Genomic DNA, 62720 nt, shown 5'->3' with positions numbered 1-62720 from the left:
TGTGCATTGAAGAATAACAATAAAAGTTTCATGCACTTTTTTTTGCCTTGCAATGCATTCAAGAACTAACTCATTCAACAGTGCATAAAAGATATTTGCAATGCAATCTGCGGTTGTATCGTTTGCTTATACGCTCAAGCGTTGTGCATTGAAGAATAACAATAAAAGTATCATGCACTTTGTTGCCTTTCAATGCATTCAAGAACTAACTCATTCAACAGTGCATTAATGATATTTGCAATGCAATCTGCTGTTGCATAGTTTGCTTATGAGCTCAAGCGATGTGCATTGAAGAATAACAATAAAAGTAAAATGCACTTCGTTGCATTCAAGAACTAACTCAGGCCAAAGTGCACTGAAGACATTTGCAGTGCAATCTGCTGTTGCATCGTTTGCTTATAAGCTCAAGAAATAACTCATTCAACAGTGAAGATATTTGCAATGCAATCTGCTGTTGCATTGCTTTACACATACGATTAAGCGCTGTGCATTGAAGAATGACAATAAAAGTATCATGCACTTTGTTTCTTTGCACTGCATTCAAGAACTAACTCATTCAACAGTGCATTAAAGATATTTGCAATGCAATCTGCTGTTGCATCGCTTTACACATACGATTAAGCGCTGTGCATTGAAGAATAACAATAAAAGTATCATGCACTTTGTTTCTTGAATGCATTTCAAGGCAACAAAGTGCATGATACATACTCATTGACTCATTCTGATGCTTCATAAGCCATATATGGCCATATCTGACCTATTGAACTTAATTGGTTTTAAATTATATAAACTTAGAGACTCCTTTTGATGTTAAATCAGCCATTTAGAATTCCATATTTGACCTACTGAACATATTTCTGGCCAAAGAGTCCTCAATCTTGAAGTTTCTATACACACTGAAAGACTCCTACTGATGCTTCATAAGTCCAATAGATTTACATATCAGCCCATTGAACTTATTTCTGGTCAAAGGGTCCTAATTGGTTTTAAACTATATAAACTTAGAGACTCCTGATGTTAAATCAGCCATTCAGAATTCCATATTTGACCTACTGAACATATTTTTGGCCAAAGAGTCCTCATCTTGATTTTTCTATACATACTCATTGACTCATTCTGATGCTCCATGAGCCATATATGGCCATATCTGACCTATTGAACTTATTTCCGGTTAAAGGGTCCTAAAAAAAAATAAAAAAAAATAGACTACTTTTGATAAAAAATCTGCCATACAGAGTCTTTGAATTCTGTATACAGAGGTCACTTTTTGACTTAATGGTCATATTCCTGGCCAAAGAGTTCCTGAACATTAACTTGCTATTCGTAAAGATTGACTTGTGATGTTATATTAGCCATACAGAAGTCCATATTTGACCCAAGGAAAATATTTTTGGCCAAAAAATCCTCAATCTTGAACTTTCCATACATACTCATAGACAACTTCTGATGCTTAATTAGCCATATTGAAGTCCATTTAGAAGTCCATATCTTGACGGATTGAACTTATTTCTGGTCAAAGGGTCCTAATTGGTTTTAAACTATATAAACTTAGAGACTACTGATGTTAAATCAGCCATTCAGAATTCAATATTTGACCTACTGAACATATTTTTGGCCAAAGAGTCCTCAATCTTGAAGTTTCTATAAATACTCATTGACTCATTCTGATGCTTCATAAACCATATATGGCCATATCTGACCTATTGAACTTATTTCCGGTTAAAGGGTCCTAAAAAAAAATAAAAAAATATATATAGACTACTTTTGATGAAAAATCTGCCATACAGAGTCTTTGAACTCTGTATACAGAGGTCACTTTTTGACTTAATGGTCATATTCCTGGCCAAAGAGTTACATGAACATTAACTTGCTATTCATAAAGATTGACTTGTTGTGATGTTAAATTAGCCATACAGAAGTCCATATTTGACCCAAGGAAAATATTTTTGGCCAAAAAATCCTCAATCTTGAACTTTCCATACATACTCATAGACAACTTCTGATGCTTCATTAGCCATATTAAAGTCCATTTAGAAGTCCATATCTTGACGGATTGAACTTATTTCTGGTCAAAGGGTCCTAATTGGTTTTAAACTATATAAACTTAGAGACTCCTGATGTTAAATCAGCCATTCAGAATTCCATATTTGACCTACTGAACATATTTTTGGCCAAAGAGTCCTCATCTTGATTTTTCTATAATGAGTATGTATGGAAAGTTCAAGATTGAGGATTTTTGGGCCAGAAATATTTTCCTTTGGTCAAATATGGACTTCTGTATGGCTAATATAACATCACAACAAGTCAATCTTTATGAATAGCAAGTTAATGTTCAGGTACTCTTTGGCCAGGAATATGACCATTAAGTCAAAAAGTGACCTCTGTATACAGAATTCAAAGACTCTGTATGGCAGATTTTTCATCAAAAGTAGTCTATATATATATATATATATTTTTTTTAGGACCCTTTAACCGGAAATAAGTTCAATAGGTCAGATATGGCCATATATGGATTATGAAGCATCAGAATGAGTCAATGAGTATGTATAGAAACTTCAAGATTGAGGACTCTTTGGCCAAAAATATGTTCAGTAGGTCAAATATGGAATTCTGAATGGCTGATTTAACATCAGGAGTCTCTAAGTTTATATAGTTTAAAACCAATTAGGACCCTTTGACCAGAAATAAGTTCAATGGCCTGATATGTATATCTATTGGACTTATGAAGCATCAGTAGGAGTCTTTCAGTGTATATAGAAACTTCAAGATTGAGGACTCTTTGGCCAGAAATATGTTCAGTAGGTAAAATATGGAATTCTGAATGGCTGATTTAACATCAGGAGTCTCTAAGTTTATATAGTTTAAAACCAATTAGGACCCTTTGACCAGAAATAAGTTTAATCCGTCAAGATATGGACTTCTAAATGGACTTCAATATGGCTAATGAAGCATCAGAACTTGTCAATGAGTATGTATGGAAAGTTCAAGATTGAGGAATTTTTGGCCAGAATGAGTCAATGAGTCTTATATCAATCATTACATTGTGCAACAAAGAGCAAACCCCCGAAAGCAAACCTCAGAAACTTCCTGTGATGAGGATGGATAGACACATGGAAGTACGCGTCCTTCAAGTCTATTGTGACAAACCAGTCCTCGGACTGAATCTGTGACACAATCTGTTTTAGCGTAAGCATTTTGAACTTGAGTTTCTGAACTCTGCTGTTTAAATGACGCAGGTCTAGAATCGGACGCAACCCTCCATCCTTCTTCGGAACGATGAAGTAACGGCTGTAAAACTCTGACTCTCTGCTGGTAGGAGAAACCTTCTCTATAGCTCCCTTTTGAAGAAGCGTCAGTACTTCCTGCTCCATGACCAGAGCCTGCTCTGGGTCCACTACTGTGGAGAGGACCCCTAGAAATCTGGGTGGACGAAAACCGAACTGAATTCTGTAACCCTTTTCTACTATACGCAGGACCCACTGAGAAATATTTGGCAGAAGTTCCCAGGCTGCCAGAAATTCCGCTAAGGGAACCAGTCTCTCGAGACTGGCCTCTGGATTTGGTTGAACAGTCACTTCGGCGCCCTGAAACGGCAAACCGGCAGGGAACAACCGAACTGACCGCTCCACGACCCTCCTCGGAGGATCGTATGGGGACGCTGACACCACGGTGCCCTGTAACGGCGAACCGGCAGGGAACAACCGTTGTGGCAGCGCTGCGACTTTCCTCAGAAAGTCGCCCCCCAGAGGGCGCCGAGGAGGAACGATTTCTCGAAACCGTCCCTCCCCGGAGGGGACCACCCTCAGAAGTTTGACACCATAGGCGTCAGGACTTCTTCTTCTTAGACCAAGCCTTCTTAGATATGACAGTCCTCAGATCTTGCCTATCACCAGATGGCCTGGCCTGCGACCGCCACCCAGACCCCCCAGGTTGTGGAGGAGCCCGAGCGGCGACGCTACGTTTCTGTTGCACTCTGTGCTGTGAGGAGCTCGTAGACGGCCGAGGCTGCTCTGATTTAATGATTTTACGAAAAGCAGTCTCGGGGGCATCAGATCGGCGAGGAAGAAACTTCTGGAACGCTGCAGATTGCTTTTTTGTTTCTTGAAACCTATCAACGACACAATTTATAGCATCGCCGAACAGACTTGTAGGAGAAAGCGGGGCGTCCAGAAGAACAGATCTATCTTTATCTTTGATTTCAGAAAGATTTAACCATAAATGGCGCTCCGTGGCTACCAGGGCTGCCATAGACCGGCCCACTGATTTGGCCGTCTCCTTGGTGGCACTGAGAGATAAATCTGTCGCGCGACGCAATTCTCGAATTGCGTCAGCACTAACTTCCTCACTTTGATCGATATCCCTCAGCAGGTCGGCTTGATAAGCTTGCAAAATAGACATTGTATAAAAGCACGCTGCTGCCTGACCTGCTGCCGAAAACGCTTTACCCACAAACGATGATGTAGCTTTTAATGGTTTAGTGGGTAATGTCGGGGCTTTCAGTGATGACGCTGACTCGGGAGAGAGATAGCTCGCAATCTCTTCAGCCTGAGGCATTGTCACATAACCAAAATCTTTAATACCTTTAACATTACTATAAATAGATGTTTGGGGATTAAAAACTCTGAAAGATACTGGTTTATTCCACGATTTCGACACCTCAGTGTGGAGATCGGGAAAAAACGAGAGTTCCCGACGGGGAGGCTGTGATCTAGATGGAAAATAGCGATCATCTATTAAACTCTTTTTAGAATCACATTCAAAATCATCGGCTGGCCAGTCAATATTTAATTTAGCTACAGCGCGAGATAAAACCTCCATAAGCTCCTCATCACCAGAGGTATGAGCTGGCGAAAACTCATAATCCCCTGTATTAACACTGACAGCGTCCAATTCCTCGGAACTGGATAGCTGCGGCATTGGTGCCTCAACCCGGGGAGAAGAAACCGCAGGGCGGGCTTCCCCCTGGGCAGAGACACTGGATCCAGCAGGTAAAGGCTGAGATAGGGCGGTGCCCGTCTCAAACCCCGCTGCTAGATCCATCTGCAAACCCCAAGATACGTTTCGTACCTCGGGGAGCGCAGACCGAACCGTCCTCCTCAAAGAACGCCCGGCGAGAGCGGCGCGTCCTCACGGACAGCAGCTCGCAATGCTCACAGTCAGCTCCCTCGAGAACTGACTGGGCATGCTCCACTCCCAAACAAGCAACACAAAGCTGATGTGTGTCCCCACCCGTGATGTAACGAGGGCAGGGAACAACACAATGCTTGAAATCTTGCTTGCTCGCCATAATATATATTCCCCGACGTCCACACAGTTTAATCCAAAGCCGACACTTGTCAGAATTTGACTTCAGTTTTGGGAAGGGAAAAAAACGGACACCCCCCTCCAACCTCTCTGGGAAACGCGTATATGTGTTACAAATGCCCCAGGCACAACGTTTAACCATATTTTTGATACAACTACGACGGTAATAGCCTGCCGAGACCAAAAATACGAGACTCCTGTGTTAAAGTCAATGGAGCGCTGTGAAAAAGTGTTGGACCTCTGTGGGTCCTCTCGTCCTTGGCTGCGCTGTGATTGGTCAATCTACATTCTAGGGCGTGGCTTAGCCAAAGGCGAATTCCATAGACTGTAAAAAAATATGGACGTAGTGTCCGTGACGTCCCCCGTAGGTTTCTGAAGAGCATTTTTGAAGCCTAAAGTGGGCGAAGCCGGCCATCGCCAACTTGGCCTCGCGTCACCGCTCGTCACTCCCGGATAACAGAATATGGGCAAAGAGGCGGAGCTGAGGAGCCTGGCTATCTGAAACCACGCCCACCTAACGCGACGTTATGGAGTAAGCGCAGGCTTGGGAGCTAATGCTATATGCTACTCACAGTACCAAGTCTGTGACTCCACAGGGCCTCGCGCTAAAGTGACAGTTGATGATTAAAATCAGAATGCCAATTAAAAGGTCCTGTTTTGCCCTTCGAAATATTATAATAGTTAAAAGACAGCTACAAGTGAGACTGTGTATCGTGATTCTGTACAGCTAAGTTATTCTGCTAGTTGAAAATGTATTATGCAGTAACTTTACAATATTACTCTGAGAGTGTGTGTGACCGTGATTATGTGCATACATGTCAGTCTCTCTTTTTTACAGTCTATGGTCCGTCAGCTCGGCATCGCTCGTCAAGTTCGTAGAGAGCTTTATTATTCAGTCCATTTTAAATTCTGATTTTGGCCGCATCTCAATTCTCAAATGGGTCAAAACATAGATATATTACCTATGAAGTTCAAGTAAATGCGCTAGAAATCCGCGCTCATTCAAGGATGTGCATTTTTGCATGGACGGAGAAAGCACCGACACCTGCAGCATTTCATCTGACAGTAACGTTACATAAGCATGTTATAATCTGTTCCAGAGCAACGGTACCGCAGAACGAGTGTAGCCTTAATATCGATAGACGGTTAAATCTGAAAACTCCAAAAAGCAACAAAATTGTCAGATATCCATTAGTGCATGTTCACAGAGGAAAACAACTGGAATACAGCTGGTTGTTCTCTCGAACGATACTCGACGACAACGGCGGAATCCAAAGGCGTGGGCGAGGTAATGGGTGTATTAAATTATATTAAATAATCCCGAAAAAAAGCACAAACACGGCAGTCGGCAGAGATGGCAAGTTCAGCAGCTGGAATTTGCTGAGGTGAAGTGACGGCTAACCGGCTAGCATTGACATCATTGTGAATCCACCTGTCACTCAAAAGTGGACACACCCTTATTTTTGCAGAACTTTAAATATTAATCAACTAAACGGGTGAGTTATAAAAAAAATTCACCCCCCTCACAGTTGTTATGAAGGGCAAAATTAGCTGTATAGACCAAAGCCACAGAGTGAACCAGGCTGCAGATATGTTTTTTTCTGCTGTAAAGTTGGGCATTTTAACATGGGGGAGATACAGATTTGACTCACTTCTGCAGCCAGCCTCAAGCGGCCAGTCGATGAATTGCCGTTTAATTCACTTCCGTGTTGGTTTCAAGAGAAAGTCAGGGAGTTTGCCGCTTGGCGAATTCACAAAAAGGGTTTTTCATATTTAAAAGGTTGTAGTATGTTCCTAGTGACAAGACTGGCTTACTACAGGTGATATTTTGCATTATTCACCTGTAGTAAGCCAGTCTGGTCACTAAGAACGTACTACAACCTTTGGAACATGAAGGTTAGAAGCTTAGAAGTTAATTAGAGTATTTTTTTATGGAAAAAAATATTGTTACTGTATACATGAAGTATTTCATGTATACATGAGGTATTGGCACAATTTCACCTGTAGTAAGTGAGTCACTAGAAACATACTACAACCTTTTAAATATGAAAAAATAAATAAAATAAAAAACCTTTTGGTGAATTACAGTAACTTTTTATAAAAATAATAGTTCACTGTACAAGCGAGATATTGACAGAAGCTCAAATACAGCAAGTCAGTCTTCCCCCAAAAAGATATTTGCATTTAATTGGACAGCCTGACTTACTGTATATATGAGCTTCTGTCAATTTCTCGCTTGTACTGTAGTACAGTAAACAATATTTTTATTTAAAAACAATGTAATGTTTTTTTTTTCATGTCAGGTTGTAGTACATTACTGACTTACTATAAGTGAGATTTTGCATTACTCACCAGTCATAAGTCAGTCTGGTCACTAGAAACATACTACAACCTTTGAAACGTAAAAAAAAAAAAAAAAAACACCTTTTGGTTAATTACAGTAATTTATTTTATTTCTAAAAATAACAGGTTACTTGCATAGGCATCGTACCTAACAAAACTATTTTCAGTGAATAATGTTAGAATTACCCACCTACCCCAACTGTGGACTTTGCTACTACAAAAATTACCTATAAACTAAGCCAAAAATCTTTGTTTTGTAAAAAGTTTTGCTTCAGTTTTGATACCAGTTTAGGCCCACAAATGTCCGTGTGCAGCGCGCCCTCTGCCGTCAGCAAATCTCTCTCCAGTGTGATTAGTAACACAGCAACGCTGTTCCGTTTCCAAGCGCAACCCAAAAGCAAAACAGTAGCTGCTACTCTTCTCGCCACCGTTCATTGCAAATCTTTCAGTCGTGAACATCATTCCCACTTTATTTTCAGTGCCTTCTGAAGCTCGAGCCTTATGCTAACACACTATATTTAATTCTAGAGTCGTTTATTTTCACTCCTTGTCACGATAAAACTCCGCATCACCCTGCTGTAATGGTAAGTAGCTTAGCCAGCTAACATGAGCTAATCTGATGGGAAACTAGATAATAAATCATGTGTGTCTACATTTTACCAGTTTATTAGCATACGCGTTATTTATGAGTAATAAATTGATGCGATCTAAAAAATAAGCAGTTTAAGAGTGGGAAAAGAGTGAATACTAGCTAGCCCGATTTAGAAGATGACACCAGTAACTTAGGTTTTAATGTTTTCAGGCCATTGAAACCAGTAAATGCAATGTGAGTTCAGTGTTACACAATACTGATATATTTTCTGTATTATGAGCAATATACAACCATAAGCTATTCAGAAATCAGCGTAATTTGTGCGAAGGGGTTAACGTTAGGCCAGAGCAAACAGTAATCACTCCCCTCCCCTATATGTAATTATTTTTATATAATTAACCAGTAAAAGTGGTTTATTTAAATGCTGTTTTAATAAGAGACACATATAGACAATATAGACAACATACAATAAAACCATGTTCTGTGCTTAAAATGACTGATTTGGAAAATTCAACTATCACTTAAACTGCTAATTTGCATATTTGAGATAAGTGTATTCATTTAATTGTGTACATTTTTAAATCTTTGAACCCGATATGTAAGTCAGCTTCAAGGTTATTTGAATTTTACAATAATAATATTCTTATTGCTCTTAGTACAGTGAGTTGGTGTAAAAGTGTCATTCAGCCAGGAGAGGGCGCTGTTTCTCTGTACTAAGTTTTCTGCCACAAACTTTGTCTGTAAATACAATATTCTGTGGCTTTCCTTATAGGCTGATTTTGGGTTTAATGAGCACCATCAGAATGAGGTGATAAACTACATGCGCTTTGCCCGCTCTAAACGGGCCTTGAGACTGAAGACAATCGACTCCTGCTTCCAAGACTTGAAGGACAGTAGGTGAGAGAATGCAATCCTATGTCGTTTGTGTATTCGCAATAACTCTTTTAGTTTCCATCTTTAAATGTTTTTCTCTGACTTTCCGATCATCTCTACTTCCATATTAAAGGCTCATAGAGGAGACTTATACGGTGGACGAGGTGTCTGACATGCTTGACGGGCTGCAGGTGCTGGTGCGTGGAGAAGTGGAGATGGAACTCATAAACACAGCTCACACTAATGTGCTTTTGCTGCGACAACTCTTTTCCCAGGCGGAGAAATTCTATTTGAGACTGCAAACAGACATTTCTGAGTTGGAGAACAGGTGAGGAAAAGGATTTGTGGCTACTTCCATTTCATTGCAACTATTTTGAGGAGAAAGAAAACAAACGATCTGATAATAGAAATGTATAGAAGTATAGTAAAAGTCTTTTTCTTCTCACATAATAAAATAATTTTATAAATTTAACAAGGTTTCTGCGGTCCTTCTTAAAATTTCTTAAATTCTTTAAAAATAGTTAAAGGGCATATTGGAGATATTTTTTTTAATACAAAATGAATATATAACCTTGTATGAAAATACCATATGAAAAGTTAATGCAGGATTTAAAATGTTTTACAAGATGTGCGGACTACAAATTTAGTAGAAAAAGTGACTGATTCCTTGACTTTTTTTTTTTTAATCTGGGATATTACGTCACAAGAGGAAGTCGTTTGCCGTGCTCTGCTTTATCTCAGTGCAGAGTAGGTTGGTTTTCAGGAACGGTCGTGATTCAGTGTGTTTTCAGTTACACATTAGGTGTTTTTCGACATCGGCTGCGGCTGGATGTAACCGAGTGGCGAGAGTTGCCATGTGCAGGTACATCACGCTACATCACGTAACGTTAGTGTGGACGGATATTAACGAGTGTGACATACGCCTGATCAAAGCATATTTGTTTCTGTTATTGGTAAGTATCAATACTCCTAGATCAGTGGTTCCCAACCTTTTTTTGTCTGAGACCCCCTTTTTCCCATTAAAATATTTTAGGGCCCTGTACACTTCACATTTAATAATATTATCACTCTTGTAAGCTTGCAGCAAGGATGACAAAATATGTAGTTTTCAAACAAACGGTATGTTTACTATAACCAGATATGTTTATGCACAAATAATAGCCTATAATATTGAAAGTACAATAACAAAAACATCAGTAGGCCCTTTGTAATTTAAAAACGTAAGCCTAGGAGTAGCCTATAAATTGGCCCTATTTGAAATGCAATAACAAAAATATTCACACTGGTGTGTAGGTAAAAAAAAAAGAAAGAATATAGGCTATGACTAAATCACTGCTGTCTGGGGCCTCAATACCTGCATGTTATTTGTGAGGCTTTATCAATGTAAGGATTTATTTTTGACTTTTGGCGCTATAGCGACTTAGCGAGCGATAATAAACTTGCGTTTATTAACAGAATAATGCGTCTTTCGGAAGAACATTGTAGCCGGAACTACTTCTCTCTGTGTACGTCTATGACTAGTCACGCAGGTACTGGGCTACTCCGGAGCGGCATTGATCCGAACCAGTGTAAAATAGTCCCAATGTAAACTCGCTCATTATATATTTTCTTTACATTTTGAACAGAAAAAAGTTAAGGAGAGCTCGCCCACAGAGCTCGCTGAGGCCCCCTTGTGGGCCGCGACCCCCCTGTTGGGAATGTCCTAGATAAGAGCCACAAGAGCAATGACTGGCCTTCACAGCGGTCTCGTAAAACAGGTGCAGACAGTTGCCCCTGCGGCTGTCTGGAAGCACTGCATTATCCATCGACAGGCTTTAGCAACAAAAAGGATGCCCCAAGAATTGCGTGCCGTTCTTGATGAGGCTGTCAAAATTGTCAACCTAATTAAATTGCGTGCCTTAAACGCCCGTCTGTTCTCAATGCTCTGCAATGAGATGGGCGCTCAATTCCAGCAGCTGCTCCTAGGTCAGGTGGCTCTCTCGGGGCAAAGTCCTCACCAGGCTGTGCGATTTGCGCGAAGAAGTCCTCTTCCTCACTGAGATTAACTCCCCACTGGCAAAACATCTGGCAGACATGAACTGGCTAGCTAGGTCTCTCCGACATCTTCGATAGGATCTCCCTCAACACTTCTCTCCAGGGCAAAGAGTGCCACGTCTTTTCTGCACACGACCAAGTGTCTGGGTTCAGGAAAAAGCTAGACTTGTGGTGTGCTCCGCGAAATAATATAGAATTCATAGACAATCGGAAAAGTTTTTGGGGCAAACCTGACCTGTTGAAAAGAGATGGTATGCCTCCTGGGATGGTGCTGCTCTTCTCTCTAGTAATTTGGCTCATAGTCTTAGAGCTAAAACATGACAATCTGGGGCTCAGGTCAGGAAGCAGACAGACTGGCTTAACCGACCGTCTGCTAGCGGCCTCACGTCACCAAGGTCAGATAAATCCCATCACATAGAGACTCTTTCACCTAGATATCATCATATAGAGATTGTGTCTGTTCTCCGAATTTGGAAATCCAAAAAACGTTCAAACCCATCTAAGGTTAACAATTGAATTGGTGTTCAACAAATAAAAAACATATAATACGGATGAGCAAATGATAAAGCTTGGGTTGCTGAATATTCGATCTCTTACTTCAAAAGCGCTAATAGTTAATGATTGGATTTCAGATTATAACCTAGATGTGCTGTGTTTGACAGAAACCTGGCTAAAACCAAACGATTACATTGCTTTAAATGAGTCAACCCCACAAGATTTTGGTTATAAACATGAACCTCGTCTGAAACGCAAAGGAGGAGGTGTTGCTGTAATTTATAGTAATATTTTCAAAACCACTAAGAAATCTAGCTTTAAACATAATTATTTTGAAGTGCTGGTGCTTAATTTAAAAATATATAGTGTAAACGATAAATCACGTTTAAAAATTCTGCTGGCTACTGTATACAGGCCACCGGGGTACCATATAGACTTTATCAAAGAATTCGCGGACTTTCTATCAGAATTAGTATTGGCTGCAGATAAAGTACTAAATGTTGGTGATTTTAATATACACATAGATAATGAAAAAGATGCTTTGGGATTGGCATTTAAAGACATTGTAAACTCAATTGGAGTTTGACAACATGTGTCAGGACCTACTCATTGCCGTAATCATACTCTAGATCTAATACTATCACATGGAATAGATGTTGATGCCATTGAAATACTGCAGCAGAGCGATGATCTCAGATTATTATCGTGTCTCATGTAAATTACATTTAGCCAAGGCTGCAAAGCCGACTCCGTGTTATAAATATGTTAGACCTATCACTTCTGCCACTAAAGATTGCTTTATCAATAATCTTCCTAATCAGTTTCATCATCTCAGCATCCCGGATAGCTTAGAAGAACTTGATATTGCAACAGAAACTTTTAACTCTCTCTTTTCCAGCACTTTAAACACAGTTGCTCCGTTGCTTACAGAGTGGCTTTAAAAGCTGCTAGATCTGCTTATTTTTCAACCCTATTAGAAGAAAATAAACATAATCCTAGGTATTTATTTGAAACAGTGGCTAAACTAACAAAAAAAAAAGCTTCAAGCCCAGAAGCTTCCAAGAAACACAGCAGTAATGACTTTATGAACTTTTTCACTTATAAGATCGATAATATCAGGGACAAAATTATAACTATGCAACCGTCTAATACAGTATCGCATCAGGAAGTGCATTGTAGTCTCCCTGAGGGAAATTTTGATTCATTCATTGCTATAGGAGAGGAAGAATTTTGCAAACTCGTCAAATCATCTAAATCGACAACTTGTATGTTAGACCCTATACCGACTAAGCTACTGAAAGAGATGCTTCCAGATGTCATAGAGCCTCTTCTTAATATCATTAATTCATCTTTGTCTCTAGGATGCGTACCAAAAACCTTTAAGATAGCTATGATTAAACCGCTTGTTAAAAAAAACGCAACTTGATCCTACAAAACTAGTCAATTACAGGCCGATCTCGAATCTGCCTTTCCTGTCAAAGATATTAGAAAAAGCAGTATCCTCACAACTGTGTTCTTTTCTAGAAAGAAATGATATCTGCAAGGATTTTCAGTCCGGATTTAGACCGTACCATAGTGCCGAGACAGCTCTCGTTAGAGTCACAAATGATTTGCTCTTATCATCCGATCGTGGTTGTATCTCTTTATTAGTGTTACTTGATCTTAGTGCTGCATTTGACACCATTGACCACAACATCCTTTTAAATAGACTTGAACATTATTTTGGCATTAGTGGAATTGCACTAGCATGGTTTAAATCATACTTATCTGACCGTTATCAGTTTGTAGCAGTAAATGAAGAGATGTCTTATCAATCACAAGTTCAGTATGGCGTTGCGTTTTGCTCGTGTTTTTTTTTAGCAATGCAAAATAAACTCAAAATGCTCTGTTAATTTTGATCTTTCATTTTCGTGTTATACATCAATCGATCCAGTTCAGTTTAAATTTTTTTTCTGTATACTCACAATAAAAATAAAATAAAGTTTTTTGCTTTTTGCCAAATAAAGAAAAATGAACATGATGCGAGTTCTGCACTCTCTCTGTCAATGAACTCCAATTTGAAACGCATTCGAAAATGATCTGTAACTCCACGAAAATTCAGTCAAACAGGCAAACATACCCACGGGCATAAAGCTTGAGATCGCATCTTTCAAATTAAGTAATTTATATATAAAAAAAATATTCTCAGCTTCTGTAATCTGTATGAAAAGAGAGCGATTCCAGTCGAGCTCATTACGAGCTCATTGACTTTAATTCGTTCACGCCTACTCGCGGAGCGCGTTATTCACAAGATAATGTGTTAAGCCATCAATGCAAAACAGGTAAACGCCCCCAAGCAAATGCTTTAAGTTTCATCATTCAGTCACCTGCGCGTTGGGAAGATGGCACGATACAATAATATTCTTCAACTTTTTTAAAAGGAATGGAGCTTCATCACTACCTACGCCTGCAACTCGGAGTGCGCTTAGCAACACATTCAGAAATCAGAAAAGAGTAAGTAGGCTACATATTTACCCACTATTATTACAGATATTTTACAAATATTTTCACAAATTAATATGGACAAAATGTTGTTTTTACTGGTTATCTAAGGCCAAATTAGAACCTGGAATTGATATTTTTCCCGCAGTGCTGAATGAGAAGAGCCATTAATATGATTAATAAACTATTGTTTTCTAAGTCGGCTAAAAACATCTCCATCTCCGCTGTTAAGCAGATGCGCTTTTAGAGAGAAATGCTCCTTTCATACGCATTACATAATCAGAATGTATTAGCTTTCTTTAAAGTGGACATTTCAAGCTTTAGCCTACATAGGCTGTATTTTGTTTCAGTTCTCGCGCTCCAGTTCACGGAGATCATGAAAGCGCGCCTGATTGTTTTATTTTATTTTACAAAAGCACAACGCTTTCTTGTTATTGTGAGTTTACACAAATAAAAGTAGTTGCGAATAATGTATTATTGTTTTCTGTATGACCAGAAATGATAAGAGTAGGCTATTTTAAGTGGTTTCCACTGTTGATAGGAAAATGCAAGTGTTCGCGTCCGCGGCTCCGTGCCATGTAGTGCGCGCTCCACACAAACCCTTGGATATGCGTCAAAATCTTGTGTTTATTTGTGATAATCTTAGCCCTGTATTATTATTGTCTAACCCGTATTATGAATGACATTTGACGAATTGCTTTGTTCCTTTTTTGGATAAAAGCGTCTCTAAATATGTAGCCTAATAAATGTTTTAATAATGATGATAATTATTATTATTATTTGCATACACGGATCCCAAACACACCGCGTCTTCTAAGTCAGGTGACTGTAAATGCGCAAAAACTGTTTCCATTGCAGTTTTGCGAAATATTCCTTTTTGCACAGTTGGTCGCAAGATCTGTGTGCTTTGCAAAGGACAGCTTGGTAAAAGGCAGGACACACCTTGGAAATGCCAGGCATGTAATGTTCACTTGTGTCTTCAGTTGAACATTTAGTTCCTCCACATAGAGGAATTACAAGAAGAAAGATTGAAAAACAAAACCTTTGAATCTCTTTGTTTAGGCTTGCCTTATGATGGGCCATTGGGGGTGTGTCTGTCACACCCTGGGTCTGAATCTCATTAATATTGATGGGCCATTACCACTTAATGCATAAACCTCTTCTGACAAAAAAACGGTCTTACAAAGTTTAAATCAATGTATTTTTTTATGTAAACGATTAGGCAGGATGGTTTACACATCATTTTGAAGCCAGAACTCGAAGCGACAACATCCATTAGTTTTGTGGTCTATTTCAGCAACTTTCATTTTTATTTTTTTCAATAACCACGAATAAACATTATTCTCTTAAAAATACAAACATGTACATACATGTTGCTCACATATTATGGTAGCCCCGTTTGTGCTATATAGAGTGAATTTACACCTTTGCCATTAACATGTTTATAAATAACTGAAAAAATCACAAATATCAGGGCATTTCAAAACATCCCAAGGGCCCCAAAAACACCTTGGTCCCCAGAGGGTTAATAATACCTAGAATATCAAAATCGACTGCTGGCGGTAGATCCTTTTCCTATTTAGCACCAAACTTTGGAACAGTCCTCCTAACATTGTCTGAGACACAGCAGACACACTATGTCAGTTCAAAGCTAGATTAAAGACACATCTCTTTGACCTAACATTCACATAATGCATTATAGACTTCTATAACTCAATGTTAGGCTGCATTGATTAGGTCAGCCGGAACTGGGAACACTTCCCTCAAATTCTAATGTACTCGTTACATCATAAGAAGAATGGCAACTGCGCTAATTTTAGTGTCTTTGTTTATCCCGAGGTTTTCCCGCAGCCTGCCGGATCCAGGCCGTATCCAGATCTGATGAAGGACCTTCGCCTGGACCCGATGACAACGCAGTGCTGAAGTGCCAACTAGCCTCTCCCTATGGAGGATCCCATTATCAGTCTACAGATAAAGCATTGTTGAAAATTCGCGTATCTACCCCGTAGTGATAAAATAAAATTCTGTATCAAATTTATAGGCAGGACAAGTGTTTTGTATAGGCTTGGTTTGTAGAGGATTACAAACATTTTAACAATGTAGATTGTTTCAAAGCAGCTTTACAGAGATAAACGGATAATTTAAGGTAACAGAGATTGTTTTGGCTTTATAGCGGTTCTTGAATAATGTTATTTTCCAGCTAAAGTTAGTTTTGATTGATTCACTTTCGTCAAAATGATCATTTGTTATTAAATTAGGGGCCATTAAGACGACACCGCTCTCTCTAAACAGACTTTAAACGCGAACCTGTGATAAATGCTGATGGCGCTCACGTGCACATAAAGAATTAATTCTATAGTTATGCGCATTTGAATATATGTGCGCAGGTTTGTAATTCCCTACAAACCATGCCTAAACAAAATACTTGTCTTGCCTATACATTTTTATACAGAATTTTATTTTATCACTTCGGGGTAGATACGCAAACCGAATTTTCCCACAGCGCTTTATCTGTAGAGTGGTAAAGGGATACTCCATAGGGAGAGGCTAGTTGGCACTTCAGCACTGCGTTGTCATCGGGTCCAGGCGAAGGTCCTTCATCAGATCTGGATACGGCCTGGATCCGGCACGCTGCGGGAAAACCTCGGGGATAAACAAAGAGACTAAAATTAGCGTAGATGCCATTCTTCTTGTGAATGCTAGGTCAAAGAGATGTGTCTTTTGAACTGACAGAGTGTGTCTGCTTCCCGGACAATGGTAGGAAGACTGTTCCAAAGTTTTGGTGCTAAATAGGAAAAGGATCTTTGATATCTAGGTATTATTAACTGGCCGGAATTTTGAGATCGCAATAGACGTGAAGGACTATGATGCGTTAAGAGCTCGCTCAAGTACTGCGGAGCTAAACCATTTAGTGCTTTGTAAGTAATCAGGAATATTTTAACATTTATACGATATTTAATAGGCAGCCAATGCAGTGTTGGCAGAACCGGGCTAATATGATCATACTTCCTGGTTCTGGTAAAAACTCGAACTGCTGCGTTTTGAACTAGCTGTAGTTTGTTTATTAACCCTCTGGGGTCTGAGGTGTTTTCTGGGTCCTGGAGGTGTTCTGACATGCTCTGACATTTGCGCTTATTTCTGTTACTTGTGACATTTTCACAACAATTACACAACAACGAAAATAAATATAGGCCTAATATAAGTCATAATCGAATGGGCTTCAGAAAGTGCACATGCAGCAAAAAAGAAAAGAAAAAGGAAAGGATGTCTTCGTTGCTGAGACGCTTCGCGCGCAGCCTTCAGCTTGCACTTAACTTTATTTGGGTCATCTTTAACCTTCTCGAAATAGGCTACTCCCACACTTTTGATGATTTTTTAGAAGCCATTGTGAGCCAATAAATCCGTAAATGCTAACAAATGCGGTCCGAACGTTACAGGCATGTAGTGTGCTGCTGCTCATTGGTTACATAACACTCAGCGCCGCCGCTCCCACCACGCACATCACGCGCTGTGCCCAAGAGCTGAGGGGGCACCAAAAAAATAGCATAATGAAAAATCAATAATTATAATGCTGATATTATTTCAGTATAGAAATACAGACATCCCAAAGGAAATTCCGGGAGTCTCCCGCATACTGATAGCGGCTCACTGATGCCCGCGAATTAGTTAAAATCTCCGGAATCTAGAGCGAGCGCGCCCGCGAGACAGAGACTGTGCTCCAAACTGCGTAGCGCGTGCACGGCAGATAGGGAGAAGCAAGTCCGCGCGCGTGTTCCTCATGAAGACGAAGTTTGTCGGGGTAGGGGGCATCATAAATAAATTATGCAATTATGCTTAGGGCACCAAAATGGCTAGCAGCGTGGCGATATGGCTAGTAGCGGCTCTGATAACACTTCCCTACTATTCGACCATGAGGTTCATAGTCGAATCAGACCTTTCCGAATCGAATCGTCGAATCCTCGACTATTAGAAGTCAGCCCTAGATAATAACCATACTTATTATTTCTTCACAAGACTTTTGAAAATTGTATCATATAGCCTAGAATATTTGCTTCAAAACTATGTGAAAATCATCCTGCATACTCAGTCAGGTAAGACAATATATTGATTTAAAATTTGTTAGACATGTTTTGTGTAAGAAAGCTGTATGCGAGGAGGCGTTAATATCCCATGCATATTGAGAGTTTCACACCTGAGAAAGACGAAGACCCTCCCATAATGGCCCTATTAGGAGCTCTCAGGCACATCATTATGAGGCACAAAGAATAACTGCATTTAAAAAAGAATGGCTTTTTGGGATTTATTTACAACACAACATAATCCAAAGATACACAAAAAGGACAAAAAAAAATCACATTATTGAACACACTGATCACACCTTTGTGCCATTCCTGAAACATAGGTGTCATACATACCTGTCATTTCCATGTTGTTTGATTTTTCATTTTACCATGTAGGCCTACATGTACAGAGAATCATGTGAATGTTTAAGTCAGCAGGACTCCATCAGTGGTCTCTCATCTGGTCCCTGTAAAAAAACTAAACTAAACAAAAACGAAACAACTGTGAACATGGTGATATCAAGATAAACTATCGAACCGCCGTCGTGGCCGTTTTATGGTTTTGCGTCGGGTTGCGTTGTATCGCGGTGCATTTCACCGCCATAACGCTAGGGGGGTGTGTGGTTTGCGAATCTCTTTGCTAGTTTGTTTTGGTTCCGTGCGCCGGTTCCACTTTTTCATTTCCGACAATGGCGAGCGAAAGAGAGAGAGTGTTGTTGCAGCTGGAGCTAATCGACGTTGAACAACAAAAATGATTTTATTGCAAATGTTTAATCGCAGAAAAAAATAAGAAATAAGCGGGAGGGGGAAACTGGAAAAGCTACACTGGAAATTATGTATAATCTGACCAATCACAGCCCTTGTGGTCTGCGTCGCTTCGACGTGAGTTACAATTTTTTGGAGGTGCACGCCGAGCTACGGCGGAGGGATCGGAGAGGGGTTCGCGAAGACGCAGAGGGGTCTGCGGGGGTACGCCGTCGATTCGACGCAGAAGCATAAAACAGGCTTTAATCCGGACTGGAAATTCTCACAGATATCATTTCTTTCTAGAAAGGAACATCGTTTGTGAGGATACTGCTTTTTCTAATATCTTTGACAGAAAAGGCAGATTCGAGATCGGCTGTAATTACTAATTTTGTATGATCAAGTTGCGTTTTTTTAACAAGCGGTTTAATCATAGCCAGCTCAAAGGTTTTTGGTACGTATCCTAGAGACAAAGACAAGTTAATGATATTAAGAGGAGGATCTATGACTTCTGGAAGCATCTCTTTCAGTAGCTTACTCTTTCGGTATAGGGTCTAACATACAAGTTGTCGATTTGGATGAATTAACGAGTTTGCTAAATTCTTCCTCTCCTATAGCAATAAATGAATCAATTTTTTCCTCAGGGAGACTACAATGCTCTCGCTGATGTGATACTGCAGTAGACGATTGCGTAGTTATAATTTTGTTCCTGATATTATCGATCTTATAAGTGAAGAAGTTCATAAAGTCATTACTGCTGTGTTGCTTGGAAACTTCTGGGCTTGAAGCTTTCTTTTTTGTTAGTTTAGCCACTGTTTCAAATAAATACCTAGGATTTGTTTATTTTCTTCTAATAGGGTTGAAAAATAAGCAGATCTAGCAGCTTTTAAAGCCTCTCTGTAAGCAATCGAGCTCTCCTTCCATGAAATCCGAAATACCTCTATTTTTTTTCCTTCCAGTTGCGCTCCATTTTTCTGGCTACTCTCTTAAGGGCCCGGGTGTGCTCGTTGTACCACGGCGTTGGACTATTTTCTTTAATCTTCTTTAAGTGCAACGGTTGCAACTGTGTCTAAAGTGCTGGAAAAGAGAGAGTTCAAAGTTTCTGTTGCAATATCAAGTTCTTCTAAGCCATCCTGGATGCTGAGATGATGAAACTGATTAGGAAGATTATTGATAAAGCAATCTTTATCAATCTTTTAATGTCTTTAAATGCCAATCCCAATGCATCTTTTTCATTATCTATGTGTATATTAAAATCACCAACAATTAGTACTTTATCTGCAGCCAATACTAATTCTGATAGAAAGTCAGCAAATGATTTGATAAAATCTTTATGGTACCCTGTTGGCCTGTATACAGTAGCCAGCAGAATTTTCAAACGTGATTTATCGTTTACACTATATATTTTTACATTAAGCACCAATACTTCAAAAGAAGTATATTTAAAACTAGATTTCTTAGTGGTTTTGAAAATATTACTATAAATTACAGCAACACCTCCTCCTGTGCGTGTCAGACGAGGTTCATGTTTATAACCGTAATCTTGTGGGGTTGAATTGTTCCAAAAGGCCGTGGAGATGACCAGTTATGTGTGTTTTCAGGTTGCCGAGACTCAGTCCATTCTCCTCCAGATGTTCATCCAGCTCAGGAAACATCTCCACATTACTTTGTTCAATTTGCTCAGCCCATCTTTCCAGCTTTTTCACAAATGCATACATTTTCTCATTCATTGTCAAGATGTTTGTGTTTGGACCTTGTAATGAAAGATTAAGCATGTTAAGCCTTTCGAATATACAGGCCAAATAAGCAAGTTTTGACAACCAATCTGGATCTGTCAGGTTGTGCGCAAATTCAGATTTAGATTTCTCACGCAGTTCGTAAAGCCGGCCGTGTGCCTTCCTGCGAGATAATCACTGGACTTCGGTATGAAAAAGCAGCGCTTCGTGCTGCGAACCTAGGGTGGCTAGCAGTCTACTGGTTACTGGACGATCTAGCATCTTCTGTAATTTTGTCTGACCCAACCAGACGTCAGAGGGCAGAGTTAGTGTAAATGGCCTCTTTCAACAAGGCGGGCTATTTGCACTTTGTGTAAATAGCAAGCAAGAAAATTTATTTATTTATTTAGAAAAGGGACAGTGTACATTAATTAACATTCATAAATGTAAATGTACCCAAATTAGCCCGAAGGCTAGTTTTCATTGGTAGTCCCTTTGCCAGGTGTTATTAGGCTCTAAGCTAGAAGGAAGGGTTAAACATTACAACAATATACTACAACAATCATAAAACTGGAACTTGTAAACACCTCTGTAAAATACAATTAAACGTATTATACAATAATAATAAAAAATACTATATATATACACACACAATAAAAAAAAATTGTTATGAGTTAAATATGACTGATTAGGTCTATAATAAAATTAATAATAAGATTAATAATAATAATAGAGGAGACACATTAATGTTTACATTGTTGGTTATGAAGAAGCCATTTCTTAAGATTAAGCTTAAAAAAGTTAAGTGATGAACACTCTAATTGAGTGAGGAACAATATTCCACTGATGTGAAGCTCTATATGAGAAAACAGCTTGACCAAACGAGGTTTTCCACGTGGAATAATACAATCCGCTCTAATTGCACCTCTTGTAATTCTGTTTTCAATAGATTTAAATTGAATAAAAACAGCCAGAGGAGTAGGAGCCAAACCATGCATAATCTTATAAACTAAACAGACATTTTTTTAATTGATTAGATTTTCCCAGTTAAACAAGTTATACTTATTTAAAATGTGACGATGAAAACTGAATTGTTTTTTATCTAAAATTTGAAGGGCTTGTTTGTATAGTGATTCTAATGGTTTTAGGACTTTCAGATGAGTATTTGACCAGCTTGTCAAACAATATGTGACATGAGAAAGAATCATAGAATGGAAATATATCTTTGCTGCCTCATTTGATAAACAATTTCTAATGAACCTAAAATTATCCAAGTTAAATTTAATCTTTTTGCAAACTTTTTTTATGTGGGTATTAAAACCAAGACAGGAGTCTAGATGTACCCCTAGATATTTACATTCTGAAACAACCTGTATTCTTTCTCCTGAAATAAAAATGTCCTGCTTTGTATCGGGCCTATGTCCTTTAGAAAAGATCATACAAACTGTTTTTGACACATTTAACCTCAGAAAACTCTGATTGAGCCAGGATGTAACTTTTACCATGACGTCTGTCAAATTTTTTGCAACCTCTTCTGCATTTTTACCATGTGTAAAAATGACTGTATCGTCAGCGTACATTAAGATATTACATTGTTCACACTGCTGTGAACAAGGAAATGTTATTTATATAGCACTTTTTCAAACAAATCAATGCAGTTCAAAGTGCTTTACAGGCAAAAACAAAAACAAACAATAAATACAGTAGATAGTAGACCCAGTAAGATACCAAAATAAGAATAAAGTTTATAAGGATTTACTAAGGCATACAATAGCTAAAAATGAAGAAAACCATATGCAATATATAAAAAACATTATAAGATATTACAGGAAGGCCAGACTAAATATTGTTTTATGTTTTTAATTTAGACTTAAAACTATTAATATTTTCACCATGTCTTACTTCCTCTGGAGAATAAATAGACACTCCGTAACAAAATTGTCTTGGTTTTGTAATTGTTTTTAATTTTACTCATTATGCTAACCACTATACTGAATTAGAATATTTGAGGGGCTTAGGATGAGAAATGGAAGGCAGTACGCTTAATTTATCTCATGATCTCATATTTGTGACCCATGAACTCTTGCTCCACTGTCAGAGTCAAAACCACATCCTTCCTACTGCTCTGGTCGGGCCTCATGCTTAAAGGTCAGCTGAAAGTTATACTTTCACTCTCGAAGCTGGTAAATTTTTATGTTGATGATGAAGTCATCTGAGAGGTCATCAGGCTAGGACATCTGTAATGCCGTAGTGGTCTTAAGGCCTGTTCGCACCAAGGACAATAACTATACCAATAACAATAAAGATATTTTTCTAAAAATCATTCTAAATATAAAAGAATAGCAGAGTCCACACCACAACTATAACAATAATGGCACAGAGAAAAGGTATTATTGAAATCACTTGCAGAACAATTTTTTTCCAGCTGATGAATGTTAAAAATATTGACAGCCAATCAGAAACCATTCTGCTTTAAGAGCTGGAGCATTTAAAGTGGCAGATGACTAAACTGTACACGATTAGAATAAATAAAATGATATTGTCCACAGATGTGGACGCTAATATATAATATTTATTTTTATAGTTTTTTTACATTTATTTATAAAGAACCTTAAAAAACACAGTGTACCAAAGTGCTGTACAGATTCAAAGGAATTAAATAAAACAATAAAAATACAAAGAAAGAATTAATCAAATAAAACATGAGAAAGAGATTAAATAATATAAATGCATCTAATCCAAACCAATAGTCCTTACAAAGTAGCAAAGGCCTCATCAAACAAATACGTCTTAAGAGGGGTTTTAAACATGTTTGCAGAGGTAGATGTTCTGATATTGATGAACCTTGAAAAATTGATAGACATTGGTAAACCATTCCACAGCTTTGGGGCAGCAAATGAGAAAGAGCGATCTCCTTTCCCAATTTCAAAGAGCAGCTGGTCTTGGGATCTCAGAGATCTCTGTGAGCAACGAAAGTTTATAAGCTCAGAAATATATTTTGGTGCCAGTCCATGTACCACCTTGTACTTTATCCTAAATTGAACTGGTTGCCAGTGTAAAGACAAGAGGCCAGAATAGGGGAAATATGATACCTCTTTCTTGTGTTTGTCAGCAACCTTGCTGCTGCATTTTGTACCTGCTGAAGACGTGAGAGTGAAGACTGACTTACACCCAGGTACAAAGCATTGCAGTAATCAAGATGTGAAGAAATAGAAGCATGGACTAATTTCTCCAGATCACTGAAAGATAAGACATGATTTGAGTTTAGGCAATATTTTGCAGTTGATAGAAACTACTCTTCACAACTGAATTGATTTGTCTGTCAAACTTTAAATTTGTGTCAAAAATAAAACCATAATTCTTTAACATAAGTGTGCATGTTGGATGACAAAGGATCTATACTCGTTGCTATATTTTTTGTCCAGTTACTAGGGCCAAATATAATAATTTCTGTCTTTTTCTCATTTAAGGCGAGACACTACAGGTGAATAGGGTAAACATTTTAACTTACAGATATCACCATGAAACTTTACCAGTTGATTACTGGCATGAATAGGAGAAAAAATGTATAGCAAGTTTTCTGTAATTTTATGTTTAAATATGCTAGTCAGGCTATATCTTATTAAATATGTGCTAATTTGCATATATTTTGAAGTGATGAATCTGACCATTGAGAAAAAAAAAAAAAAAAAACAAGGTTCTAAATTATTTTTGCATTTTGTTGATATATTCAATAAAAAGACATTATCAGAGGGGATTATGTATATCTCCTTTTGTTACCCTGTATATCAGAAAATACTGCCAATAGCCTTAAAAAAAATATTTCTGCCCTATTTTTAGGCATTAAATGTCATATAAATCAGGCCAAGAATGATATATCAACAAATCCCCCTGGACAAACCTTCACAATTAGGAATACGACTGTTAAGTTTGGTGTAGTAGGTGCTACAGAAGTGCAAAATCGCCACTCGGAGTGTGAGAAAAAACTTATTTTGAGAAAACGGTCTGTTAAGATTTATATGGCAAAATTCCACTAATTAGGGCCCAAGCCTTGAAAAGACGAAGGCCCTATTGTTTTCCTTCGGATTATTAGGGTCCAAGCCTTGAAAAGGCGAAGGCCCTATTGTTTTCCTTCGGATTATTATTAGGGCCCAAGCCTTGAAAAGGCGAAGGCCCTATTGTTTTCCTTCGGATTATTCTTCTTTATTATTATTATTATTATTATATTACTATATTAAATCGGGCCGAACAACTTTCGTGCTCTAAGTTTTACGCCAGTCCAACAGGAAGTCGGCTATTATGGGCTGTATGGAAACGCATGTTCTGGCATTTGAAACACTTCTCCTAGAGAATGCATCCGATGACCACGAAACTCGGTGTGCATGAAGTCAAGACATGGAGGATGCTAAATTGCGGACGGATTTTTGATATCTCGAACGGTTTGGCCGTGGCGAGGAAACGAATTTATGATTAAAAAAGGATGCATAAAGTGTGTTATAACTTAGTTATAGTTTTACCTACAGTTACAAAACTCAGCGTGTATATTGATCTTATCAAGCCGAACAACTTTCTAATTTACAGTCATTAGCTCCGACCAACAGAAAGTCAGATATTGTGGTTTGAATGTGAATTGTGTCTCTCTCTGTCTCTCTGCTATTCTGTGTGTGTGTGTCTGTCTGTGTGGGGTGGGGAGGGGAGGGGGGATCTGTGTATGTGTGTGTGTGAGGAGGGGGGCTAGTTTAGTTTAACCCTTTCTCTGCTGTGTGCAAAATCTCGGGCACTTTTGGGGCCCTTAACGTGCTCGAAGACTCTTGAAATTTTGCACACAGGTCAGAACCCGCGGCCATCAGGGCCGGGCTGAAGCTGGTACCCGGGCGTGGCAGGGGGGCTCGACAGCGCCCCCTGGAATGGGATTCAAACACTTGTCCGTATATCAAACACGCTTGCATGTAATAATATGAAACTCGGTACACATTTAGAACTCATCGGGCCGAACAACTTTCGTGCTCTAAGGTTTACGCCAGCCCAACAGGAAGTCGGCTATTGTGGGTGGTATGAAAACGCATGCCCCTGGAATTTGAAACACTCTTTCTAGAAAATCCATCCAATCGCAACCAAACTCGGTCAGCATGACATCAAGGCATTGAGGATACTAAATTGCTGACGGATTTTTGATATCTCGAACAGTTTGGCCGTGGCGAGGAAACGGAATTATGGCGAGAAAAGAGAAACACGATGTGTTATAACGTCTTCATACATTAATTGATCTTGATGAAACTTCAGTAGCGTGTTTGTTGTAAGAGAGCGATCACATGGATGTAACTAATGTGAGTCAAAGTTATAGCGCCACCAACTGGCAGCAGGAAGTGTATTACTTTTGACAAAAGTGGGGGGGTTAGTTTTACCTACAGTCACAAAACTTGGTATGTATATTGTGCACATCGAGCCGGACAACTTTCTGATTTACAGTCATTAGCTCCGACCAACAGGAAGTCAGATATTTTGGTTTGAATGGGGTTTTGTCTCTCTCTGCCTCTCTCTGACAGAGTTCCCCCAGCCATTCTCTGTGTGTGTGTGTGTGTGTGTGTGTGTGTGTGTGTGTGTGTGTGTGTGTGTGTGTGTGTGTGTGTGTGTGTGTGTGTGTGTGTGTGTGTGTGTGTGTGTGTGTGTGTGTGTGTGTGTGTGTGTGTGTCTGTGTGGGGAGGGGAGGGAGGGCACACACACACACATAGACAGCCCCCCCTGTCTGTGTGTGTGGGGAGGGGAGCAGAAAGACTATGAACAATTGTGCCATCTATTGTTTTATACTATGTATAAATGTGTTTTTTATTTTAAACAAGTGTTTTAAAGTACACTAATTTCAATTAATGATATGCTGCATTTTTATGTATATTTAAACATTATCAAAGTTAGGATGTCATTTTTTTAGTTTCAAAAGTTATCTGTCTCTGTCTCCCTTTGGCTGTCATTACCCTCCCCTCACTCCCACAGTCTCACTTATTTCTTTCTGTATCAAATAATATTACCATAAACAAAAAGTTTGAGTTTCTTTTTCAATCAATGTATTATGTGTAACTTAAAAATAAGCAAAAAAAGTTTGAGGGCAAGACATGAAAACGATGAAATATAATATAGTATTAGTAAAAGAGTGCAGTATAGGGTTGGATGAATCAGATAAATAACATATTTTGTTAAAAAAACATTTGGTTAAATAAAATCGAGTGATACATAGGGCTATATTGCCCTCTCGACAGTCAAAGCGGGTTACGTTATTGCCCGTCGTGCACAGGAACCCGAAAGGCAACGGGGTGGCGGCTTTATATATATATATATATATATATAAATATATATATATATATATACATATATATATATATATAAATAAATATAGCTGCAAGCAGTGATTGCGGGCCCAAGCCGGGGGCACCGCCACCCCGGTGCCTTTAGTGTAACTAAAGGCACCAGGGTGGCGGTGCCACCGGCTTGGGCCCGCAATCGCTGCTTGCAGCTATATTTATTAGGGCCCAAGCCTTGAAAAGGCGAAGGCCCTATTGTTTTTCTTAGGATTATTATTTATTATTCTTCTTCTTTATTATTATTATTATTTTACTACCTTTTGGGCACTTTTGGGGGCCTTAACGTGCTCAAAAACTCTTGAAACTTTGCACAAATGTCAGAACCCGCGGCCATTAGAGCCGGACTGAAGCTGGGACCCGGGCGTGGCAGGGGGGCTCGGCAGCGCCCCCTGGAATGGGATTCAAAAACATGTCCATATATCAAACACGCTTGCATGTAATAATATGAAACTCGGTACACATATAGATCTCATCGGGCCGAACAACTTTCGTGCTCTAAGTTTTACGCCAGTCCAACAGGAAGTCGGCTATTATGGGCTGTATGGAAACGCATGTTCTGGCATTTGAAACACTTCTCCCAGAGAATTCATCCGATGACCACGAAACTCGGTGTGCATGAAGTCAAGACATGGAGGATGCTAAATTGCGGACGGATTTTTGATATCTCGAACGGTTTGGCCGTGGCGAGGAAACGAATTTATGATTAAAAAAGGATGCATAAAGTGTGTTATAACTTAGTTATAGTTTTACCTACAGTTACAAAACTCAGCGTGTGTTTTGATCTTATCAAGCCGAACAACTTTCTAATTTACAGTTATTAGCTCCGACCAACAGAAAGTCAGATATTGTGGTTTGAATGTGAATTGTGTCTCTCTCTGTCTCTCTGGCATTCTGTGTGTGTGTGTCTGTCTGTGTGGGGTGGGGAGGGGAGGGGGGGATCTGTGTATGTGTGTGTGTGTGAGGAGGGGGGCTAGTTTAGTTTAACCCTTTCTCTGCTGTGTGCAAAATCTCGGGCACTTTTGGGGCCCTTAACGTGCTCGAAAACTCTTGAAATTTTGCACACAGGTCAGAACCCGCGGCTGAAGCTGGTACCCGGGCGTGGCAGGGGGGCTCGACAGCGCCCCCTGGAATGGGATTCAAACACTTGTCCGTATATCAAACACGCTTGCATGTAATAATATGAAACTCGGTACACATTTAGATCTCATCGGGCCGAACAACTTTCGTGCTCTAAGTTTTACGCCAGCCCAACAGGAAGTCGGCTATTGTGGGTGGTATGAAAACGCATGCCCCTGGAATTTGAAACACTCTTTCTAGAAAATTCATCCAATCGCAACCAAACTCGGTCAGCATGACGTCAAGACATTGAGGATACTAAATTGCTGACGGATTTTTGATATCTCGAACAGTTTGGCCGTGGCGAGGAAACGAAATTATGGCGAGAAAAGAGAAACACGATGTGTTATAACGTCTTCATACATTAATTGATCTTGATGAAACTTCAGTAGCGTGTTTGTTGTAAGAGAGCGATCACATGGATGTAACTAATGTGAGTCAAAGTTATAGCGCCACCAACTGGCAGCAGGAAGTGTGTTACTTTTGACAAAAGTGGGGGGGTTAGTTTTACCTACAGTCACAAAACTTGGCATGTATATTGTGCACATCGAGCCGGACAACTTTCTGATTTACAGTCATTAGCTCCGACCAACAGGGAGTCAGATATTTTGGTTTGAATGTGGTTTTGTCTCTCTCTGCCTCTGTCTGACAGAGTTCCCCCAGCCATTCTGTGTGTGAAACATTTCACACAGAAACATTTGGTTTAATAAAATCGAGTGATACATAGGGCTATATTGCCCTCTCGACAGTCAAAGCGGGTTACGTTATTGCCCGTCGTGCACAGGAACCCGAAAGGCAACGGGGTGGCGGCTTATATATATATATATATATATAAATAAATATAGCTGCAAGCAGCGATGGAGGGCCCAAGCCGGGGGCAGCGCCAGCCCGGTGCCTTTAGTGTAACTAAAGGCACCAGGGTGGCGGTGCCACCGGCTTGGGCCCGTAATCGCTGCTTGCAGCTATATTTATTATTATTATACTACCTTTTGGGCACTTTTGGGGGCCTTAACGTGCTCAAAAACTCTTGAAACTTTGCACAAATGTCAGAACCCACGGCCATTAGGGCCGCGCTGAAGCTGGTACCCGGGCGTGGCAGGGGGGCTCGACAGCGCCCCCTGGAATGGGATTCAAACACTTGTCCGTATATCAAACACGCTTGCATGTAATAATATGAAACTCGGTACACATTTAGATCTCATCGGGCCGAACAACTTTCGTGCTCTAAGTTTTACGCCAGCCCAACAGGAAGTCGGCTATTGTGGGTGGTATGAAAACGCATGCCCCTGGAATTTGAAACACTCTTTCTAGAAAATTCATCCAATCGCAACCAAACTCGGTCAGCATGACGTCAAGACATTGAGGATACTAAATTGCGGACGGATTTTTGATATCTCGAACAGTTTGGCCGTGGCGAGGAAACGAAATGATGGCGAGAAAAGAGAAACACGATGTGTTATAACGTCTTAATACATTAATTGATCTTGATGAAACTTCAGTAGCGTGTTTGTTGTAAGAGAGCGATCACATGGATGTAACTAATGTGAGTCAAAGTTATAGCGCCACCAACTGGCAGCAGGAAGTGTGTTACTTTTGACAAAAGTGGGGGGGTTAGTTTTACCTACAGTCACAAAACTTGGTATGTATATTGTGCACATCGAGCCGGACAACTTTCTGATTTACAGTCATTAGCTCCGACCAACAGGAAGTCAGATATTTTGGTTTGAATGTGGTTTTGTCTCTCTCTGACAGAGTTCCCCCTGCCATTCTCTCTCTGTGTGTGTGTGTGGGGAGGGAGGGAGGGAGGGCACACACACAGACAGCCCCCCCTTTTCTGTGTGTGTTTGGAGGGGAGCAGAAAGACTCACACTGATACAAGCTCTAAAGCAGACTTCTTCTCGACAGTCAAAGCGGGGTTACGTTATTGCCCGTCGTGCACAGGAACCCGAAAGGCAACGGGGTGGCGGCTTTTTATATATATATATATTAGGGCTGTCAAACGATTAAAATATTTAATCGCGATTAATCGCATTAATGTCATAGTTAACTCGCGATTAATCGCGATTAATCTTTGGCCGGTTCGCATCGCAAGCCCAAACAAGTGTGTGCGGCGTGCCTGTTGTTTTGTTTCTGGTCTAGCTAGATCCGGTGTGGTGTTGTAGTTTTAATAACGTTACTAGTTGTTGCAGAAGCATGTGAAAAAAACTACAAAGTTTGCTAGGCGTTAATCTCGCGATAAAAAATTGACGCCGTTAAAATGGGTTTGCGTTAACGCCGTTAATAACGCGTTTAACGGACAGCCCTAATATATATATATATATATTTAGGGCCCAAGCCTTGAAAAGGCGAAGGCCCTATTGTTTTTCTTCGGATTATTATTAGGGCCCAAGCCTTGAAAAGGCGAAGGCCCTATTGTTTTTCTTCGGATTCTTCTTCTTCTTCTTCTTCTTTATTATTATTATTATTATTATTAGGGCCCAAGCCTTGAAAAGGCGAAGGCCCTATTGTTTTCCTCCGGATTATTAGGGCCCAAGCCTTGAAAAGGCGAAGGCCCTATTGTTTTCCAAAGGATTATTATTTATTATTATTATTATTGTTCTTCAAGGGTTTGGGGGCTTTTGGGGCCCTTAACATACTCAAAAACTCTTGAAACTTTGCACACGGGTCAGAACCTGCGGCCATTAGAGCCGGACTGAAGCTGGTACCCGGGCGTGGCAGTGGGGCTCGACAGCGCCCCCTGGAACGGGGTCCGAAAACTTGGTCCATAAATCAAACACGCTTGCATGAAATAATATGAAACTCGGTACACTTATAGATCTCATCGGTTCATATATCCTTCATGCTCTGACTTTTTACCCCAGCCCAACAGGAAGTCGGCTATTTGGGGTAGTTTAAAAAACGCATTCAATGGAATTTAAAATACTCCTCCTAGACGATTCAAACAATCACCACGAAACTCGGTGTGCATGAAGTCAAGACATTGAGGATGAAAACTTGCGAGGGGATTTTTGATATCTCGAACGGTTTGGCCGTGGCGAGGAAACGAATTTATGGCGAATATTGGAAACAGGAAGTGTGTTATAACATCCTCATACATTAATTGATCTTGATGAAACTTCAGCAGTGTGTTCGCTGTAAGAGGGCGATCACATGGATGTGACTATTGTGAGTCAAAGTTATAGCGCCACCAACTGGCAGCAGGAAGTGTGTCACTTTCAAAATGCTTTGAATTCACCCTCTTATTTTTACCCGATTTGCTTCAAACTTCATCTGTATAATGTAAACACACGACAGATGTAGACCTGTGAAAGGATTATTGATATCTTTAATACTGTCGCCATGGCAACGCTTTAAACTTTTATATTCTTTTTGGATGCATTTGAGGCTCTTAACATGCTTCAAATTGCATGAAACTCAACATGCATTTGACATTTATTGTGTAATAGACATGTGCGAAGTTTCAGAAACGGGCGTGGTAAGGGGCTCAGTAGCGCCACCTTTAGTCAAAAATGGGGTATTAGTTTTACCTACAGTAACCAAACTCGGTACGTATATTCTTCTCTTCGATCCGGACAACTTTCTAATTTACACTCATTAGCTCCGACCAACAGGAAGTCAGATATTTTGGTTTGAATGTGATATATTGATATATTTTAGACTACAATTTTTTAGCGGTGGTTGATTTTATTCACACCAAACTTTTTCAACATGATGAAAATACATTAAAGATGCTAAATTATGAACGGATATTAAATATCTCAAACGGTTTTGCTGTGGCGAGGGATTAAAGTAATGTCCAGAAAGGAAACACTAAAAGCCTAATATCTTCTAAAAATTTTATTATACACCATTTATTTCTATATAAAAGTATACAAATATCAGAACTAAACCCATTTTGTTCTTTTTTTTAAATTTAAGAATTATGTATAAGTTAAAAAACAGCCAGAATGCGCTATTTAGTAAAAAAATAAGTCATACATAGGGCAATACTGCCCTCTTGTGTTCGAAATCAGGTAGGCCCATTGTATATTGTATTTATATATAAATATATTAGTGACTGTGAGAATATTTTCCTACGGGTTAATCGATGTGTGATTAAAGCGGGGGCTTTTAAATCGTTAACTTAAAAGCCAAAGTAGTAGCCTACTGGACGTCCAGTAGGAATGAACTAAAACACATTCACTCTGTTCTGCTCATAGACTGTAAAAAAATGGTTCTGCTCGTTCCTCGCCGTGAACGCGTTACCCGTGTAGCCGTGAGCATTTAGTTTCATTTTAAACATAGCGCCATTTCGGGGGTGGGATTGCTTGAATTGCGTGTTCAATATTCCGTCATCATCTTTTCAGTCAGCTGTCCACCCATGATTAATGAAATTGGACTTGTGCTGATCTTTGCTGCGACTCTCATTCAGCTCACGATTTATTAAGCGGACACGTTCAGGTTTTAATTGTAGGTTAGTGCCCGTTCTCTAACTGAACTAAATTATTTTAACACACACACACACACACACACACACACACACACACACACACACACACACACACACACACACACACACACACACACACACACACACACACACACACACACACATCAAATCGACGGTGGAGCGCGATGATATATTTAATATATCTGTATATTTGAATATCTGTATATTTTTCCCACCGGTTAACCAACGTGTGACACCAGCGAGGGCTTTTAAATCGCTAATATAAAAGTGAAAGTAAGTATGATTATGGTGGCGCTCGCAGTGCGCTCGAATGAATTCCTATGAAAGTAGAAATTAACTAAAAAACGTTCGCTCTGTTCTGCTCACTCCTCGTGTTGAACGCGCACCGTTATGAATGCCTGTGTGTGCAGCCGTGAGCTTTTTTAGTTTAATTTTAAAATTAGCGCCATATCAATATATTTGTTTTCCTTAAAATTATTCTCATCTGAATTACAAATAATGTATTTCTGTATAAAATAATACTACGACTAAAAATGCATTTGATGTTTCTTTTTTAATCAATAACTTAAAAATAAACGGATTAGGCTACTGCTCTGTTTGAGGACTACAAATTAAAACCAATGCAATATGATGAATGTCCAAAAGATGGCACCGACAGACTGTTTTAAACGAGGTTGGATAAATATTTCTTGTTTTTAAACAGTGTACGTGTGTGTGTGTGTGTGCGCGTGCAATCAGTCCCAGGTAAGAGGCATGAATTATGGGAATTGGACTTCTGGGAGTGAGGTTAATATTCCGGAGACGGTTCCCTCAGGTTGTGAAAAGGAGGCGGCGCGGGAGCCCCAATAGTAACCAACTGCACAACCCCAGAACCATACGTCATAGCAGTGTGATCACGACAGCGCCAGCCTAAAAGTCTGATGCCAGAAGTGGGCGTGGCCAGACATTGCGCTACTTCTGTGTTTCAAAGTTTAAAACAATGCTGATATATTTTTTTTGAACGATTTCATTACAAATGTTTATTTAATATATATATATATATATATATATAAAATATTATAAAATATAATAACAATGTTTTGTCCTATTAACAAAAGACAGACAATGTACTATTAACAAATGTAAATAGTTTTTTAAAAGTTAAAATGATACTTTATGCATTTGGTTAGTGTCAAATGATTAACAATATAAATTGAACAAAGTTTAAAACAAACAAAATAATAAAACGAAAACAAAGCTTGAACATTTGATTTAATTGAAAAGCATTTTTTTAATAAAATGTGTTTTTTTCCTCTGAAATAGCAAAAGCATCGCACACTAGCTGTACCTGCTCTAAATAAATAATAGTCATTAAATAAAAATACAAAATCGAAATAAATAAATTATATTTTATTGTTTTTTTTTTATTCTTGTTCTGTTCTGAATATCAATACATTTAAAGGATTTGTTGTGGAATATTTTGAGTATCATAATAAAATCAGAACAATTCTCGTTTTAGTGATTATTTTTATTTTTTATTTTTTTCACTGTTCTAATCAGGTCAGGCAAGTAAAATTCTTTGTCTTGTCCCTTAAAAAAGGTAATATATATATATATACCACACTTCATAGGAATTTTCGGTGTTGTGTACTTACAATGGCTGCTGATTTCATGTGTCCGTTAAGTCCATGAGACTGTAGGGTGTCTAATTTTTCATTTTAGGTTCCGGAAGGGTGCTCACGCATACTTTGTGGTTGATATGTGCCCTCGATGCGCACTTTTACAGAACCCACACTGATGCAAGCTCTAAAGCAGACTTCTTCTGGACAATCAAAGCGGAGTTACGTTATTGCCCGTTGTGCACAGGAACCCTAAAGGCACCGGGGTGGCGGTTTTATATATATATATATATATATATATATATATATATATATATATATATATATATAAATATAGCTGCAAGCAGCGATGGAGGGCCCAAGCCGGTGGCACTGCCACCCTGGTGCCTTTAGTGCAACTAAAGGCACCGGGGTGGCGGTGCCACCGGCTTGGGCCCGTAATCGCTGCTTGCAGCTATATTTATATTTATTATTATTATTATTTTTCTTACGACTATTCGGGCACTTTTGGGTCTCTTAACGTGCTCAAAAACTCTTGAAACTTTGCACATGGGTCAGAACCCGCGGCCATTAGAGCCGGACTGAAGCTGGTACCTGGGCGTGGCAGGGGGGCTCGACAGCGCCCCCTGGAACGCGGTCCGAAAACTTGGTCCATAAATCAAACACGCTTGCATGAAATAATATGAAACTCGGTACACTTATAGATCTCATTGGTTCATATATCCTTCGTGCTCTGACTTTTTACCCCAGCCCAACAGGAAGTCGGCTATTTGGCGTAGTTTAAAAAACACATGCAATGGAATTTAAAATACTCCTCCTAGAAAATTCAACCAATCACAACGAAACTCGGTGTGCATGAAGTCAAGACATGGAGGATGAAAAATTGCGAGGGGATTTTTGATATCTCGAACGGTTTGGCCGTGGCGAGGAAACGAATTTATGGCGAACATTGGAAACAGGAAGTGTGTTATAACATCCTCATACATTAATTGATCTTGATGAAACTTCAGCAGTGTGTTTGTTGTAAGAGGCCGATCACATGGATGTGACTATTGTGAGTCAAAGTTATAGCGCCACCAACTGGTAGCAGGAAGTGTGTCACTTTCGAAATGCTTTAAAATCACCCTCTTATTTTTACCCGATTTGCTTCAAACTTTATGTGTATAATGTAAACACACGGCAGATGTAGACCTGTGAAAGGATTATTGATATCTTAAATACTGTTGCCATGGCAACGCAGCAAACTTTAATATTCTTTTTTAAAGTTTTTGAGACTCTTAACATGCTTGAAATTGCATGAAACTCTACAGACACTTTACATTTATTGCCTAGTACACTTGTGCAAAGTTTCAGAAACGGGCGTGGTAAGGGGCTCAGTAGCGCCACCTTTAGTCAAAAATGGGGTATTAGTTTTACCTACAGTAACAAAAATCGGTATTTATATTTATCTCCCCGAGCCGGACAACTTTCTAATTTACAGTCATTAGCTCTGACCAACAGGAAGTCAGATATTTTGGTTTGAATGTGATTTGATGGGAATTTTGCCAGTCTCTCTCAGTGTCTGTGTGTGTGAGAGAGGAGGGGGGCTTTATTTTAACCCTTTCTCTGCTGTGTGCAAATCTCGGGCACTTTTGGGGCCCTTAACGTGCTCGAAAACTCTTGAAACTTTGCACACAGGTCAGAACCTGCGGCCATCAGGGCGGGGCTGAAGCTGGTACCCGGGCGTGGCAGGGGAGCTCAACAGCGCCCCCTTGAACGTGGTCCGAAAACTTGGTCCATATATCAAACACGTTTGCATGTAATAATATGAAACTCGGTACACATATAGATCTCATCGGGCTGAACAACTTTCGTGCTCTAAGTTTTACGCCAGTCCAACAGGAAGTCGGCTATTATGGGTTGTTTAAAAACGAATCCCCCTGGAATTTTATATACTCCTCCTAGAAAATTCTTTCGATCGCCATCAAACTCAGTCAACATGAAGTCAAGACATGGAGGATGCTAAATTGCGGACGGATTTTTGATATCTCGAACGGTTTGGCCGTGGCGAGGAAACGAATTTATTGCGAGAAAAGAGAAACACGATGTGTTATAACGTCTTCATACATTTACTGATCTTGATGAAACTTCAGTAGCGTGTTTGTTGTAAGAGGCCGATCACATGGATGTAACTAATGTGAGTCAAAGTTATAGCGCCACCAACTGGCAGCAGGAAGTGTGTTACTTTCAAGATGCTTTTGACTAAAGTGGGGGGGTTATTTTTACCTACAGTCACAAAACTCGGTATGTATATTGTGCTTATCGAGCCGGACAACTTTCTCATTTACAGTCATTAGCTCCGACCAACAGGAAGTCAGATATTTTGGTTTGAATGTGGTTTTGTCTCTCTCCGACAGAGTTCCCCCTGCCATTCTGTGTGTGTGTGTGTGTGTGTGTGTGTGTGTGTGTGTGTGCGTGTGTGCGTGTGTCTGTCTGTCTGTCTGTCTGTCTGACACTCCCCCCCCCGTGTGTGTCTGTGTGGGGAGGGGAGGGAGGGCACACACACTGACAGCCCCCCTGTCTCTGTGTGTGTGGGGAGGGGGGCAGAAAGACTCTATTAAAAATAGGTATATTGTGCCATCTAGTGTTTTATACTATGTATACATGTGTTTTTTCTTTTAAACAAGTGTTTTAAAGTACAGTAATTTCAATGAATATATATACCACACTTCATATGAATTTTTGGTCTTGTGTACTTACAATGGCTGCTGATTTCATGTGTCCGTTACCGTTAAGTCCATGAGACTGTAGGGTGTCTAATTTTTCATTTTAGGTTTCAGAAGGGTGTTCACGCATACTTTGTGGTTGATATGTGCCCTCGATGCGCACTTTTGCAGAACCCACACTGATGCAAGCTCTAAAGCAGACTTCTTCTCGACAGTCAAAGCGGAGTTACGTTATTGCCCGTCGTGCACAGGAACCCTAAAGGCACCGGGGTGGCGGTTTTATATATATATATATATATATATATATATATATATATATATATATATATATATATATATATATATAAATAAATATAGCTGCAAGCAGCGATGGAGGGCCCAAGCCGGTGGCACCGCCACCTCGGTGCCTTTAGTGCAACTAAAGGCACCGGGGTGGCGGTGCCACCGGCTTGGGCCCGTAATCGCTGCTTGCAGCTATATTTATTTATATATATATATATATATATATATATATATATATTTCTTCATTATTATTATATTACTACCTTTTGGGCACTTTTGGGGGCCTTAACGTGCTCAAAAACTCTTGAAACTTTGCACAAATGTCAGAACCCGCGGCCATTAGAGCCGGACTGAAGCTGGTACCCGGGCGTGGCAGGGGGGCTCGACAGCGCCCCCTGGAACGCGGTCCGAAAACTTGGTCCATAAATCAAACACTCTTGCATGAAATAATATGAAACTCAGTACACTTATAGATCTCATCGGTTCATATATCCTTTGTGCTCTGACTTTTTACCCCAGCCCAACAGGAAGTCGGCTATTTGGCGTAGTTTAAAAAACACATGCAATGGAATTTAAAATACTCCTCCTAGAAAATTCAACCAATCACCACGAAACTCGGTGTGCATGAAGTCAAGACATTGAGGATGAAAAATTGCGAGGGGATTTTTGATATCTCGAACGGTTTGGCCGTGGCGAGGAAACGAATTTATGGCGAATATTGGAAACAGGAAGTGTGTTATAACATCCTCATACATTAATTGATCTTGATGAAACTTCAGCAGTGTGTTCGCTGTAAGAGGCCGATCACATGGATGTGACTATTGTGAGTCAAAGTTATAGCGCCACCAACTGGCAGCAGGAAGTGTGTCACTTTCAAAATGCTTTAAAATCACCCTCTTATTTTTACCCGATTTGCTTCAAACTTTATGTGTATAATGTAAACACACGGCAGATGTAGACCTGTGAAAGGATTATTGATATCTTAAATACTGTTGCCATGGCAACGCATCAAACTTTAATATTCTTTTTTAAAGTTTTTGAGACTCTTAACATGCTTGAAATTGCATGAAACTCGACAGACACTTTAAATTTATTGCCTAGTACACTTGTGCAAAGTTTCAGAAACGGGCGTGGTAAGGGGCTCAGTAGCGCCACCTTTAGTCAAAAATGGGGTATTAGTTTTACCTACAGTAACAAAAATCGGTATTTATATTTATCTCCCCGAGCCGGACAACTTTCTAATTTACAGTCATTAGCTCCGACCAACAGGAAGTCAGATATTTTGGTTTGAATGTGATTTGATGGGAATTTTGCCAGTCTCTCTCAGTGTCTGTGTGTGTGAGAGAGGAGGGGGGGCTTTATTTTAACCCTTTCTCTGCTGTGTGCAAAATCTCGGGCACTTTTGGGGCCCTTAACGTGCTCGAAAACGCTTGAAACTTTGCACACAGGTCAGAACCTGCGGCCATCAGGGCCGGGCTGAAGCTGGTACCCGGGCGTGGCAGGGGGGCTCAACAGCGCCCCCTTTAACGGGGTCCAAAAACTTGGTCCATATATCAAACTGAATATTGCATGAATTAGTATGAAACTCGGTACACATATAGATCTCATCGGGCCGAACAACTTTCGTGCTCTAAGTTTTACGCCAGCCCAACAGGAAGTCGGCTATTATGGGTTGTATGAAAACGCACGCCCCTGGAATTTTATATACTCCTCCAAGAAATTTAATTTGATCTTCACCAAACTCGGTCAGCATGAAGTCAAGACATTGAGGATGCTAAATTGCGGATGGCTTTTTGATATCTAAAACGGTTTGGCCGTGGCGAGGAAACGAAATTATGGCGAGAAACACGATGTGTTATAACGTCTTCATACATTAATTGATCTTGATGAAACTTCAGTAGCGTGTTTGTTGTAAGAGAGCGATCACATGGATGTAACTAATGTGAGTCAAAGTTATAGCGCCACCAACTGGCAGCAGGAAGTGTGTTACTTTTGACAAAAGTGGGGGGGTTAGTTTTACCTACAGTCACAAAACTTGGTATGTATATTGTGCACATCGAGCCGGACAACTTTCTGATTTACAGTCATTAGCTCCGACCAACAGGAAGTCAGATATTTTGGTTTGAATGTGGTTTTGTCTCTCTCTGACAGAGTTCCCCCAGCCATTCTGTGTGTGTGTGTGTGTGTGTGTGTGTGTGTGTGTGTGTGTGTGTGTGTGTCTGTTTGGGGAGGGGAGGGAGGGCACACACATAGACAGCCCCCCCTGTGTGTGTCTGTGTGGGGAGGGGAGGGAGGGCACACACACAGACAGCCCCCCTGTCTGTGTGTGTGGGGAGGGGAGCAGAAAGACTATGAACAATTGTGCCATCTAGTGTTTTATACTATGTATAAATGTGTTTTTTATTTTAAACAAGTGTTTTAAAGTACACTAATTTCAATTAATGATATGCTGCATTTTTATGTATATTTAAACATTATCAAAGTTAGGATGTCATTTTTTTAGTTTCAAAACTTATCTGTCTCTGTCTCCCTTTGGCTGTCATTACCCTCCCCTCACTCCCACAGTCTCACTTATTTATTTCTGTATCAAATAATATTACCATAAACAAAAAGTTTGAGTTTCTTTTTCAATCAATGTATTATGTGTAACTTAAAAATAAGCAGATTAAACAGATATGTTTGAGGGCAAGACATGAAAACGATGAAATATAATATAGTATTAGTAAAATAGTCCAGTATAGGGTTGGATGAATCAGATAAATAACATATTTTGTAAAAAAAACATTTGGTTAAATAAAATCGAGTGATACATAGGGCTATATTGCCCTCTCGACAGTCAAAGCGGGTTACGTTATTGCCCGTCGTGCACAGGAACCCTAAAGGCAACGGGGTGGCGGCTTTATATATATATATATATATATATATATATATATATATAAATAAATAAATATAGCTGCAAGCAGCGATGGAGGGCCCAAGCCGGGGGCACCGCCACCCCGGTGCCTTTAGTGTAACTAAAGGCACCAGGGTGGCGGTGCCACCGGCTTGGGCCCGTAATCGCTGCTTGCAGCTATATTTATTATTATTTTACTACCTTTTGGGCACTTTTGGGGGCCTTAACGTGCTCAAAAACTCTTGAAACTTTGCACACAGGTCAGAACCTGCGGCCATCAGGGCCGGACTGAAGCTGGTACCCGGGCGTGGCAGGGGGGCTCGACAGCGCCCCCTGGAATGGGATTCGAACACTTGTCCGTATATCAAACACGTTTGCATGTAATAATATGAAACTCGGTACACATATAGATTTAATCGGGCCGAACAACTTTCGTGCTCTAAGTTTTACGCCAGTCCAACAGGAAGTCGGCTATTATGGGTTGTTTAAAAACGAATCCCCCTGGAATTTTATATACTCCTCCTAGAAAATTTTTTCGATCGCCACCAAACTCGGTCAGCATGAAGTCAAGACATTGAGGATGCTAAATTGCGGACGGATTTTTGATATCTCGAACGGTTTGGCCGTGCCGAGGAAACGAATTTATGGCGAGAAAAGAGAAACACGATGTGTTATAACGTCTTCATACATTAACTGATCTTGATGAAACTTCAGTAGTGTGTTTTTTTGTAAGAGGCCGATCACATGGATGTAACTAATGTGAGTCAAAGTTATAGCGCCACCAACTGGCAGCAGGAAGTGTGTTACTTTTGACAAAAGTGGGGGGGTTAGTTTTACCTACAGTCACAAAACTCGGTATGTATTTTGTGCACATCGAGCCGGACAACTTTCTCATTTACAGTCATTAGCTCCGACCAACAGGAAGTCAGATATTTTGGTTTGAATGTGGTTTTGTCTCTCTCTGACAGAGTTCCCCCTGCCATTCTGTGTGTGTGTGTGCGTGCGTGTGTGTGCGTGCGTGTGTGTGCGTGTGTGTGTGTGCGTGTGTGTGTGTCCGTCTGTCTGTCTGACACCCTGGTGTGTGTCTGTGTGGGGAGGGGAGGGAGGGCACACACACAGATTGCCCCTCTGTCTCTGTGTGTGTGGGGAGGGGGGCAGAAAGACTCTATTAAAAATAGGTATATTGTGCCATCTAGTGTTTTATACTATGTATACATGTGTTTTTTCTTTTAAACAAGTGTTTTAAAGTACAGTAATTTCAATGAATATATATACCACACTTCATAGGAATTTTCGGTGTTGTGTACTTACAATGGCTGCTGATTTCATGTGTCCGTTAAGTCCATGAGACTGTAGGGTGTCTAATTTTTCATTTTAGGTTTCAGAAGGGTGCTCACACATACTTTGTGGTTGATATGTGCCCTCGATGTGCACTTTTGCAGAACCCACACTGATGCAAGCTCTAAAGCAGACTTCTTCTCGACAGTCAAAGCGGAGTTACGTTATTGCCCGTCGTGCACAGGAACCCTAAAGGCACCGGGGTGGCGGTTTATATATATATATATATATATATATATATATATAAATAAATATAGCTGCAAGCAGCGATGGAGGGCCCAAGCCGGTGGCACCGCCACCTCGGTGCCTTTAGTGCAACTAAAGGCACCGGGGTGGCGGTGCCACCGGCTTGTGCCCGTAATCGCTGCTTGCAGCTATATTTATTTATATATATATATTTTCTATTGAAAGCCATGAATTACAGACAAAATATGCTTTTAGGTCCAAGTAAAATCCATGTATCACACTGTTTAACTCATTATTGCTTCATCCATCACTGATCACAACATCCAAAACAACACATTACAACAACACATCAACAGTCCATCATAATACAGGTGGAATGACAAAAACAAAATATGTCACAGCAACATCACGTGATGCTTCTGAAGATGACTGCAGAGTCAGCAGTCGAAACTGTCATGGTATGACAACAAACTTTAAGCCTGTCGTATAAGAAAGAATCACTTATAAATACAAATAGTATGAAATGTCAGAGCGCGTCACGTGACGATTCTGAACGAGCATTTCGAGTTAAATAGCCCATTTTACTTTCATGATTGGTTGCTGATAAACAGGAAATTACCATATTTGGATCCGACAGCATTGCAATGGAGAGAGAGAGTTTTCTAACGGTATATGTGATGACAGGGTGCAGACAGCGATCGCGGAGCAGCGTGATGATTTAGAACGCCAACTTTTGATGAATTTAGGTGAAATCTACACACACAAACAGACAAAGTGTAGTAAAATAAAGACCTAAATGTGTATTTTGGACTTTCTGTCTGAAAGAAGACATGTTATTGAAGACAAATAGTCCAAAATCTCAAAATTGACCAGTGAAAAAAAAAAAACTATGTTTTTGCCTGCTGTGTCTCGCCTTAACTGAAGAAAGTTATTACTCATCCAGCATTTTACATCTTTAAGACATTCAATGATTGATTTACCACATATATAGTTTCCAGACTTTATAGGCAAGTGCATCTGTGTGTCATCAGCATAAAAGTGATACAAAATACTATGTTTCTTAAAAATAGATCCAAGAATGGAACCTTGAGGGACCCCACATGTAATAGAAGCTATTGATGACAAGAAGTTTCCCATTTTAACAGAAAAAGGTTATATTTTGAAGATAAGAGGCAAACCAACTTAGGGCAGTTCCTTGGATGCCCACTTGCTGCCTTAAATAGATAAAAACATAAATACACATGTACCTATAGTTTGTTGAGAAACCCAACAGCTGATGGTACAAATGATATCAGATATCTGTTGGACCTGGCACATTTCGGTAGGTATACCTCCTTCCTGATGGTAGGAGGCAAAAGTGTAGTGGGTGAGTGATGTTAGCCAAAATGGCCATTGCCCTCTGTGTAGCTCTGGCCTCGTACACATGCTCAATGGGTTAGATCAGTGGCAATTATTTTCCGACATATGTTTACAGTTTTTCCCCAGTCTGTTTTTGTTAATTACACTCAAATTGCCAAACCAACAGATCATAGCAAAGGTTAAAATTGACTCAACAAAGGATGAATAAAAAGTTTTCAGAAGTGATCTATTACCATTAAACCCCTTCAACTAAAAAAAAAAAAAAAGTCTCTTAGAGAGAGAATGCTTGGTCCAATAGTATAAATGAGCTTGACAAACAGTTTGGGAGAAGCACATCATTCGAAGAGGAAGTATGTTTTAAATGTGCAACAACATCCCTAATAAATGAGAGCAAAACTGGTTTAAATTTACATAAGTTATAAGACACAGAGGTTTATATGGAAGTTTAATTTAAATGGTGTAAATTAAATTAGTTGTTAGTTTTTAAATATATATTATATTTATATCTTGGTGTGAATGGGCCCGTACAATAATTCACTAATATGTATATAGTCATACACATATAACTATACTCATATTTAAAATGTTTTATAAATATTATTAATATTATGATTATTTATATTTACTTAAATAGGTAAATAACCCAGGAGAAATAGGTAATTATGCAAGAAGTTTCTCACTTGAAAGAAACTTAACGATTAGCATACTTTTTTAATAAATACCGTGACGCTATGTGAATGGCCATATGCATGATGTGTCCTTTGAAGAAAAAAAAGAAGTGGTCTGTCAAGAAGAGATAAGTGAAAGAATGGTTAAAGATGGTTTAAAAAGTAAAGAACTGTTCAACATTGCCTGTTAACCTCATTCTGTTATAGTAAATGCTTAAAGACCACGGTTTTCGACCATTTGGCTTGATCCCTCTAGGGTGCCTCAGCAAACATTATTAATAATTATTAAAATGATCTAACTCTAATCTAAATTAAAATGCTAAAAATATGAGTAAACAAATTATATTTCTTTCCCCAATCAGTATTGATTTTTAATGTAGAACATACAAACTTGAGGAAATTATGTTTAGAACCACTTTATCCATAGGGATAATTCACCAAAATTAAGTCATCATTAGGTGGTTTACCTAATGGTTGTTTAAACCCATTAGTTTTTCCCTTCTTCACTCTAATCCTCACACAGAGCTATTGTATGACTTTAGAAGACTTGGAATATAGTGTGATAGGCTGCTTTTATTATTGATTTTGTAGATGAGTAGAATATATATTTTTTTTTTCCTTTTAAAATTATGCACTGTAGTGTGGTCAGTACTGAACTAAATTTGACCAACAACAGTAAAAATTACAAACACAGATCTGAGAGAGCTAAGCAGCATTCACACACGTAAACGCTTTTACTTTTGTTTACTGTAACAGGTCGCTATGATGGTGTTTGTGGCTAAGTGTGTTTCCTCTCCATTACTTGTATAAACAGCTGTATGTGTTTGTGTATGATCCTCCCTCCTTGTTACATCAGGGATGGGCCTCACACAGGGAAAACACCCATATCTGCATGTGTTCACCGTAATCTTCACAGACCGCAGGCACAGCCAAATGTTTTGCCTACCACAAACTGTTTTCAGAAGAAGGAGGGGGTTTAATTTCCATTTAGAATCATGTATCTGACGTGTGTTTTTTTAGAGGCTCTTTTTCTCTTTCCCTTCTTTGACTCCACCCACAACAGAGAATCCGAGCAGGTGCATCTGCTTTTGTGTCATTGATGTGTCTTTTCTGTGGCTTACATTAACACGTAACATCAACTTAAATGTATTAAAATGTATGAAAACATTTAAAAAAAGTAATTATAAATGTTTTCATTATTTATGTTTTCCTTAATGTCCATTAAAAAGTCCATTATATATTTTGAGCTATATAATTTCAGCCACTCTTTCCCTAATATTGATGTACATTGTCCTACATAATGTACAAAAGTATTCTGAAGAGAAAGGCTGGAGAGAATGGACGGTCGAATGGCTACTATTATGATTGTTTTTGTCTTTTTGGAGCTGAAATAACCCCCCCCCCCCATTTCTTATCTCATTAGAGAGTTACTGGAACAAGTAGCTGAGTTTGAGAAGACTGATTTCAAACCCAACAGCAAGGTGAGCCCATTGCAGGTCTGGACAGGAGACATCTGTCTCTGATAGGTGTAGTCAGTTATTACCGGTAAGTTGTTTTATTTGTAGCAGCCTGCACAAAATTCACACATTTTGCAGGTTAAAGTGTGGCATACGCCTTTTGTCGTTCTTGATTGTCATGGCTTGTGATGTTCTTAAGAACAGCTTTTCATGCTAGTCTGATGATAACAGCAAATATAAAGTCAAAACATAACTTCCCTTAACATCTTGTGGCCATATAACTTTAGTTTCTGTCATGCTCATGAGTTCAAATGAAAAAATTCCATGAAATGCATTGTTTATTTAGCAAATTTAGAAGTACATTAGATGAGCATATTTAAAGGATTACTTCACTTTTAAAGTGAAAATTCTGTCATCATATACTCACCCTTAAGTTGTTTCAAACTTGTATGAATTTCTTTCCTCTGCTGAACACAAAGGAAGATATTTAGAAGAATGTCAGTTATCAGACAGTTTTTGGTTCCCATTGACTTCCATAGTATATTTTTTTCCTACTATGGAAGTCAATGGGAACCAAAAAAATCTGGTTACTGACATTCTTCTAAATATCTTCCTTTGTGTTCAGCAGAGAAAAGAAATTCATACAGGTTTGAAACAACTTAAAGGGATAGTTCACTTTAAAATGAAAATTCTGTCATAATTTACTCACCCTCAAGTTGTTTCAAACCTGTATTCATTTATTTTTTCTGCTGAACACAAAGAAAGATATTTTGAAGAATGTCAGAAACCAAACAGTAGTCTGTACCCATTGACTTCCATAGTATTTTTTTTTCCTACTATGGAAGTCAATGGGTACAGACTACTGTTTGGTTTCTGACATTCTTCAAAATATCTTTCTTTGTGTTCAGCAGAAAAAATAAATTAATACAGGTTTGAAACAACTTGAGGGTGAGTAAATGATGACAGAATTTTCATTTTAAAGTGAACTATCCCTTTAAGGGTGAGTATATGATGACAGAATTTTCATTTTAAAAGTGAACTAATCCTTTAAGGCTTCAAAGCCGATGAACCACAATGCTAATTCTGATAAAAAAAATGTATGTGTCCTAAATAATCAAAGACAAAAACAAGGACTATATTTTAAGAATGCTTCTCCATGGTGAGCTACTACCTTCAACATCATCTTTGTGCTTTTAGGTACATCAGGAATCCAGTAAGCCAAAATTAGCACCGTTGAATGAAGGAGGTGTTTCTGAACTACTCCAGAAGGTAATTTCTTATTAAATTCGAACAAGTACACATGTACTGTTTAAATAAACACTAACAGAGAAAGTCTTTAACTTTTTAAATTTTAGGAGATTTCCAGACTACAAGAGGACAATGACAGATTGAAAGCTAGACTCAGAACTTTGGAATCTCAGGTAAAGAAATTATGAAAATAATAATAGTAAAAACCCAGAATGTCTTAGTTTATTGGTAAACGTGATACATACTGTGGCCCCAGAAAGTATTTGCACCCTGAACAACATTCTTTTCTCATATAAAACCAAACAGACATATTTTGTGAAATGTTTTGCTTTAAAAGTGAGCTTGTGCTGTGTTTCTTTAAAATAAAAGCCACTTGGTTTGATATTTTGTTTCTAATGCCATGCCATTCAGACATTATTAATTGTGGTACCACATAATACCACAAAATAGTTTTGGGCACCACTTTTTAGTACATTATTATCTCTCATGCCTTTATAATGATTGCTTTGTAGGCCATGAGTGCTCTAGATGACAAGTCCAAAGCAGAGAGAGCCTTGAAATCCCTTCAAAAAAGCCAAGGAGATCATCAGGTATAAAATATACCACACACTTAGCCAAGTTGGCAGTTTTAGCCTTCAGCTCCTTCATTATCGGTAGACATATACTTTATTGTTTTGCAAATATATGTGGCATGGATTTGATTCCATAGTAGGCATTTGGATTAAGTTTGAGCCTTTGTCAATGCCCATGTGAACACACAGAGAGTGATTTCCCTTCGTTGGCAATATGACTTCTCTTATTTTGTTTATAAGATTTTATTTCTCATCATTTCCGTTTTGACTTTCTGTTTGGCTTCGTGGGAACTCTGTGGTATGTGCTGTTTTATTTGTTTATTTGTTTATTTATTTATTTATTTATATCTGTCAAGTGCACAGTACTTTATGTGTTGTAAAGGTTTTTTTTTTTTTTGTAGTTTAGAAAAAGCAGTAAAATTGACTAAATATTTAAAGACCTTTTTTTCGTTGGTAGTTTGCAATGTGTGCTCAGGAGATCACAAATCTGGAAGGCACAGTTGCAGCAATGCAGGCTGACTTTGAAAAGACCCTGAATGCCAATGTTGCTTCTCAGAACGACCTGCAAGACAGCCTGGTATCCGCTAAACATGACCTACTCCGTGTCCAAGAGCAACTTTCCCTTGCTGAGAAGGTATTAAGGCCACTTGCATGTTGCAAATTCTGATTCAGTGCTGAAGCGCTTATCAAACACTAATCTGAATTCTGACCTGACTGTTCGCACTGAAATCACAATGCAAAAATCAGATACGTATTCAGTATATTTCCACATATGAATGAAATCAGGGCCCGTATTTATCAAGCCTCTGAGAATTACTCCCAAGAACACTGCTAAGAATTGACTTAAGAGTAAAAAAAATTATTGGCTCAAAGCTGTGCTTAAAAGTTAGTTATCAAGCATCTCTGTCAGTGTAGGACTAAATCTTAAGTGTCAGTCTTAGAGATTATTCACGACACTTTGCTGTGCCACAAACGAGATTTTGGATGACGACATTGGCATGGACCAATCACTGAGTTGATTTCCTTATTTAAGAATATTCTCAGATAAATTCAGATTGAATGGTGAATTTCCTGAGATGAGTTTACACACATTTGACAATAAATAATTATCAAGAGAATAGGTAATGATATACCAACCCGATCTCATGAAATGCGTCTTTATAGCACTCATTGCGTTTATCGCGAAAATTTGTTTTTACGTTCATATAATCCGTACTGTAAACCCCTTGGGTAGGATTAGTGGTCTGGGCTACGTGCGTATTATACGTTTGGGTAGGATTATTAGGATTATATACACGCCATACAGAGGTTAAATTGGGCCGGAGCGCAGCTCCGCCTCCTCGGGTCCACAACACACCCTGCCGGAGCTCAGCTCTGTTTCCTTGAGCACCAAATATATACATTTTGTTGAGTGTATATAATGAAAGTTGTGAAATAATTGGCTAATATTAACTCTAACTTGGTGCTGATTCGCCCATCGCGACGATAACTGACCTTCTCATTTGAGCTGCTTCAGCACTCAAACACCGCTCGTCAATGTCAAAATGTTTGAGTCCAATCAAAGCAAGCTCCATCAGGAGCGCGAGCCGTGTGCGAATCCCAACGCGACGCTTCACTTCAGTTTATGGTCATATAGTGCCAGATAAAATGCAAGTATAAACAGCTGTTTTTCGATAGAAGTTTTAAATGACCGACAGAAATAATCAGTTTGATCAAAGACAGTGGATACTACAATCTTAATTTAACAGCACAAGCACCCTATTAAATATATTGCCATTATTATTCTATAAATATATTTGTATAACGTTACCTCGAATGTGTTCGACTTTTCCCTGTTTGTATCACTCCGCTTGTTCGTGTTTGCGCAACTTGCATCATTAAGCCAGAAGGCAGCGACAAGTAACTGTCTTTATGAGTGAGCAATTGAACCATTGATTAAATGATCAGATTAGTCCACAAATATTGATTAATTTAGGAAAGAAAAAATAGATGAAATTGATATTTGATGCCCATACTAATTGCTCATATGCCTCCGGACAAAGAATTATTGCATTGTTTGAAACATGCAGGGCATGCCCCCCAACCCCCCTAGTAGGAGCACTTTTTCCGGTTTTTAGCTATAAAAACCTGCGCAAAAAATAATAATGAAGTAAGTGAATTGTAAAGTATTTATCTTTGTTTGAATAACTACTCAACTCTACCTTACACATTAATACTCAAAGTAAAAACACAACAACAACAAGTCGTTTTACAGCGTGAATTTAAATGATGACCATTCACCGTAAAGAAGGGCTCCCCCTCCCTATAAAAGCCAATTTAACCACTGATGCCATATAGTGCGTATCACATTTTCGCTTATAAATTGCACGGTATATAAACAATTCCGTTTGATTAACTGCTTGTCGTCAAACATTCAAAACATTCGTCCTCTCCTGAAAGATTTGTGCACGTCTCTGTCTCCTCAGTGCCATCACAAGCCATCACTGGCAACTCCTAACCACTTGAGAGACCTCTCGAGTTGTCTTAAATAACTGGGAGATTAAGAGTGATTCTTAACTTTAAGAAATTTGATAACTTGCTTTTATACTTAAGTTTTATCCATTCAGATTCGAGCCTAGGTTTTACGACCAGTGGGCAGCTGGTCAACCCTCCTCCTTTTTCCGGGCTAGCAAGGGATGTGTTGTCCCCAGGCGGAGTTCCTAGGAGTTCGATTTCCAAGAAAGGGGACAAGTCTGAGTGCAATAACTATCGTGGCATTAGTCTCCTGTCGATCATTGGTAAGGTGTTCATGAAGATCATTCACCGTCGGATGCTTAAACGCCGTGAGGAAGCGGCTAGAGAAGAACGATCAGATCTTCTCCCATCGCCAACTTCTAGAAGAGAGGGTCCAATGTGGCAAAAGAACAGTGATGGTTTTCATTGATTTCTCTGCAGCCTTCGACAGCACGCACCGCCCAGCCTTATGGAACACACTACGACCGGAAGGGTACCCCCCAAAGATCATACTGGAAAGTATTAAGAAATGCACCTAAAAAGCGTGGATCAAACAACCTAGCAGCGTATGGTATTTCACCCGATTATGCCAACAAGGCATAAGGACAGGAAACGGTGGAGAAAGATCGCGGAGTTCGTATGCGAAGGCAATTTCCGTTCAGCACCCACGGTTCCATATAACCTACGGCCACGTTAGGACTACGGAATCATGGGAGAGGAATAATAAAATAAAATAATACTTAAGTTTGAAAGTAGGAGTAAATTTCATGAATTCTCAGCAGTTAAGACTAAAATGGTACTTTGAGAAGCTTGATAAATTACGGGCCCTGATCACAATTGGAAATTTGATTTAGTTTTGCTTTGGCTACTCAAAAAAACAGATGACAGTAAAAAAACAGCTTCAGTCTGAACCATAATCTTTAAGTTTCACCCAATTAATTATTTATTCTGACAATAATACATTTGAATATATATAAATGTAATTATTTATGATTATAATTATTATACATAATTACACATTATTATTTAATATTTATATGTTTTATAACTTACAATAGCTGAAAAAAAATATCTTAAGAACTTTTAAGGTATCACAAATCAGTGGTTTATTCATAAATCAGTGAAGCTTTATACGTTTGATAATGCATTTTGTGTTTATTTACCAATTAAGGAACTGGAAAAGAAATTTCAGCAGACTGCTGCATACCGCAACATGAAGGAGATTCTCACTAAAAAGAATGAACATATTAAAGATCTGAGAAAGAGACTACAAAGGTATAATATCACTTTGGATGTTATGACCACCACTGAAATGTCATAAAACTCATTTGTTTTAAATCCAATATTTTTGTGAATTTGTTGCATTATATTCCCTTCACAGGTATGAATCAGATGAGTGAACATTTGACCCACAGGACACATATGAGGAGGTCAACAGAGGGACTTTTAATGCATATTAAAGGAAGTGGTCATTTTTGTCTACAAAGGTATACATTTTAAAAAGGCAAAGGACCAAAGTATAATCAACAAAAATGAGCTGAGATTCTTGCAGCTCTATGCCTTCTTATATAATTCCTCATCGGCAAGATGATCACTACGTATCAGCTACAACTTGTTGTAAAATTTAATGGTTTACAATAGTTTAGAAACTATATTCAGACGTGACACAACAATTGCTTAGTTATTTATCACCGGTTCTCTCTGTATTCCTCATTGTCTACGGCTGGATACCTGAGAGGTGCTTTTTGCAAGTACTTTCATGTTTTTGCACAGAAGATTCATGGGTTCACGTTGCTAATGAGGAAACGTAATGTCCAAGGCTTCGTTCTAATCATTCCTAGAGGAATACACCTTGACTCTGCTGTCAAATTATTGTTTTTAGGTCCAACATACTTTGTTTTTCAAATAAGTATAGCTGTGCATTTTTTTTTCCATTGTTTTAATTTTTTTTAATGAATAAATTAATCCACTAGAATCTGCTACCACAAGGATATAACCTATACAAAATGTGTAGATTATAACATCTTGTAGGAAATATTAGTATCACTTTTGATGAAATTTTGTATATATAATTAAGAATAGTTAATTATTTTTGTTTTATTTGCCTGGCTATAGTTAGATTAAAACATGTTTATTCCCATTCTGACTCACGAGGTACTAGTCCACATACTTTGTTTTGACACTTACTCCTCAAATTATTTAGAATCTTTTAAGATATTTTGTAAACTCAGAGACCAGTGAAACGTATCTATATATTAACACTACAGGCCTATTAGAAGCTGAATGCAGTCTTTACATCACTGGAGACACTAGTGCTTGTAAATATTTCCTGTATTGCACATTCATTGTATATTTAAATGCAATCCACAGTATATTTTTGTAAGACCTATGTCCTTTCCCCTTCAATCAGTAAAGATCACTGTAACAGTGGTGTAAGAGTGATATTAACATTTCTAGTGATGTAATTGTGTAAAATGCAATGGTTCACTTGAACTCATAAAGTTTGCTTTTGCAGAATTTTTGGTCTGATTTATGATTACTTATCATCAGTTACTTGCAGTTGTTTGTAGACCTGACATTTAGTTGTAATTATCTGAATAAACAATTCACAGTAAATTTCACTATCACTTTTAGTTTAAATGAGGGGATATTTATGTGGCATATTTAGGTGAACAAACACCCATGCATTATTTCATATTTATTATTAAGTTGTTTATTTAAATTTATTTCATTTATTTAAACATGCATCATTAATTCCGGATGCAGCTGCGGGTCACCTTGACATGCCTTACCAATCCGCCACGCATTCCGTGGGACATGGGCTTTAGCCAAAGTTGAAGTGGCCACGTATGGAACGGACGGGCATAAAGATGAGGGTGCCATCATCAACCCAAATGTTCTTTGAAAACCCTTTAAAGGCAGTGATTTTCCTAGTTTGATGATGTGAAGGAGATGATCAAAATGTAAGGTGCTCCCTTGAAGGTGGGAGCCCGCATTGAGACTGATTTTAGCTCTATTCCCAGGAATGAGATACTCTGAGTGGGCTGCAGTACGCTCTTTGTGTATTGATAACAAGCCCTAAACACCTGAGGTGCTTGAGTAGTTTGAATTTTTGGCTGTGTAACACAGCTAATCATCTAGGTGATGTCATATAAATGAGTTGGCTCCCTTGTCACACTTATTACACCGGACCTAATTAAACTCGTGCAATTCAGCAGTGCAGATCAGAGGTAGCCAGGGCCGGATTAAGAGTTCAGAGGCCCCTGGGCACAATGACTTGTAGGACCCCCCCCCATATGAAATATGAAAATAAAACACAACATAGACTTCACTGTATAAATTGTACATTGATTCTTATTAAAGCTACTATTAAAGTTCTCAGTCAAGAGTGAGGGATTTACTCTTTGTATTTTGTTGTTTTATTAACAGGGACATTTTTAATTGTCATCATTTAGCCTACTCTCTCAAGCCGTTTCAAACCCGAATAAGTCTCCCTCTTCTGTTGAAAATAAAAGTTATTTGGAGGAATGTGGGTATACCAAACAGTTGATGTACCCCAGTGACTTCCATAATAGTCTTTTTCCTACTATGGTCAATGGGGACCAGCAACCGCCCGGTTAGCCACACTCCTCAAAATATCTTCTTTTGTGCACAAGAAAGAAATGAATACAGGTTTGGAACAACATTAGAGTGAGTGAGTAAATAATGACATCATTTTTATTTTTGGGTAACTGTCCCTTTAAGGACAAGCGGCAGCATGTTTACTATTAGGGCTACTGTCACTTTAAGATCTGCCCGCGACGAGTCTAATATACACACATTTGACAATCAGATTTGTTTCTTATTTTTTTCTACTGTTCTTTCACTTTAGACATAACCAACTTTGTTTATGTAAACCTTTGTGTGTATTTGACAGTATTAGAGCAATAAGACTCGAAAGATAACTTAGTCCAGTAACAGGCGCTGTTATACAGGCTTTTAGTGCATGTGCGCGTCGGCGGGTGTAACGTTATTGCGCTCAGAAAAGCGCCCGTTAGAACAGCGCACCAGCAGCGAATGACATGTTTAACCGGCAAGGCTTTAAAGCACATGCAAATAATTAATTTTTATAAACTACAGTGTCCCGTTCCTCTGCATTTCATGTGAATATACGTCGCGCTGTACAGTATGTTGAGACGGAGGCGCCAGAACTGCAAACTGATAGAATGCACGATCCTACGATATTTCTTCAAAAGCAGATCGTGGAGACATTTTAATCATAATATTTGACATAATATTTGACGGTGCCCAGGGCCCCTTAGATGTCCTGGGCCCCTGGGCAATTGCCCAATTGCCCTAATGGTTAATCCGGCCCTGGAGGTAGCGCAGGCACTTACCTGTATTGTCCATTTTGTGAGAAGTGTGTGAATCTCTGCTCATGTTCTGAGCTGATACAACAGACATAACTACATTGAAACGGGGCGGTCTGTGAATAAATTTGTTGTGGCAAATTCTTTCAAACAAACATCATCACTGAGTAAGAGACACTCTGAGTCCAAATTAAAGTTTATAAAAGTATTTATTCTCTTGCAAGAGAGATCCTTGTCACCAATACACATACGTGAGTCAGTGAGGAGCGATAAAGAGAAGCAGTGCCATCCTGTTTTATATTTATTTCCTTCAAGGCCTTCTTTCTTCCCTCCCCTCACAGGAGAGATACCAGTTTGTTTGTCTATTAACGCTTACACTGGTCCTGGGAGGTAAATGCCCCCTTGACCCCTTAGGCTATAAAGTTCAAATGCACTCAAGATGACCCCTTGACCATTTGCTTTTCCTTACACCTACTGACTCACAACCATAGTAAATCATCAAACAAAGGCCCCTTCTCACTGCAAGTGAGAAAACATATGAGGCATACATTTTGAATCACTAAAGATCAATAAATACATTTACATTTATGCATTTGGCAGACACTTTTATCCAAAGCGACTTGCATTGCATTTCAATGTACTAATTTTTACATTCTTATCAGTTTTTGCTTTCCCTGGGAATCAAACCCATGACCTTGGCATTGCACATGCAAACGTTCTACTGTTTGAGCTACAGGAAAGCATATAATTTTATGCAGTCTACGATGCCTGGAAGAGCATGCCATGTATCTCCATATATCTCTGACAGGTTGAAGCACTTTGTTCTGAGTACAGAGCAGTTTGCTGCTTGAAACTTATTTTTTTTACTGTATAAGTGTGATAGATGTGACCAGTAAAGGAAGAAGAACACGGAGGCAGCAGGCTACAGCAAACGTTTAGGGGTTTATTCTCCACAGAATGGGGGTTACAAAAGTAAAACAAATGCTAACCCAACTGGGATAAACCAAAGTATTTATAAAGAGAAAGAAAAGAAAAGAAACAAACAAAAATACGTACAATAAACACGAGTCACTGCAATTGCCTCTCACACATTTACAGAGGTCTAGGGACTACAGGACCTGTTCTCTCACAGAACACCACTCCCTTCATAACAAAACGATTAACACTTATACATTGGTGGCCAGCACCAATTAACACAACAAGGGAGATACACACAAACACATAATGGCCATTATACACAATAAACAAATATGAGAACATCAAATATACACACACAAACACTTCAAACAATACGGTCAAGTGACTTCATTTTATAAATGCATTTCCTATACATAAATAAAGGAAAAGACAACTAGATAGTCCTTGTAGTCCCCCATGGTGTAAACTGGAATGGTTGCGGCCCGATCGTTGCCCGGAACCATATATATACGTCCGAAGTTTCCGCCCGAACCCCTTTAGATGGTACACCAGCTCACAGGACTCAGACATAAACAACACAAAAGAAACGGTAAGAATAAACTCAGCAAACTAAACGTTAAAAAGTGTGCGCACTTAACTCCAAACGAAAGTTTAAATAAAGTTTTTGAAACCAAAATCATGTTGTTGTGCATTCTTTACTGTAAACAAATTCCATTAAATAAAAAGATAAACCGACCTGTCCCAGGATCACCAATATCCGCCACACACTCCCCCACTTCTGGTTTCACGCCGGCAGGCGAGAAAGGAAGTCAGCCATCACATTATCTCGACCTGGAATATGCTGGATGGAGAATCGATATGGCTGGATCGACAGATACCAACGGGTAATTCTGGCGTTTGAATCTTTCATACGGTTCATCCATTGTAGCGCTCTATGGTCCGTCTCAAGCACAAACTCACGTCCAAGCAGATAATACCTGAGGGTATCAAGGGCCCATTTTACTCCCAAACATTCCTTTTCCACAGTGGAGTATCGAACCTCCCTAGGGAACAACTTGCGACTGATGTAAGCTACAGGATGTCGATCTTCTTGTGACCCCTGGAGAAGAACCGCTCCTACTCCATTATCTGAGGCATCAGTTTGCAGTATAAAGGGTTTATCAAAATCAGGACAACATAAGACTGGCCCCTGACACAGAGCGTTCTTAATATCCTGAAAAGCCTGTTCCGCCTCCTCAGTCCACCGAATCTGGTTCGGGCAGTTTTTCCGCGTTAAATCTGTAAGGACAGCTGCCCTCACAGAAAAGTTGGGTACAAACCTTCTGTACCAATTTGCCATTCCAAGAAAGGATCTCATCTGAGACTTCGTCTGTGGTATGGGGCACTTCTCTATTGCCTGGATTCTTTGAACTTGAGGTTTAATAACCCCGTGGCCGATCACATACCCCAAGTACTCAGTTTCTGCCATCGCAATGGAACACTTGGAAGGATTGATGGTGAGCCCAGCTGATCTAATGTGGTCAATAACCACTTCCAGATGTTGCAGGTGCTCTTCCCAAGTCGAACTGTAAACGACAATGTCGTCTAAGTAAGCAGCTGTAAAGTCAGTCAAACCTGAAAGTACCTGATCGATGAGCCGCTGGAAAGTTGCAGCAGCTCCATGAAGGCCAAAGGGCATCTTACAGAAATGGTAAAGGCCCCAAGGGGTCCGGAATGCTGTCAGTTCCCGGGACCTTGCACTCAACGGAACCTGCCAATAACCTTTAGCTAAATCAATAGTGGTTAAATAATTGGCTTTACCCAAACGATCAATGAGGTCCTCGATTCTGGGAGCCGGATAAGAATCAAACTTTGACACGGAGTTAAGATATCTAAAGTCGATGCAGAACCGTAGGCTTCCATCCTTTTTGGGCACCAACACAACTGGGCTGCACCATTCACTTTTTGATGGTTCTACAATGTTCATGGCTAACATTTCATCCAACTCCTTGCGCAAAGCTTCCAAGAGCCGCTCAGGTATCCTATAGCTCATACGTTTTGGGCATGCTCCTTCTCGGAGCACTATGTCATGCTCAACTAAATTGGTGTGCCCTGGTCTCTTCTGAAAAACTTGGTGATCACACAGACTCTGAATTTCAAATTGTTGATTTTGAGACAGATGACCCAGTGATAAACTAGAAGGAGCTGAAACTGGTAGATACTGGGCCTCCACCTCTTCCTCATCCTCTACCTTTCGAATCAGAAATACCCCTGCCGCATCCCTTGGTCTGGCAAACCACTCTTTGAGCAAGTTCACATGTAAAGTCCATTTCGAACGTCTCTGACCCGGAGTGGCAACTTCATACGTAACCGGCCCCAGCTTCCTCAGCATTTCAAAAGGACCCTGCCATTTGGCAGTCAACTTGCTCGCATCAGTGGGCAACATCACCAATACCTGAGTGCCTGGCTCAAAGTTCCTTGTCCTGGCTTTCTGGTCATACCAGGTCTTTTGCAGTTTTTGCGCCTCGGCCATATGCTCCTGGGCCAATATACTCATGGCTTCTAGCTTCTCACGCATCTGAACCACATAGTCAACAATATGAGTGGGACTTACACAGTCTTGTTCCCCATTCCACATGTCCTTCAGCAGCATGAGCGGTCCCCGTACCTCCCGTCCGTACAGCAATTCGAACGGGGAAAATCCAGTTGAGGCCTGGGGAACTTCTCTGTAGGCAAAAAGCAGATATGGGAGCCACTGATCCCAATCGTCACTTTTGTCAGCAACAAACTTACGAAGCATTTGTTTCAGAGTTTGATTGAAGCGTTCTGTTAACCCGTCAGTTTGTGGGTGATAAGGGGTGGTTCTTACTCCCTTTGTACCCAACAGTTTATACACCTGTTTTAGTAGCTCTGACATGAAGTTAGAACCTTGATCTGTAACTATACTTTTAGGAAAACCTACTCTAGAGAACAGTTGTATAATGGAGGAAGCTACCACTCTAGCCTTGATGGATTTGAGGGGAAAGACTTCAGGATACTTTGTGGCGTAGTCTGTAATGACCAACATATAGCGGTTTCCTGCCTTAGTCTTCTCTAGTGGCCCAACAATATCCATACCCAGCTGATCAAAAGGTACCCCAATAATTGGGAGAGGCTTAAGAGGTGCCCTAGGAGGAACCCTTAGGGAAGTGTGTTGACACTGTGGACAAGTTTTACAGTACGTGGCTATGTCCTTCCTCATACCTGGCCAGTAAAAGTGACGAATGATTCGTGCTGTTGTCTTCTGTTTACCTAAATGGCCTGCCCAGGGTACCGAATGACCCAAAGAAAGGACTAATTCTCTACCCTCCTTGGGGACTACCAACTGCGGCTCAGGACTCTGTTTGCGAAACAAGACCTCATTGCGAAGGCAAAAGACTCCCTGACTACCTTCCACCTCTGTCTGTCCTACTAGTGATCCCTCCTCCACCAATTTGTACAGGGGACCGACTAAATTGTCATTTTTCTGCAATTGTACTATGTCCCGAGGTATTTTATAACCCAATGTGTTCTCAGGGGCAGGTTCCCCTTCACTCACCCCTACATGTCAAAACTTTTCTCGCTTCCTCTGACTCCTGGACTTCCGTGTCTTCCCTGGCTCTGCTTCAAGTTCTGCCTCAAAAAAAGGTAAAGCCCCTAGTAATCCCACCTCCTCATCTTTGACCAACGTCTGCATACTTCCAGTGTCTACCATAGCACTTACTTCCTGTCCATTCAAACACACAGTCACGTGATGCAAGGAAATCTTTGCTATACAAGTAGGGTCATCAGGTCTAGGTACTCCACACAAATTTGCATGTGTGGAAGGTCTATTAGGGCACCTAGGCTTAGTATGCCCCTCCTGTCCACACTGATAGCACACAATAGTTTTAATGTTAGCACTCAGTTTCCCACCTAGACCACCATTATTACCCACAAACTTACCTCCAGTCATACTTGTCTTCGGGGGTGATACAGATCTCTTACAGGGTCTTTTGGGGTCTTTGAATGTTTTCCATTGTTGGTAAGACCAGGGCTGGCCTCGTCTTCGTGCTGCAACAAACACATCTGCAAGCTCTGCAGCCTTTGCTGCTGAATCAGGGTTATGCTCCTTTACCCATGTTTGGAGCTCTGGAGAAAGCACACGAAGATATTGCTCCATGATAATCACCTCCGCAACTTCTTCCTTACTCCGATTCTGTGGCTGAACCCACTTGTTAAAAGTGTCCTTAAGACGCACAGAGCTCCTTAGGGGTCTCGTCAGCTCTTACATCTGTGGCCCGAAACCTCAAACGATAGGTCTCCGGATTAATATCATATTTCTTTAAAACTGCCGCTTTCACATCATCATAGACAAGAGATTCATCAATATCCATTTTCACATAAGCACTACGAGCTTTGCCAGTAAGTAGCGGCACTAATCTCACAGCCCAGTCAATTCTCGGCCATCGGCATGCAGTGGCTATCCGCTCGAAAGTAGTAAGAAAATGCTCCACATCATCGCCTTCGTTAAGCGGCTGTAGGCTCTGTCATAACTCTCGGCTGGTCTACGACTTGACCAGGAACGGATGGTGATGCCCGAGCATCTACCTGCTCACTCCCTCGATTCGATGGGGTATATTGAAGCCCGGAAGGATGAACAGGACCTGGAGTAGTTCTCGTATGTACCTCTTCCTGAAGAAGTGTGAACTGATGTTGAAGAGCCTTCCATCTGTTCTCCTGCCGCGCTGCCTCCTGATCGAGTCGTTTATCTCTCTCTTGCTGCATTTTCATATGTGCCCCGAACATGTCCCGTAACTCTTCTACTGCTACATTCTGTGAGCCACCTGAAACTGGCATATCCTCCGCATCAGCTCCTCCTGAAGCTGCCGCCGCCATCTCATCACTCTTTACCACTCTCTTTGGTCCCATTTTGACCCATGAAGTAGGGCGGGGAAAAAAAATTTGCTCACTGCTGCCCCCTACTGGCACATCCCACCGCTGCCACCAAATGTGATAGATGTGACCAGTAAAGGAAGAAGAACACGGAGGCAGCAGGCTACAGCAAACGTTTAGGGGTTTATTCTCCACAGAATGGGGGTTACAAAAGTAAAACAAATGCTAACCCAACTGGGATAAACCAAAGTATTTATAAAGAGAAAGAAAAGAAAATAAACAAACAAAAATACGTACAATAAACACGAGTCACTGCAATTGCCTCTCACACATTTACAGAGGTCTAGGGACCTTGCTGTTCTCTCACAGAACACCACTCCCTTCATAACAAAACGATTAACACTTATACATTGGTGGCCAGCACCAATTAACATAACAAGGGAGATACACACAAACACATAATGGCCATTATACACAATAAACAAATATGAGAACATCAAATATACACACACAAACACTTCAAACAATACGGTCAAGTGACTTCATTTTATAAATGCATTTCCTATACATAAATAAAGGAAAAGACAACTAGATAGTCCTTGGAGTCCCCCATGGTGTAAACTGGAATGGTTGCGGCCCGATCGTTGCCCGGAACCATATATATACGTCCGAAGTTTCCGCCCGAACCCCTTTAGATGGTACACCAGCTCACAGGACTCAGACATAAACAACACAAAAGAAACGGTAAGAATAAACTCAGCAAACTAAACGTTAAAGAGTGTGCGCACTTAACTCCAAACGAAAGTTTAAATAAAGTTTATGAAACCAAAATCATGTTGTTGTGCATTCTTTACTGTAAACAAATTCCATTAAATAAAAAGATAAACCGACCTGTCCCAGGATCACCAATATCCGCCACAGTAAGTGAGTGGTACAGTCAAAGCAGCTTCACAGTGATAACATGAAAATAATACAACAAAGTTTGTTTCTAGGAGAAAATTGCATCATGGTCCACCTAAAGTAAGGCAAGATCAATAATATTGTTGAATAATAAATGTCCCCAACTAAACAAGCCAAAATCCAAGGCAACAGTGGCAAGGAACCAAAACTCCCATCAGGTGACAGAATGGAGAAAAAAACCTTGGGAGAAACCAGGCTCAGTCGGGGGCCAGTTCTCCTCTGGCCAACGAGCGAACAGTGTATGATTATGATTCAGGCAGCATTACAAGTCAGATTGGATTAGAACATTAGAGTATTTATCCATTTCCATCTGGTTGGAGTCATCAGATCTGGATACGGCCTGGATCCGGCGGACTGCGCTAAACCTCGGATAAACAGAGAGACTAATATTAGCATAGACACCATCCTTCTTATGATGTAACAAGTACATCAGGGAGTGTTTCCGGTTCCGGCTGACCTAAACTATGCAGCCTAAATTGAATTATTGAAGTCTATAATGTGTTCTGTGTATGCTAGGCCAAAGAGATGTGTTTTTAGTCTAGATTTGAACTGACAGAGTCTGTCTGCTTCCCGGACAATGTTAGGAAGATTGTTCCAAACTTTTGGTGCTAAATAGGAAAAGGATCTACCACCAGCAGTTGATTTTGATATTCTCGGTATTACCAACTGACCAGAATTTTGAGATGGCAATAGATGTGGAGGACTATAATGCGTTAAGAGCTCGCTCAAGTACTGGGGAGCTAAACCATTTAGTGCTTTGTAAGTGATCAGCAATATTTTACAATTTATACGATGTTTAATAGGGAGCCAATGCAGTGTTGACAGAACCGGGCTAATATGGTCATACTTCCTGGTTCTGGTAAGAACTCTAGCTGCTGCATTTTGGACCAGCTGTAGTTTGTTTATTATGCGATAATTAGAATCTCTGTTTTTTCAGAATTAAGTAGTAGGAAGTTGCTAGTCATCCAGTTTTTTATATCAGCTATGCATTCCGTTAATTTTGTGAATTGGTAACATGACAAACGTACTTCTCCCGAGCCAGGCTTAGCGGGAACAGGGCAGGCCGGCGTTGTCCAAACCCACCTCAAGTCACATCAAATCAGACACCACGCGCCCACACCATAAGGACATTTTGTCAGCACACAGTGAAACACACACAGCACACGGTGTAGCACACGGTGTAGCACACGCTCGAATGAAGCAGCTAGCCTCCCCCGTTCCACACCAAGTCCTCAATGGCTCCTGGAGAGAGAAGAAAGGGACACACATTAAGGACAAAAGAAAATTATCCCCCCCCCCCAAAATAAGAGAAAACCAAAGTAAAGTTTACAGCCACCCGGTATGGCGGCTATAACACTCCAGCCCCCTAACAGCACCCTCTGTGGCCAAGGCAGACAATCAGGGCCTAGTGGCACCAGAATAACAGGACCGGGGATGAAGGGGGAACAAACACTTAAGAAAATATTTTACCCAAGAATACCCGCAAAGAATAACACAAAACAGAATTATCCACAAAATAAACCCACTGTTAGCAAAAGAAACCAAAATTCACAAAAACAGATATTGAAAACAACCCGGCAAAAACAAAAAGAAACTAAACTGTACTTGTAAACAAAACAAAATAAAACTGACAGGCAGCCTGGAGGACGCAATTCTAGGGAGCTAGCCGTCCAAGCGACCCACCATATAACAACCAGGCTTTAAACCAGCAGCACAGATGCACGGGTACAAATAAACAAAATTAAACAAAGAAAATGTTGCTGGGAAGCAAAACAGCAGCGCATGTTGCGTCTTCAGCTAGGGCTTAGAGATAGTGATGATCCATTCCCCATTTACCTTCAACAAAAAGACACAAGTCAAACTAAATGCCCTGAACCCCAAATGTAAACAAGGGAGAGGAGTACTTACGGTTTAGGTAGAACAACGACCAAACGCAGAGCTGTATGGTTACTCACAACAGGTGCTGCGGCTCTTTTTACCAGCCAGCATTCACACGCACCTGCTAACGTGTTGTTACTGCTGAACGTGACATAATAATTACCCCCAAACGCAAGCCATCAAGATTTAGATGAAAATATCAACGTACCTGAAAGCAACTCCACCACAAACTTGCTACAATGCCATAACCACCAGCCCCGCTCTAAATAAACTATAAATGGAGCATATTACTAAAGCAATCCACGTCATTACACCGCCAGAGAGAGAGTGTCAACATACCTTAAAGGAACCGAGAACCGAAACGAAAAAATGCCAGGAAG

The 62720-nt window shown here is 39.7% G+C and overlaps 1 protein-coding gene and 1 long non-coding RNA gene across 4 annotated transcripts; one reads left to right on the top strand and one right to left on the bottom strand.

Annotated features, from left to right (window-relative positions):
- Positions 1 to 7974: 7974 nt before the first annotated feature.
- lztfl1 (leucine zipper transcription factor-like 1) lies at positions 7975 to 51880 on the top strand. 3 transcript variants are annotated; one of them, XM_079602511.1, is made up of 11 exons: positions 8027 to 8231; positions 9012 to 9136; positions 9246 to 9309; positions 9388 to 9440; positions 45017 to 45074; positions 46248 to 46319; positions 46406 to 46471; positions 46811 to 46888; positions 47328 to 47504; positions 50535 to 50638; positions 50745 to 51880. In XM_079602511.1, the coding sequence occupies exons 1-11, from the start codon at positions 8229 to 8231 to the stop codon at positions 50761 to 50763; spliced, it is 819 nt and encodes a 272-aa protein (XP_079458637.1). In that variant the 5' UTR covers positions 8027 to 8228; the 3' UTR covers positions 50764 to 51880. The 3 variants fall into 3 exon arrangements, with proteins under 3 accessions (XP_079458635.1, XP_079458636.1, XP_079458637.1); XM_079602509.1 differs by having other exon boundaries at positions 7975 to 8231; positions 9246 to 9440; XM_079602510.1 differs by having other exon boundaries at positions 7987 to 8231; positions 9246 to 9440; positions 47346 to 47504.
- Positions 51881 to 54635: 2755 nt separating this feature from the next.
- Positions 54636 to 57338, bottom strand: LOC306992327. The gene is made up of 2 exons (XR_013796260.1): positions 57224 to 57338; positions 54636 to 55607 (listed from the first exon to the last, which is right to left on the bottom strand). It is a non-coding gene; the product is annotated as an uncharacterized lncRNA (long non-coding RNA).
- Between the last annotated feature and the right edge of the window lie 5382 nt (positions 57339 to 62720).

The sequence above is a fragment of the Phoxinus phoxinus genome, assembly GCF_949152265.1.
Source record: "Phoxinus phoxinus genome assembly, chromosome: 24".
Classification (NCBI taxonomy): domain Eukaryota; kingdom Metazoa; phylum Chordata; class Actinopteri; order Cypriniformes; family Leuciscidae; genus Phoxinus; species Phoxinus phoxinus.
The sequence above is the reverse complement of the archived record's forward strand: the minus strand, read 5'-3'. Positions and strand labels throughout refer to the sequence as shown.

Bases quoted from the DNA above. Each gene is read 5' to 3' on its own strand.
- lztfl1 (XM_079602509.1), top strand. The intron at 46,320-46,405 runs GTAATTTCTTAT...TTTAAATTTTAG, and splicing joins TTTCTGAACTACTCCAGAAG to GAGATTTCCAGACTACAAGA. The intron at 46,889-47,327 runs GTATAAAATATA...TTTCGTTGGTAG, and splicing joins AAAGCCAAGGAGATCATCAG to TTTGCAATGTGTGCTCAGGA.